The sequence below is a fragment of the Monodon monoceros genome, unplaced genomic scaffold, assembly GCF_005190385.1.
Source record: "Monodon monoceros isolate NGI ecotype Baffin Bay Population unplaced genomic scaffold, NGI_Narwhal_1 Super_Scaffold_9, whole genome shotgun sequence".
NCBI lineage: Eukaryota > Metazoa > Chordata > Mammalia > Artiodactyla > Monodontidae > Monodon > Monodon monoceros.
Genome location: NW_021703786.1, coordinates 14,061,311 through 14,133,399, shown reverse-complemented (window position 1 = coordinate 14,133,399; position 72,089 = coordinate 14,061,311). Strand labels below are relative to the sequence as shown.

The window sequence follows — 72,089 nt, the reverse complement described above, 5'->3', positions numbered from 1 at the left end:
GTTGTAGGGTAGGTGTCTGATAAGTAGATAGATTATCACAAGTTATTCTAGTGTAAGGGTCCAATACATATGCTGAGTTTCTGGCAGGTGTTCTGTGTGACTTCGTCAGGTCAAAAGGTCAGATTCCATCCAGGCTGAGAAGTGCATACATCGCACTTCCCTAGTGTCCTGCTGGCTCCTTTGTGGAGAGTGCTCTTAGCAATGCAGACTCCCATTTTGATTTTCCTTTCATAGTAGAAACTTGGGGGCATTGAAGTTCTTTTACATCTCCTGTCTCTTTCAGTCCAAGTTGGGGCCACTTGTCAACATAACTGCCAGAAATGAATATTTCTTATGTATTTGATTTCAGACAACTTCATGGGCCAGAAGCCATGCTCACAATTCTTTTATGCTCTCTAGACTTAATATTGGATATTTATGAACAGGCATATCAACTGTTTACAATAGCCAAGACATGGAAGCAACCTAAATGTCCATTGATAGAGGAATAGATAAAGAAGATGTGGTATATACATACAATGGAATATCACTCAGCCATCAAAAAGAACAAAATAATGCCATTTGCAGGACTTCCCTTGGGGCGCAGTTGTTAAGACTCTGCACTCCCAGTGCAGGGGGCTCATGTTCGATCCCTGGCCAGGGAACTAGATCCCACATGCATGCTGCAACTAACGGTTGGTGTGCCGCAACTAAGGAGCCTGCCTGCTGCAACTGAAGGAGCCCGCGTGCCACAACTAAGGAGCAGACAAGCTACAACTAAGGAGCCCGCCTGCCACAACTAAGACCCAGAGCAACCAAATAAAGAGTTTCATACAGTATAGCATTAAAAGAATAATAATAATGCCATTTGCAGCAACATGGATGGACCTAGAGATTGTCATACCGAGTGAAGTAAGTCAGACAGAGAAAGAGAAATATCATGATATCGCCTACATGCAGAATCTAAAAAAGAAAAAGATAAAAATGAACTTATTTACAAAACAGAAACAGACTCACAGACTTAGAGAACGAACTTATGGTTACCGGAGGGGGCGGGGGGGAAGGGGTAGTTAGGGAGTTTGGGATTGACATGTACACACTGCTATATTTAAAATGGATGGGGACTTCTCTGGTGGTGCAGTGGTTGGGAGTCTGCCTGCCAGTGCAGGGGATGCGGGTTCAATCCCTGGTCCAGGAAGGTCCCACATGCTGCTGAGCGACTAGGCCCGTGTGCCACAGCTACTGAGCCAGCACGCCTGGAGCCCATGCTCCACAACAAGAGAGCTCACCACCGTGAGAGGAACCTGCTCATTGCAACTAGAGAGGGCCCACGCGTGCAGCGACGGGGACCCAACGCAGCCAAAAATAAATAAATTAATTAACCAATTTTAAAAAGTAAAGAAAATTAAGGTTTAAAACAAAATGGTTAACCAACAAAGACTTATTGTATAGCACAGGGAACCCAGCTCAATATTATGTAACAACCTAAATGGGAAAAGAATTTGGAAAAGAATAGATACATTTATATGTATACTTTGCTGTACACCTGAAACTAACACAACACTGTTAACAGCTATACTCCGGTATAAAATAAAAAGTTAAAAAAAAAAAGGCAAAACAAACAGAAAAAGAAGTGGCATATCACTCTTCTGTGAGTTTAGAGTTAATCATTCCAGGAACCCTTCTGTCTAGCTGAGTGGATTTATTAGGCCCTGCCTTAATCTTTTCAGAGGTCTTTTTAAAAGGGTGTGATAGCCACACACTTGACTTTTTCTTTGTCTTAAAGCCATGTAGTAGATTGCAGTAATGGCCACAAATTCCTCCAGAGGGTTGTATGCACACCCCTTTCATTGTGACTGTCGATCCTTCCATCAAGAGGTAGATCCTGTTTTTCACGCTTTCAGTCTGGGTTGGGCCAGGTGGCTTGCTCTGTAGGATGTTACATTATTAGCAAAAGTGATGAAAGCAGAGACTTGGGAAGGGTTTGCCCTCACTGAATTTAGGAACCTTTCTCCCTCAGAAGGGTTCCTAAATGTGAAGAGTCCTCAATTCCAGCTGAGGTCTCCTTAGACCACTCAGCCTGCCAACAATCAGACATGCCATGAGGCTCTCAGATTATTCAGCCCCAGCTCCAGCTGAGTCCAGTCCAGAGCAGAGGAGCTGCCCAGTCTACCCACAGTATCATGAGAAAACATAAGTGCTTGTTGTTTTTAAGCCTTTCAGACTGGAGACGTTTTTTACGTAGCAAAAGCTAACTGATACAGGCTGTATCTTAATGGCAGTGTCATAGTATAGATGGTAAAGTGGTCAGAGGTTAAGAGATACATGAATGTCTGGATAATAAAGAATAGCTTGTGGGCTTCCCTGGTGGCGCAGTGGTTGAGAGTCCGCCTGCCGATGCAGGGGACGCGGGTTCGTGCCCCGGTCCGGGAAGATCCCACATGCCGCGGAGCGGCTGGGCCCGTGAGCCATGGCCGCTGAGCCTGCGTGTCCGGAGCCTGTGCTCCGCAACGAGAGAGGCCCGCGTACCGCAAAAAAAAAAAAAAAAAAAAAAAGAATAGCTTGGCTGGATGCTCTGGGGTCTGGAAGAAGCAAGATTGAAAGACTAGAGAAAGGAGGTCTAGAGATGTGTGTGGATGAACCTGTGGGAGTGGGCATCAGTGTGCATATATTTATGTTTTCCATCGATAACCGTAAGAGGGCATCCACCTCAGAGGCACTCAACAATGAGGTGGATACACTAATTCAGTGGATGCCAGCCAGCCTCTGTCCTGCCCCAGCCCCACCCCATGCTTGCCAATGGGCCCATGAGCAGAGTAGCCATAATGGCAGGGATGCAGCTAGGCATGGCCCTGTGCATGGGCCCCCATCATCAAGGCTGGTCTACGTTCTGCTGCTACCTCTGCGTGTCTGACCTATCAGCAGCAGAAACAATGGCTAAACCCTCAAAATGGTACCATCTTTAGGAAACCAACTTGCCAGTCAGAGGCAGGTTGATTATATCAGATCTTTTCTGCTCTGGAGGGTCCTAACTAGGATTGATGTAAATACCAGGCATGGGGTTGTTTTCCCTGCCCAGTCACCCTAGTGCTTGCTCAATGGGCCCAGGTGCAAAGTGGCCATAGTGGAGACACGTTCTTTCCTTCCCAGTGTTGATTTGGCTTCTGCCGCTGCTGAGTGCCGAACCTGCCAACAGCAGAGACTAATACTAAGCTCCCCCAATTCCCTGGGAACCAGCTGGCTACCTGGAGGCAAGGTGGGTGGACTACACTGGACCCTTCCCCGTCATGGAGGGCAGTGGGGATAAGACACATTCGGGTACAGATTTGCCCGCCTACCCTCAGCACTTCTGCCCGAACCCCCTGTACAGAATGCTTCGTCCATCACCATGATGTCCCCCATAAAATGTGGAATGCCAACCAGGGGACACGTTTTGTGGTGAAGCAAGTATGATAGTGGGTTCATGCTCACAGAATTCCTGGTCTTAACAAGTGGCCCCATCACAGAAGCAGCGGCTTGACAGAACAGCAGAAAGGTCTGCTAAAGACTCAGTCACACACTAGCTGGGAGACAGCACTGTGCCTTTGGAGTTCTGTCCTACAGCGTACAGTACACAGGCCCAGTGGCGAGGCTGAGGCAAGAATATAAGAGGCAGACATACCATGTGTCTAAATACTTGAAGTTACAAATGAGGCTAACAGTCAAATATAAAATGTTCTGCCCTCCTACCTTAACAAATACACTTTCATAATGAATTGGAAACTCAATTTTTTAGTGCATCTATTCCTTTTTTTAAAAAACTAAATACATTTATTTATTTTTGGCTGCACTGGGTCTTTGTTGCTGCACGTGGGCTTTTCTCTGGTTGTGGCGAGCAGGGGCTACTCTTCATTGTGGTGCACAGTCTTCTCATTGTAGTGGCTTCTCTTGTTGGGAGCACGGGCTTTAGGTGCAAAGGCTTCAATAGTTGTGGCACGTGGGCTCGGTAGTTGTGGCTCACGGGCTCTAGAGAGCAGGCTCAGTAGTTGTGGTGCCCCGCCCGGGCTTAGTTGCAACGTGGCATGTGGGCCTTCCCAGACCAGGTCTCGAACCCATGTCTCCTGCATTGGCAGGCGGATTCTTAACCACTGCGCCACCAGGAAAGCCCCAGTGCATCTCTTCTCTATTTCTGTATTACTATTTTTATTGAAATATAGTTGGCTTACAATATTATATTAGTTCCAGGTGTACAAATGGCAATTCGATACAAAGTTATTACAAAATATTGACTATATGGCCTGTGCTGTACTTTACAACCCTAATACACTGCTGGTGGAAATGTAAATTGGTACAGCTTCCATGGAAAACAGTATGGAAGTTCCTCAAAAAATTAAAAATAGGACTACCATAGATCCAGCAGTTCCACTTCTGGGTATTTATCCAAAGAAAATGAAAAGATATGTGCATTCCTGTGTTAACTGCAGCACTATTTACAATAGCCAAGCTATGAAAGCAACCTAAATGTCCATCAACAGTGACTTCTCTGGCGGACCAGTGGCTAAGACTCTGCACTCCCAATGCAGGGGGCCGGAGTTCGATCCCTGGTCAAGGAACTAGATCCCACATGCCGCAACTAAAGATCCCGCATGCCCCCAACTAAAAGATCTCACGTGCCGCAGCAACTAAGAACTGGCGCAGCCAAATAAATAAATATTAATAAAAAATAAGTGCCCGTCAACAGATGAATGGATAAAGAGGTTGTGGTATATATATATACAATGGAATATTAACCATCAAAAGGAATGTTGACATTTGCAACAACATGAATGGAGCTGGAGGGTATTATGAACTAAGTCAGACTGAGGAAGAGAAATACTGTATGTTTTCACTTATATGTGGAATCTAAAAAACAAAACAAACAAGGGTAACAGAAACAGCCTCACAGATACAGAGAATAAACTAGAGGCTACCACCGGGGACAGGGATAGGGGGAGGGGCAAAATAGGTGTAGGGGATTAAGAGGCACAGATTAGAAGGGGAAACTCAAATTTGAATTGAGAGTTTTCGGATCTCTGTAGTGCAAGGCAAACCAACGTCCAGCTGCAGCCCGTGGTCTAGCCCCTTCCCTTTCCAACCACTGCCTTTGTCTTTCCGTAAATTTGTATAGACCAAACCTTCACATCTCAAGCGCCATCCACACGCCCTACAAATAGCTAACGCTTGGCCACTCTGTGAGTCTAGGGATGTATATTTTGATGGTGGTGACACATTCCTAGGGAAGAGGCCTGTGCAGATTCTGGAAGTGGGCAGGGAATTCCAGGGTCCTGGGCACCTAGAGAGTGGCCTGAGTGTGTGTGGGCTCTGGGTTGGTACATCCCCTTGGCCCAGACTCTTCCTCCCATGAGAGTGCCCCCACAGGAGAAACACAACAGGGCCTCTGAAGTTCATGGCCCAAGTCAGGGTTCCCTTTCGCTTGGGTCTAAAGGGCATATGCCTTAAACCTGTGGCCAGTATATGCCATCTTCTTCCCCTTAGCCTGGAAGCACGGATTGGGGAACCATGGAGTGAAGGATGAAGCAGTCCTCTTACTATTACACATAAAAATTTGCTTGAATAATTTTTCTTCCCATCCCCCATGACCTTGTGTTTGGGGATGTGAAGGTCCTAGTGAACAAGGAGGAATGTTCTCACTGAAATGCACAGTCATGGTTTCACAGAATTAGGAACTGAAACTGTCTCCTGGAGGTTTGGGGAGAGAAGTGAATATACAGGTTGGTTGGCCTTCTTGTTTTCCTTAGCCCCTCACTTGCTTGTGCTGTCCTGATTTTACTCTGAGGACACCTGGAACAGCTCTGAGTCACCACAGGTGTGGCCAGGCACGAGTTGTTCCAAGGTAATGGCATAACTCCAATAGCTCCTCCTTGAGTTTATATAACCACCTTCAGCTAACCTCGAGCCAAAGCTGCTGTCCTATACCTTCCACCCACCCCTCCACCCCTAGGTTTTTTCACAATCTTCCCATTTCATGGTGTTTTCCCTCCATAGTTAGTTCAGCTTACTGGTAAAAACCAGAACCACACCATAGTTCACTTCTAAATATTTAGCAATTTCCATTGAGATTTCTTCTTTAAGGCATGCATCATTTTAAAGTATGTGTCTCAGTTTACAAATAAGGGTTCCTGGCGTGTGTGTGTGTGTGTTTGTGTGTGTGTGTGTGTGTGTGATTCTAACTGCTCTGCACTGTGGTTAGAGAATGTCGTCTATAAGATGCTGACTTTGGGAGATTTTGGGGGGCACAGTAAACAGTCCATTTCATAAATGTGTGTGTGTGCTTAAAAAGAATGTATATTCTTTATCTTTTGAGTACATATATGTGTGTATGTGTATATATGTCAGTGTACATAAGCGTGCGTGCGCGCACACACACTTGATCAAGGTTAACTGGATTTTTCGATTCTAGTAAATCCTCACTAGAATTTTGTCTGCTTGAACTGTTTATGTTAAAATCTCCAACTATAATTGGATGCTTGTTAATTTCTCCTTATAATTACATTTTTGAGGTTCTGTTATAAGGAGACAGAAGATTTCCAGATTACTATCTATTCTTTTAAGAGTGTTCCTTTTATCTTTACAAAATATTGCTCCTTGTCTCTGTTAATATTCATTGCCTAAGATTTTCCTGTCTGATTTTAATATTGTTCTACCAGCTTTCTTTTAGTTAGCTATTTGCCGAGTAAATATTTTCCATCATTTTATGTTTAACCTTCCTGTGCCCCTTTTGTTTTGTTTTATTTTGGTTTGGGATGTGCCTTACGAGGATCATATAGCTCATTTTAATAATCCAAGTTGATAGGCTGTCTTTTTTTTTTTTTTTTTTGGCCACACCTTGCAGCTTGTAGGATTTTAGTTCCCTGACCAGGGATCGAACCCCTGGCCCCTGGACAGTGAAAGTGCCGAGTTCTAATCACTGGACTGCCAGAGAGTTCCCAATAGGTTGTCTTTTATATATGAGTTTAGTCCTCATATCTATCATGGTTTCTAATATAGCTGTACATATTTCTAACATCTTATTTGCAGGTGATTCAAAGACAAGAGGTATAGCTAATATAGCAGATGACAGACCCAGCTCACCACCTCTGTTCTGCTTCTCCCGAGCCTGGGTCTGCCACCAGGTGCCCAACTAAACCCTGTGGTATTACAGGTAACCTGAGGATTATGCAGTGCCATCCGGTTGAATGAAGCACCTGTGTAAAGTGTTCATAAAAAACTGCAAACAAGCTGTACCCACTCATTCACCTGGCCGTTTGGGTCTCCATGGGGCCTCTGAATTAACTAAAGGACCATGCAAATAGACAGTTTTCCCAGGGGTGTCAGATTATGGGGGGACAATGCCATTAGGTGTCCTTTGGAGTGGGAGGTCATTCGAATATCCCTCTTTCCACCTCTTGCCCCTCAGCCTAAGGTGGTAACAGCTTCTTGCTGCTGCTAATCACCCAAAGGTTTCACTATCTCATTTTGGTTTCTTTAACCCTACCCACATCTCTGTAAATCTTATTCTAACTCCCTTCAGCCAAACCCTTTGGAGTGAGCCAACTGTGAACTTGACATTGACAGATGCATACGATTATTAAAGGAACTTTAAATATTAATCGAAGTTTCCCTTAAAACTTAGGATTAAAATGTACTGGACTTGTTGATAGAAATATGTCTTAGTTGACTTTTGTCAAAATAGTGCTGTATAAAAACCATCCCAGGGCTTCCCTGGTGGCGCAGTGGTTGAGAGTCCGCCTGCCGATGCAGGGGACACAGGTTCGTGCCCCGGTCCGGAAAGATCCCACATGCTGCGGAGCAGCTGGGCCCGTGAGCCATGGCCGCTGAGCCTGTGCTCCGCAACGGGAGAGGCCATAACAGTGAGAGGCCCGCGTACCGCAAAAACAAAAAAACAAAAAAACAAAAAACAAAAAACAAAATCCCAGAAATGCTTACAAGCATTCATTCTCAAGTTTGTGGAGTCCAAAGATCAACTACGTTTCAGCAGACCTAGGCTGTGCCCAGCTAGGTGACTCTGCTATAGACGGCTTGTCAGTTGGTCTTGGCTCCTGGCCATGGGTTCGGTTTGAATCCCCTTCCTGGGTTTTCTTCTAGAGTCAAAAGCTGAAGGGACAACAGCTACCTGGGGCGTGTTCTTCTAAGGGCAGATCACTGGAACTCAGGAGAAAAAGCCGATCCACACAAACATGTTTCAGCCTCTGTTAACATCCACTTGGCTCAAGCAAATGTTATGACTGAACCCAGGGTTGCTGGGCTTGGCCCACCCTGAGGCCATGGCAAGCATGTGATGTAGAACTCTACAGGGGAGTGAAGTATTGGAACCCATAATTCATTCCACCACAAATAATAAGATTTGTTCGTTGAATATGGAGCTTGTAGTTGTGATTTCAGTACATTCCATATTAATTTGTGAGTCAGAAAGAGAAAGACAAATACCATATGATATCATTTATATGTGGAATCTAAAATATGACACAAATGAACCTATCTATGAAACAGAAAGAGAATCAGGGACATAGAGAATAGAATGGTGGTTGCCAAGGGGGAGGGGTTGGGAGAGGGAAGGATTGGGAGTTTGGGATTAGCAGATGCAAACTGGTAGATATAGAATGGATAAACAACAAGGTCCTACTGTATAGCACAGGGAACTACATTCAATCTCCTGTGATAAACCATAATGGAAAAGAATATGAAAAAGAATATATATATATGTATGTATATATATGTATAACTGAGTCACTTTGCTGTACAGCAGTAATTAACACAACGTTGTAAATCAACTAGACTTCAATAAAAAATAAAATTTTAAAAATATTAAACCCTAGTAGTTACAGAGACTTCAAAGCACAAAAGCTTCCCTTCAGGCAGAAATTGAGACACAGATGTAGAGAACAAACGTATGGACACCAAGGGGGAAAAGCGGTGGTGGTGGTGGTGGTGCTGTGATGAATTGGGCGATTGGGACTGACATGTATACAAGGATGTGTATAAAACTGATGACTAATAAGGACCTGCTGTATAAAAAAAAAAAAAATTAAAAAATTAAAAAAAAAAAGCTGCCCTTCTGCAAGAGGGAAGAGATATGGGAACATATGTATAACTGATTCACTTTGTTATAAAGCAGAAACTAACACACCATTGTAAAGCAATTATACCCCAATAAAGATGTTAAAAAAAAAAAGCTGCCCTTCAAATAATAATTGCCAACACTTACTATGAGAGTACCACTTGCAGGCACTGTCTGAAGCACTTTACATGTATTAACTCACTTAATTCTTAAAACAATCTCATGAGGTAAGTGATATTATCATCCACATTTTTACAGCTGAGGGCACTGAAGCACAGAGATGTTGAATAACTTGTCCAAGGCCACACAGCAGGTAGGGGGCAGGAGCAGAGCCAGGCTCTGGAGTTCACCTTTTAACCAGTACGCTCTGCCTCTGGAAGGCATCCAGAGAATTCAGAAGACAATTGAGAAGAAATCCGTAGCCTTTCAAGTCTGCATTCTTTTTCCCTCGGTCCTCATCAGTGAGGCCCTTTTTTTTTTTTTTTTTGGCGGCACCATGCAGCTTGTGGGATTTTAGTTCCCTAACCAGGGGTTGAACCTGAGCCCTCAGCAGTGAGAACATGGCGCCCTAACCCCTGGACCACCAGGGAATTCCCAGTGACGCACTTCTTGACTGTCAGGTTAAGGCTAAAGACAGCAAGGCAGTATCCTCCACTTCAGTCCTCGCTTCACTGTTCCAGACTTGGCCCTATCCTTCCTGACTTACTTTCTGTCTCTTCCTGTCTCTTCTGTCTCTTTCTGTTTCTCCCATAATCACTAACCTGGACCCTCCCTTCTACACAGGCAGCAGGGGAGGTATAGGGGCTTTAGATCCAGCAGACCCGGCTCAGGTCCCCTCTGCCTCCCCTCACAAGTCTCTGAGCTCACTTTCCTCATGTGAAAATGAGACAAACACAACACTGAAGGCCCGAGATTGTTCTGAGCATCAAATGGTACAGCAAAACGCGTTCCTTCCTTTCTCCATGAGATAGTTTTGAACATTAACTATGAGCCAGCTCCTACGCTGGGGATAAACTGGAGAGCAAAACAGAAGTGGTGATGTTCCTTGTTTTCAGGGAATGTTGGAAACAGGCAGCAAACACACACACACACACACACACACGAGCACATTAATATAACTTACAAACTCTGCCCAGGACGGCGACCAGGAAGTACTGGGTGCTACAAGGACACCAAAAGAAGAATTTGACCTGGTCCCTGTGTTACCGAGTCCAAGCTCGCTCTGCTCACCGCACGACTGGCCAGTGAATCGGAGGTGTTGAGGCAAGGAATATGACTTTATTCGGAAAGCCGGCAGACCAAGAAGATGGCAGACTAGAGTCTCTGAAAAACCATCTTATATGGGCCTGGCTGCCAGTTTCTCTTACAGTATCAGAGAGGGAGAGGCAGTAAGGAAGAAAAAGTAAAAGGGCCATCAGTCTTGCAAAACAGCTGCTGGAATGGCCAGCTTCAGGGAGGGGATGTGTTAGTTTCTTTTTTCTTGCAGCCATTCACAGGTGGGCAGGGTTTCCTGAGGCAGGTATGATTATAATAACAAAAGCAACGAAAAGCAAATGTTAAAGTCAAAGAAACAGGTCGAACGAGGAGTCCGATTTAGCTACACCTGCTCTGGAAAAGGCCACTTTGAGGAAGTGACATTTAACCAGAGACTGAAAATAAAAGCCAGACAAAAGAAGCATGGAGGATTGGAGGAGTCTTTCGGGGAGAAGGAATAGCATGTGAGACCTTGAACAACCTTTGAGCCTCACCAAGATCATAGCCTAATTTATTTAGGACCTTGCCTCCTTGAGGGCCCAACCCTGTACATCTAGAGCTTAATTCTTATTCTCGAGCAAATGACACCACTTGCCTTTTGAGATTATGGCAAGCCAGGTGTTGGAGGAGGTAATCAAGAGGACATGGCCTCTGGTTGACCCTCGAGGTGGATGTAGGCAGCTCCTCGCCCCCTCCCCTGTCCTTGGAAGGTACACTCTGTACATTGTTCCCACAGCGAGAGCCATTCCAAGGACACAGCCTTGAGAGAGCAAGGTGTTGTTGGGACCATCAACAACGGTATACGATTGAACCCTGTTAAGGCCTCTATATAAACTTAAGATTCTGGCAGATGGATGCTGAGATCTACTTGTCTTGCTGCTGCTCAAGACAAGCCTTGTAAGTTCCCTTGCTTAGTAAAATTGCCAGCTACCAGTCTGGAGTGGTCTGCTGCTTTCTTCAGTCGCTTCTTGCCCTCCGTGTACACGGGCCAGTTTGCAAACAAACACCAGGGTATTTTGTCCCTGCTCCTTCAGTCCTTTGAACAGCTGACCCCCATCTTCTTTTTTTTTTTTTTTTTTTTAATTTCAACATAGGACTTCCCTGGTGGCTCAGTGATTAAGAATCCACCTGCCAATGCAGGGGACACGGGTTCGAGCCCTGGGCCGGGAAGATCCCACATGCCACGGAGCAACTAAGCCCGAGAGCCACAACTACTGAACCCCGTGCGCCTAGAGCCTGAAGCCCGCGCACTGCAGTGAAGAGTAGCCCCTGCTCGCTGCAACTAGAGAAAGCCGGAGCACAGCAATGAAGACCCAACGCAACCAAAACTAACTAACTAAATAAATATATAAAAATAACTTCAGCACACATTTATTGAGCATCAACAAGCACTAGATTTGGGGAGGAGGAAGGGCTAGTGACTACGTGGATGAGAAAGCAATTCCACCACTCAAGGTAATCATCCACTCAGTCAATGAACAGTGCCCAGTTTGTGCAATTTGCTGTACGGCAGTAATTAACACAACACTGTAACTCAACTATACATCAATTTAAAAAAAAGAAAGAGTTTGGCCTTTGACCCAGTGACACCAGTAATGGAGGTGGGTGTAATGGACACTGGGAGTGGCTAGAATAACCAAGCACAGAGGAGGTTCAAATGACTTAAGAACTTGCCAATTTATCAAGTGACAGCCAGAAATGGGCCCACACATAGGGAGAAGTGGAGGTCTTGTTATGGTGGTAAAATATATAGTAACCAGCCACCATGAAAAAGCCTGAAGTCATCCTGGGAGAGGCTACCCTCAGGCTGGCCCAGACAGCACCTGGTGTAAGATGTGCACAGACCTGGCCACATGTTAGGGCTCCAGGTAGACGGGAGGGGCCGTTTCTTCCCTATGTCTCAGAGCAGCAGCAAACACTGCTTGGCTCTGGGTCTAGACACCCAGGGACCACAGCCAGGCTTTTGCCATGGGGAACTGGTGTTTAAACCCCTGGCTAATCAAGCTGAAAACCAGCAAACATCCTCACTTAGCTAACTTTCCCTTCCTGCCCATCACAAAGAATGCACCCTGGAACCAAAATCACAGGTCACAATGTTACCGAAGAAAAGTTCTGTGTCCAGTGCACAATGAGGCCAAGCTGAGGCTTCGGAGTTCGGAGCAGAGAAAGGTTTATTTCAGAGCCAAGCAAGGAGAATGGGTGGCTTGTGCTCAAAAACCCCTAACTCCCCAATGGTTTTGGGGGAGAAGATTTTCTAGGCAAAATTTGGGATGTGGGCTGCAGTGTGTGTGACTTTATTCCGATTGGCTGGTAGTGAGGTAATGGTTGGTGTTCCAGGAATTGAGACAGGCTGGGATTTGGGACCTGGGACACTTTGCCGCAGTGCTTGCACCTGGACAAAAGTCTCCTCAAGCAACAAAATACAAAAAAACTATAAGAGACTAAAAACAACTGCGTCCATGCGCAATTGGGGCAAATTATGGACAAGATACAAAAAGACGAAAAAAAAACCCCAGCTGCCATCTCTGAAGAGTGGGAGCAAATACCAGGGTGTCGGGAGCAAAAGCAGGGTACTGCGCATGCCCCCTGCACTCAACACAGCCAAAAGGGTGGGTAAACCTCCTAAGCCACCCCTTTGGCTAGACCCCTGGACACACACCCTACCCTCACCCCCTGTAAGGGACCAGCTCATCCCCCCCGCCTCTCCTCTGGAGCCAGAAAGGGAACCTGTTACATGTTTTCGCTCCCCCTCCCTGCTGCAGCAGGGGCCCCAATAAAGCCTTGCCTGAATTTCTTGTTTGGCCTCTTAATCAATTTCTATTGATGGGGGAAGACCAAGAACCCTGGTCGGCAACAGAATCTTGTGTTCAGCCTGAAGTTACCACCTCCGCTTGGGTGGGGGCCTTACTTCCTGTAGAAGAACTCAAAGGTATTGTTATGTATATTCCCTGAGGAGGAACAAGGATCTTGCCCCATCGCTGCACTATAGTTTCTTGATAGTTCCTCCTTTGTTTCTGCATTCCCTATTTCCTTATTTGAATCTGCTCTTTGGTACTCAGGGAAGGTCTAGAAGGCTGAAGGCTTTATCCTGCAAGTATGAAATGGGGGACCTGATCAACTATACTTCAATAAAATTAAAAAAAAATAAAAAATTTCAAAAAAAGAAAAGAAATAGGGGACACCCAAAAGGCTTTTGTGCCCAGGAGGACCCCACAGGGTCCTTCTTCGTTCAACAATACTTCTGTGAGGCAAGAGTTAATCTGGCTGAATTAATCCAGTCCCACTTCCAAGTCACAAGAAGAGCTCCCCATTTAGATAGAGCTGGGGGGGGGGGCGGTAGAGTGGAGTCAGCACTGGCCTTAGAGACACAACTCCTGGGTGCAAGTCCTAGCTCGAGGCTGGCCACAAAAGTTTGAACAAGTCATGAAATCTCTCACAGGCTGGGTGTTCACATCTGTGAAGCGGTTCACAGCTTTATTATCCGTTGAATTAAGAAGGACAATGCATGTGAAAGCCCTTGGTAAACGGTGAGGTGTTTTTATTACATGTACGTGGCAAATAGTAAAACGTACAACGCTTTGCTGTTTAGTCTTGCCCGGGGAAGCATAGTATCCCTTTCACAGCTATTCCTAGAAAATAGTTACCTATAATAGCTACTTCAGAACTCTCTCCAGCAGGGTTTCTCTTTTCTGCTGGCTGCTGAGAAGCTCTGAGCCGAATTTGGGACTCACCTGCAGCAAGGTCGTAGATCCCTCTGGTAGCAGATCTCTTTCCAGACTTATTTGGTTTGATTGATTGACTGTCATTTTTCTCTTTTATTTGCACGACATTCTATTTTATGTCTCTGTCTTAAATTCCTTTTTGGGACACGGCAGGGTATAAGTAAGGACGTACTATATACACATAGAAACACCGGTCATTTTGCAAGCATTTTAAATGCCTTTGTTTTATTTTTTTTAAATAAATTTATTTATTTTATTTATATAGTTTTGTCTGTGTTGGGTCTTTGTTGCTGCGCTGGGGCTTTCTCTAGTTGTGGCGATCTGGGGCTACTCTTCGTTGGGGTACTCGGGCTTCTCACTGTGGTGGCTTCTCTTGTTGCGGAAAATGGGCTCTAGGCGCGCGGGCTTCAGTAGTTGTGGCGCATGGGCTCAGTAGTTGTGGCTCGCAGACTCTAGAGCGCAGGCTCAGTAGTTGTGGTGCAGGGGCTCAGTTGCTCCGTGGCATGTGAGATCTTCCCGGACAAGGGCTCGAACCCGTGTCCCCTGCATTGCAGGCAGATTCTTAACCACGGTGCCACCTGGGAAGCACGGTTCCATTGTTTTGTCTAGTTTAAAGCAAGGTTATGTTTGTGACTTACGCTGGGTCATAGTAAAATACAGTACAATCGCACTTGAGATGAAGCACAGGAAGCCGCCCAGCACAGCACGTGGCTTATGAAAAGGTTCCCGCAAATGCTAATTTCATGTGAAATTCACCAGACTCGTCCAGACACAGAGGCATTAAGTGGCTGTAAGGGGCTGTTAGAGGGTTTCAACCCACTCCAGTCCTCCCCGCGTCTTTTGCCGGAACTGTTCCGGTGGGGTGTGGAGTGCGGAGCGAGGTGGAGGCGGGGCAAAGACGGAACTCTAGCTTGAGCTGCGCGGGAGGCAGTGAGGCTCGCGGACAGGTGGATACGGTTTCAATGGGAAGGAAAGCGAGAGGCCGCGATGGTAGGGAGGCTAGAGGTGGGCGCAGGGATTTTGTTGCTCCTTAAGGTGGAGCAGGAACTCCGTTTACCCACCGAGCGGGAGAAGTGGTCCCAGACCGAGTCTGGGAAGTTGGGAGAGAAGCGCGGGAGCGGGACTGCAGCCCTTGGGTAGGGTGCGCTACGCGTTCGAAGAGCGCTGCGAGGACGGGCTCCGACAGCCCAGGGCTGGTGACCCGCCCGGGAGAAGGGAAGCGCGGGTGCCGCGGGGTAAAACGCCGGATCCACGCGGTTCTCCGCAGAAAGGCCCCTTCTTTCACCTCGGACCACCAACAAGGTGGCGTCTGGCCGGTATGGGGGTTCCGCGTACAAGGGACAGAAACTGCTCCACTCGCCCGGGGCTTCTGAGTCACCCAGACTCACTTCGAATTCCAGCTCTTCCACCTACTAGCTGATCACCCCACTTCTCCTCAGCTTCCCCATCCTAAAAGTGGGGGTAATAACAGCACTCGTCTCTTGGGGCTGTTGCGACGAATAAATGGTACAACGTAAATAAAGCGTTTAGCCCCCAAGCCCTTGCCTAGTATCTATCACAAGCAGGGGCTGTGGTCATTACTGTCACCTTTTCGGCAATTCCCTGGCGGTCCAGTGGTTAGGACTCGGGGCTTCCACTGCAGGGGGCACTGGGTTCGATCTCTGGTCCGGGAACTAAGATCCTGCAAGGTGCGGTCGTCCCCAAAAGACCACAAAGATGCTGGGACGGACTGGCGCCAAGCTGGGCGGAAGGCAAGACCCAGGAGGTGGGCGGGGGTTGGTGGTGACGTGGACAGGTCCGACCCAGGCTCTCGCGGCTTCCTCTACCCCGGGTCGGTGCCAAGGGCTGGACAATCGGCGGGGTGGCTGCCCGGCTCCACCACCTCGGAACGTGCGAGGCGGCGGGTTTCGGGATGACTTCGTGCGGGTGAGTGTCCCCGAAGCAGAGAAAAGTGGGAGGTCAGACTTGGCCAGCCGGACGCGCCGTCGGGAAGCGGCCAGGTGCGGGGGCCGCGGAAGCCAGGGCCGAGGGAGGGGGCAGCCGGTCTCTAAATTAAGTCCAACCGGTCCCCTGCGTAGGTGGGGCAGCGAGGAGACAGTACCTGGGGACGGTATTGAGAGCCCCTGCTCGTTTTCCAGCGCTGCGCTCCAGGGGACACTGGTTTTCGAGGTGGAAAATTCGACGTGGAGGCTGCCTCTCGTGCTTGGAGTGCGTAGCGCTGTGGTGCCGAGCGTGGGGGGAGGCCTGGAACCCGGACCCTCTGACCAGGGCTGGACATGTGGGTCCCTGGTGATGTGGGTCCCCGGCGAGGGGACCGCGGGCTCCGGGCAGTCGGGAAACCTAGGCTGCTCCTTCTTACGCAGCTTCAGAAAACAGCCCGGGGTTTTGGAGTCAGGGGTTTCGAAAAGTAGGTTTTCAGGTTCAGGCGACAGCCTCGAGGCAGAGTGAGCGTCTGTTTTGGGGCTCCGGGCGCTAAAGCCTCTAAGGAATAGCATATTAATTAACGGGGGAAAAGTAGACTTGGAGGGCTCATTTAGTTTTTATAAACCGGGAAGAAGGATCAAAAATACATTTTGTGCCTTTTATCCCCAAAGTTTACTTTTTCTTTTTCTTTTTCAAAACTGGAACGATCATTTAAGGGTAACAAGGAAGGTGTCTCCCGACAATGCAAAAACGTGCTGGTCAGATGATGTTTTATGAGCACTAAAATGAAGCACACGTTGTACAGAGGCTGTGGCGGAGCGAGGGGAAGGAGGCAGCCCTCGTGTCGCCGAAAGTCCCTGGCTAAGGCTTTCATTCCAGCACCTTCCTCATTGCCTCACCCCACATTCCTGGTGCCAACGAATTTAACGCTGGCAAGTCCTCGGCAAACTTGACTTTCCTTTCAGATATGGGCAGCTGGAACCGTGAACCAAAGGTCTGGGTTTTAAATGATGTTGTTGCTGTTTAATTTACATCTCTATGATCTTAAGGCGGCTGGCCTTTGTGGCCTTGGGGAAGTAACGTTTCTTCCTCCGAAGAAACTATTTCTTTTCTTTGCCTTTTTAGTTTTCTTTTTTATTAAAAAGTATCTGGCTTTGGGGCTTCCCTGGTGGCGCAGTGGTTGGGAGTCTGCCTGCCGATGCAGGGGACACGGGTTCGTGCCCCGGTCCGGGAAGATCCCACATGCCGTGGAGCAGCTGGGCCCGTGAGCAATGGCCGCTGAGCCTGCGCTTCCGGAGCCGGTGCTCCGCAACGGGAGAGGCCACAACAGTGAGAGGCCCGCGTACCGCAAAAAAAAATAAAAAATATCTTGCTTTGAAATAGGTATTTCTGATTTTTGTCCCTCTGAGATAGGCTAGTTGACTCCAACACACCCTACCAACCCAGGAAATGATCACTACAGTAGCACGCAGTAAACTCAGTAAATGTTAGGTTTTTTTTGCATGTTAGTAAGTTTTATTTAAAACTAAAATGCCAGTGACTTAGACTAGCTGGCAGAAATAATCTAGATTTTAATATTTTTTATTCTTCGGTAATACCTCAGGACCTTCATCGGCAAATGCAGCACGTGGCATATGAGTCAGGGGAAATGAAGCAGCGTTATGTTGAGCAGGGTGTCTCCAAAAACAGTTTTCAGACTGATGGGAAATACAGACAAGAGGGCTGTTAGTTGGTAAATTCATTTCATTTCATTCAGTGTGGTGCACTTATTTGTTACGTATAGGCCCTGTTCTAGACTGTGCCCCTAGTGTTCACCAAAGCACTCTTTGAAGAATTATGTCCATGCCATAGTTGTGGAAATGGAGAATGAAATGAAGTTTGCCCAAGGACTACAATGGAAGGAGCAGGTTGGAATCCAACTCCATTTGGGGATAAAGCCAATATTTTTTTGATTGTGATAGATACCACAAAAGTTTGATAATCCTACCACGTGCGAGGCATCATACTAGGTACTGGGAATACAACTGACACGACCTCTTGGAGGAGTTATGACTCTAGCGTATTTGACGTCAGCTGATCCTTTTTTAATACTCCCCTTCTCTATAGGACAGAATTATTTTCAGTAATAATATGTAATACCAATGATAATTCCTGTTGTCTTGCTTTCTTTTCATTTGAAGACAATTTTAAAAAACTACAATTTTTAAAGATATGCAAACTGGGTAAAATATTTTATGTATGAATTAATCCATACGTGGTAAATTCACACTTATCAGACAAAATATACTTGGCAGTCTGCACTGTTTTAAATTCTAAACACTAATGAAAAACTCAAAGTGCTCACACGAATGGCCGAATTGAAGTAACTGTTGCTTGGTTTCATCTTTAAAATCGTGGTGCTATTAGTGTTTATTTCACATCTATTGCATAGATGGAGGAATGAGTAGTACCCCCTAGGTTAGGGACAGAAACTTCTCCCTAAGCCAGCTTGAACAATTCTGAATGTTATATATTTGCTCTGATTGCAAGTTTACTCTTGAAAGGAGCCTATGTTGCTGAGCCAGGTAGTATGTTAAAATCTCACACCATGATTGTGGATATGTCTATTTCTCCTTTGAATTCTTTCAGGATTTTGCTTTATGTATTTTGAGGCTATGTTATTAGAATAAAGAATTGTTATCTCTTCCTGTGAACTGAATATGTTATAACTTGAGGTATTTGTGGTTTTGGCTTTTTGTCTTAAAAGTCTACTTCATCTGATATTAATATAAAGATATCAACTTTATCTTCATTACACTTGGTATATTTATCTTTCTTTTTACTCTCAGTGTTTCTATATCACTGTTTTAGTTGTGTCTGCTGCAAACTGTGTATAATTGGGCTTCTTTTTTCCATCCGGTCTGATTACCTTATGTTTTAATTGGAGCATTTAATCAGTTTACATTTATGTAATTATTGATACAATTGGTTTAAATCTAACATCTCAATGAGTGCTTTCTATTTGTTCTACCTGGTCTATGTTCTTCTCTTTTCTTGTGCTATTGTGTATTATTTTTTTATTATCCCATTTTCCTATTGAATATTATTTCTTATTTGTACTACTTCTATAGTAGTTACTCTATAGATTATAACATATTCTTGACCTATCATAGTCTAAAATTACTTGGTATTTTTAATCTTCTTCCTAGACAATGCGAAGACCTTGGAACGATTTTAGTCTGTTTGCTGCCTTTCCTGATTTACATGTCATTACTTTACCCTTTTTTGGTTATAGTGTGCTTTATGATATTTTTTACTGTTTTGTTTAGGAACAAAACACTATTAATTTACACAGTCAGTAGTCATCTAGACTTACCCACTTATTTGTCATTTTTATTTCTCTTCCTTCTTTCCTTATGATCTTCCTTCTGGAGTAATTTGCCTTTAGTAGTTACTTTAGTGCAAGTATACTGGTGACAGATTCCCTCAAATGTTGCTTGTCTGAAAATGCCTTTATGGGCACCTTCGTTTTTGAATAGTTCTGATGGTATAGAAGATATTTCAGTGTCTCTGGCTTCCCGTATAATCTGCTGGAAAGTTAACTAACAATCTCTTTTATTTTATTTATTTATTATTATTATTTTTTGCGGTACGCGGGCCTCTCACTGTTGTGGCCTCTCCCGTTGCGGAGCACAGGCTCCGGACGCGCAGGCTCAGCGGCCATGGCTCACGGGCCCAGCCACTCCGCGGCATGTGGATTCTTCCCGGACTGGGGAACGAACCCGTGTCCCCTGCATCGGCAGGCGGACTCTCAACCACTAGCGCCACCAGGGAAGCCCTCCCTTAATATTTATTAGCTCCTTCTTTGGTGCATAGGCAACAGCCTCCACAGTATGGAATCCAGCTTCTTCCAATTTCTTCACATCATTGGCATGTATGCCACATTGCTCTCTTCTTCCACTGAAGTATCTGCATTTGCTTCAAGCTGTATCTGCATAGCCACTACTTAGTGTTCAATACTCCGCCTGCAGCGTAACTCGCCCGGGCGGGCTGCGGGCTCTGACTACAGTCCGCCGGACCCGCGCGCGCCCGACCCCGGACGGACTGCAGACCCGCTCGCCTGTGCGCCACTTCTCTACACCCTTGCTCCGGCCTTCTGCATGAAACCCAGGCGAGTTTCAGCCCCTAACTGCACTCCTGGGGCGCGTCTCAGCTCTCTTCAGGCCTCGGTCTCAGGCGGCAGCTCCCACTCCGTCTGCTGCTCTTATTTTATTTTTTTATTGAAGTATAGTTGATTTACAATGTTTCAGGTGTACAGCAAAGCGATTCAGTTATACATATACATATATATATATATTCTTTTTCAGTTTCTTTTCCATTATAGGTTATTACAAGACACTGAATATAGTTCCTTGTGCTATACAGTAGGTCCTTGTTGTTTATCTTCTTTATATATATCAGCATATATCTGTTAATCTCAAATTCCTAATTTATTCCTCCCGCCCCTCCGCCTGCCTTGGCAGTTATAGTCTGACTTATCTTCCAGTCTTGTCTAATTGTCTGTTAAATTCATCCACTTAACTTTTCAATAGTGTTATTTTATTTTGTATTTCTAAAATTTCTGTCTGTTTCCTTTTGTATTCTCCAAACTTGTGTTAAAATTCTCAATAATTAATTTACAGTTCTTTAATACTAAGTCTATTTACTTTACAATATATGTCTGATAACTCCAGTATCTGAAGCCCTGTGTTTTTATTGCCTTATTTTCCTCTCTTTAAAAATGCTATCTCCACATGTGCCAAACAATGTCTTTACAAAATAGTTCGTGAAAATAATCTGAGACCTAGGATAACTTCTGCCGGAGATGATTTATGTTTGGTTCTGCTAGGCACTGGGTTCACTAGCAATGTGGGATCGCCTCAATCCAACTTCAAGAGATGACGGGAAGCCTTGCGGCCATGCCTGGGAATTCCTATCTGATTCTGGTTCACTCCTCCGAGGTGTAAGCCATTGGAGTTCCAATGCAAAGCAAAGGGGATTCACCAGGAACGCCTCCCCCCCACCCCCCACCCATCTCCACTCACGGTGGATCTTGGACTCTAACGTTTATTCCCTTAACCCCAAGGGGCTGAGACAAACATGCTCAGCCTGTGAGCCGCCCACTTAGGAATCAGCAAACACATGCAGAGGAAAAAGTAGCCTCCATCCTTAGCCTCCGTTATCTCTTGAATGCAGTCCCAGTAATTCTTCACTGTCTTGGTAGCCATCTGATCCTTTCAGGCAGATTTGTTGTTGTACTTGTTCAGCTTTTCTAGTTGTCATCAGTGAGAAGGTTGGTCTGAATTGCCCATCAATTGTTATTGGAGGCAGAAGTCTCTTTTGCCTCTAAGGCTCTTAGACTAGCCAGTAGAGGAGGCAGGAGCTCCATCAGAATGTTTTTCTGACTTTCTACCAATCACAGTAGAGGATGGGGTATAGCCAATTCTAATTTAGTTCAAGGAAAAAAGGATAATGTTATCTGTGTTCTTAATATAGTGAAGCAATTCATAGGTATTATATAATTACTCATAGTTTTTATGTAAATAATTTGACTAAGTTTCTGTTACTTGCAACCAAAAATTCCTGACTAAAATATTTAAAAGTAGTGTGTATATATCACCTTTGCCCACAATTTCACCAAACCTTTTTGGTTATTTATTTATAATTAATTAATTAATTAATATATTTATTTTATTTATTTGGCTATGTTGGGTCTTCGTTGCTGCGCGTGGGCTTTCTCTAGTTGCAGCGAGCGGGGGCTACTCTTCGTTGTGGTGTGCGGGCTTCTCATTGCGGTGGCTTCTCTTGTTGCGGAGCACGGGCTCTAGGCGCACAGACTTCTTAGTCGTGGCACGTGGGCTCAGTAGTTGTGGCTCACGGGCTCTAGAGTGCAGGCTCAATAGTTGTGGCGCTAGGGCTTAGTTGCTCTGCGGCATGTGGGATCTTCCCTGACCAGGGCACGAACCATCCGCATTGGCAGGCGGATTCTTAACCACTGTGCCACCAGGGAAGTCCCACCCTTTTTGGTTATTAACTTAATAGGCATAAAATGCTACTTCAGGGCTTCCCTGGTGGTGCAGTGGTTGAGAGTCCGCCTGCCGATGCAGGGGACACAGGTTCGTGCCCGAGTCCGGGAAGATCCCACGTGCCGCGGAGCGGCTGGGCCCGTGAGCCATGGCCACTGAGCCTGCGCGTCCGGAGCCTGTGCTCCGCAACGGGAGAGGCCGCAGCGGTTTGAGGCCCGCGTACCGCAAAAAAAAAAAAAAAAAAAAGCTACTTCAGTGTTATTTTCAATATCAATCTTTTTAACTTATAGGTGAGAACAAATATTTTCCTGTGTGTTCACCTGCTAAATGTACTTATTCTTTGGTCAGTCATTTCTTCATATTCTGTGTCCATTTATTGCTTGGTGTCTTGGTGCTTTTCTCACAGGTAAATTAAGATTAAACCTTTGCTCTCATATTTGTTAGGAACCATTTCAGTAGTCTAATACTACCCTTTTGATTTCAGTTTTTTTTTTCACTGTGCAGACATTTTAAAAAGTTCTGATGCATTTTTAAATATTTAAATCTTTCTCTTTGTAGATGTTTCTATGCTGTCAAAGTGTCATGGTTCACAAAGGGATTATTGTAATAAAGCACACAGAATCATGAGACTACTTTTTTAGGCAAAGGAAAATCTTGACTAATTGGTTTCCACCGTCTGCAGAGACAGCTTAACATCAGACCCTACTTGCTCGGGTACAAGAGTGCTTTGGGGCAATGAGAATCACCACCTTTGACTGAGGACTCAGGCTGCCTCTCTAGTTTCTGCCTGGTCCCAAAGCTCTCTGTACTTGGACTAGGAGAACCACTTGGCAGGGTTAACAGCTTCACCTGGCTTGAAGGGACAAGTTGCCATCAGCTGATACACATGACAAGCTCATTTCCTTATTTCTCACTGACTTTATAAATTGGATTTTGGCCCTTTTTCGAATGTTTCTCAAATATGGTCCAACCAGAATAGCAGACCCATACAATTATAATTTTAATATCCCCACATAAGCACATAAACGGTGTGATTTTAACAGTGTAGAACATTTGTAGTCGTTTGTTAAAAATTCGGCTGTTGAACATTTTATTAGGAATCTCCTACCGAACAATTCCTATAATGACTCCAAGCTGAGAGGGGTCTGATCAGATGGTTGAAACTTGACTAAGAGGAAGTAAAGGCCTTTTTTCTGCGGGCATGTCTATAACTTGAATAGTTTAAATGTATCTATCTTGTTCTGAATGCCATTTTAGAAAATTCAGATGTTACAGAAATATATAACAAAATAGTGAAAATTCCACATAAAATTACACTCAAGTATTTCTGGACTTTGTTTTTAATATTTATTTGGCTGCATCAGGTCTTAGCCACGGCACACGATATCTTTTGTTGCGGCACGTGGGCTTCTCTCTAGTTGTGGTGCTTGGGCTCTAGAGTGCTCGGGCTCAGTAGATGTGGCACGGCAAGCTCTCTAGTTGCTGCGCAGAGGCTTAGTTGCGGTGTGTGGGCTTAGTTGCCCCTTGGCATGTGAGATCTTAGTTCCCCAACCAGGGATCAAACCTGCGTCCCCTGCATTGGAAAGCGGATTCTTAACCACTGGACCACCAGGGAAGTTCCAAGTATTTCTGGACTTTGGTTTATTCCATTTACCTATATGCTTATTCTTGAATCAATAACATGCTTTTAGTTAACTCTAGCTTTACAATAATTTTATTCTCTAGTAGTATGGCTCTCCTTATGTATAATATTTCCCTTGCTATTCTCATGTGTTACTTCATTTTGAGTCATTTTGACAAATGAAAAAAAAATTTTGTTGTGGGTTCATTTATGTAGTTATTGTATTGAATTTATACATTAATATAGGGTGAAGTTCCATTTTCACAGTGTGGAATTATTCTAGTCAAGAATAAGAAATTTATCTCCATTTATTTGTACTTCCCTAATATACTGGTTTTTCTTAATTCTTTTATTTATTTATCTATCTATTTATTTATTTATTTATTAATGGCTGCGTTGGGTCTTCGTTGCTGCGCATGGGCTTTCTCTAGTTGCACAGAGTGGGGGCTACTCTTCATTGTGGTGTGTGGGCTTGTCATTGTGGTGGCTTCTGTTGTTGCGGAGCATGGGCTCTAGGCGTGGGCTTCAGTAGTGCAGCACACAGGCTCGGTAGTTGCAGCGTGTGGACTCAGTAGTTGTGGCTTACAGGCTTAGTTGCTCCCTGGCGTGTGGGATCTTCCTGGACCAGGGATAGAACCCGTGTCCCCTGCATTGGCAGGCGTATTCTTAACCACTGCACCACCAGGGAAATCCCTTTCATTATGTTTTGACTCATGGTTGTTGGCTTATAGAAAACTGGGTAATGTAGTGTTTAAAAGTGTGGTCTGAAAAAAAAAAAAAGTGTGGTCTGGTTTTGAATCCTGCATCTAACACCAACCAACTGTGCAAGTTGCTTTCGCCCTCAGCTAATTCATCTGTTAATTGGGTGGAGTAATGGAACGTCTTTATTATGTTGTGAGAATTAAATACACACAAAGCTCTTGGCAGAGGGGTAAAACATAGTAGGTGGTCACTAGATTATAACTATAATTATTATTATTTTTAAAATATTTATTTTGTAACTAGCTACCTTACTAAAATCTCAGTTTCTAATAGTTTCCCATTTAAAACATTTTAGTTTTTCCAAATATGCAATTAATATGTATTGTAAATAATTATATTTTTAATTACCCTTTTAGTTATATATCTTTTTTAGTCCATAAGCTAATTTTATTGCATTTATTAATACTTTCATGATAATATTAAATAATAGCAGTGGGCATTCTTATCTTGTTCCTGGATATAATGGAGTTTTGCATAATGCTGGCTTTGGCTTGAAAGGTAAATCTTTTGCCATGTTAAGAAAGCATCCACCTATTCTTATTTTACCTGAGGAATTTTTACTTAATTGTTTATAAATCCCAAAGTTTTACTTTTAAAATTGTCAAACTAAAGAAAGCTTGAAACAATGTTACTGAATACACTCATACACCCTGCACCTAGATCCACCTAGATTAATATTTTACCACATTTGCTTTATCTCTCACCCCTACTTTCAAATGGTTGAACCATTGAAAAGAATTTTCAGACATCTTAACACTTCACCCGTAAATACTTGAGCATACTTCTAAGAATAACAGCATTCTCCTATATAATCATAATATAATGGTCTCACCTAAAAAAAATGAACAATTCCCTAACATGATCTAACATTCAGCCCATGCTCAAATGTTCACAATTGTCCCCTAAATGGCTTTTAAAATTTATTTTATTGAAGTATAGTTGATTTACAATGATGTGTTAATTTCTATTGTATAGCAAAATGATTTAGTTATGCACATATGTACATCCTTTTTCATATTCTTTCCCATTATGGTTTATCACAGGATATTGAATATAGTTCCCTGTGCTATACAGTAGGACCTTGTTGCTTATCCATTCTATATATAATAGTTTGCACCTTCTAATCCTAAACTCCCAATCCTTCCCTCCTCCACCCCCTCCCCCTTGGCAACCACAAGTCTGTTCTCTATGTCTGTGGTGTTTTTTTCTTTTGGTTGCTCTGCGCGGCCTTGTGGGATCTCAGTTCCATGACTAGGGATTGAACTGAGGCCATGGCAGTGAAAGCACAGAATCCTAACCACTAGGCCACCAGGGAACTCCCCTGTGAGTCTGTTTCTGTTTTGTAGATAAGTTCATTTGTGTCATATTTTAGATTCTACATATAAGTGATTATCATATGGTATTTTTCTCTGTCTGACTTACTTCACTTAGTGTGATAATCTCTAGGTCCAATCAACATGCTGCAAATGGCATTATTTCATTCTTTTTTATGGCCAAGTAGTATTCCATTGTGTGTGTGTGTGTGTGTGTGTGTGTGTTATATACATATATACCACATCTTCTTTTATCCATTTATCTATCAGTAGACATTTAGATTGCATCCATGTCTTGGCTATTGTAAATAGCACTATTGTAAATAGTGCTGCAGTGAACATTGTGGTGCACGTGTCTTCTCGAATTATAGCTTTCTCCGAATATTTGCCCAGGAGTGGGATTGCAGGATCATATGGCAACTCTATTTTTAGTTTGAGGAACCTCCATACTGTTTTCCGTAGCGGCTGCACCAATTTACATCTCAACCAACAGTGTAGGAGGGTTCTGTTTTCTTCACATCCTCTGCAGCATTTGTTATTTGTAGATTTTTAAGTTATGGCCATTCTGACTAATGTGAGATGGTACCTCACTGTAGTTTTGATTTGCATTTCTCTAATAATTAGTGCTAAATGTCTTTCAAAACTGTTTTTTGAAACAATGATCCAGTCAAAGTTCACACATTGCATTTTGTTGTTTGATCTTTTTAGTCTCCTTAAGCTATCAAAAGCTATCCCATCCCTCCACTTTTTTCTTTTTTCTCTTTTCATAGCATTGTCTTTTTGAAGAGTCCAGGCCAGCTGTCTTACAGAACGTTCCACATCCTGACGTGTCTGATAGTTGTTGATGGTGTTATTCAGTTTGCTTTTTTATCTGCTGTTATTTCCTATAAACTGGTAGTGAGGTCTCTGAGTCTTGATTACATTTTGATTCAACATTTTTGGCATTAATACTCCATAAGTGATTTGTGTGCTTCATATCACGTCATATCAGGGGGACATTTTGTTAGGCTGTCTCACTATTAGTGATGCTCATTTGGATCACGTGGTTAAGGTAGTGACTACCTGATCATTCCATTGTAAAGGTGAGTTTTTTTCTCTTTGTAAATAGTAAGCAATCTGGACGTTGGCACCATTCAATATCCTGCTCCCCAACAGCCTTCCACCCGCTGGTTTTAACATGCATTGATGGTCCTGGCCAGAATCATTTATTACATTGGTGGTAGCAAAGTGGTGATTTATTTCTCTAATTCTATCATTTCTCCTACATACATTAATTTTCATTTTTTTATAAAGAGGAGCTTTTTTTCTTCAATGGAAGATTAAGATTTCAATTACAGAAAAACTGATAAAAGATTAAGATTTCAATTACAGAAAAATTGATAAAATATATTTGCATGCAAAAATATAAGCAAAGAAAAAAGGGAAAAGTTCTGGAGGTCCATTGTACAACAATGTGAACGATATACGTAACGTTACTGAGCTGTACACTTAGAAATGGTTAAGGTGGTAAACTTTATGTTTATTCCCACAATTAAACATTTTTTTTAAAGAAAAAAGACAAGTGACAAATTGGGAAAGACAACCTTAGCTATTTACACCACAGACAAAAGGTGAATATCTCTATACATCAAGAGCTTCTAAAATTAGGGAAGGAAAAGCCTGTAGAAGAATGCGCTAGAGCAGGGCTTCTCCAACTGTGGGCCGTAGAATCCCGAGGGTCCCAGTGACCCTCAGGGAGTCTGCAAGGTGAAAACTATTTCATGATAATAGTAAGATGCTACTTGCTTTCTTCACTGTGCTGACATTTGCACTGATGATGCAAAGGCAATGATGGGCAAAACTGCTGCTGGTACCTTAGCTTGAACTGGTGGGAGTTGTACTTTCCCACCACACTCAGGGAAAAAAGCCAGTTTACTTCAGAATATCCTTGACGAAACAGTAAAATCGATTGATTTTTTTTAAAAAAGTGTCAATTTTAAGTAGATTTTTTGATGATAGGTACACGTAAAACATTCCTGACAGAGACTGAAGTGCAGTGATTGTTGTCTCAAGAAAAAGTGCTTGTGCAATTTGAGTAGCGAGCTGAAGTAGCTGCTTTTCTTTTTTTTTTTTAACTTATTTATTTTTGGCTGTGTTGGGTCTTCATTGCTGCAGGAGGGCTTTCTTTAGTTGTGGCGAGCAGGGGGCTACTCTTCATAGCGGTGTGTGAGCTTCTCATTGTGGTGGCTTCTCTTGTTACGGAGCACAGGCTCTAGGCGCGTAGGCTTCAGTAGTTGTGGCACGTGAGCTCAGTAGTTGTGGCTCGCGGGCTCTAGAGCACAGGCTCAGTAGTTGTGACACACAGGCTTGGCTGCTCCGTGGCATGTGGGATCTTCCTGGATCAGGGCTCTAACCCGTGTCCCACGCACTGGCAGGTGGATCCTTAACCACTGCACCACCAGGGAAGACCCTGAAGTAGCTGCTTTTTAATGGAAATCTTTTTTTCTTTTTCTGTTTTTGGCTGCGTTGGGTCTTTGTTGCTGCGCCCAGTCCTTCTCTAGTTGCAGTGAGCGGGGACTACTCTTTGTTGCAGTGCACGGGCTTCTTATTGCCGTGGCTTCTCTTGTTGCCGAGCACAGGCTGTAGAGCGCGGGCTTCAGTAGTTGTGGCTCGCGGGCTCTAGAGCACAGGCTCAGTAGATGTGGTGCACGGGCTTAGCTGCTCCGTGACATGTGGGATCTTCCCAGACCAGGGCTCGAACCCATGTGCCCCGCACTGGCAGGCGGATTCCTAACCACTGAGCAACCAGGGCAGCCCCTGAAGTAGATGCTTTATAAAGGAAATGTTTTTTGCTTGAAAGAATAAGAATGAATAAGAATAAGCTGGTTATTCAGACTTCTGTACTGGGTAGATATCTTCTCAAAAAAATGGACCATGTGATGCACCAGTTGCCAGTATTAGTTGCCAATCATAAAGTTCAAGCTTTCCAAAAAATTAGAACTTTGTAAAACTTATTTCCACCGCAATGAGCTTGATAGTCTTAATATTTAGAGACTTTTCTGATGAGATTGGTGTTGATATTAATGAATGTGAATTCTCGATATTGCATTAAAAATACATCAGCAGGGCTTCCCTGGTGGTGCAGTGGTTAAGAATCCGCCTGCCAATATAGGGGACACGGGTTCGAGCCCTGGTCCAGGAAGATCCCACATGCCGTGGAGCAACTAAGCCCGTGCGCCACAACTACTGAGCTCACGTGCTGCAACTACTGAAGCCCTCACGCCTAGAGCCTGTGCTCCGCAACAAGAGAAGCTGCGACAATGAGAAGCCCGAGCACCACAAGGAAAAATAGCCCCTGCTCGTCGCAACTAGAGAAAGCCAGTGCGCAGCAACAAAGACCCAACACAGCTAATAAATAAATAAATAAATAAATAAATAAATGCATAAGCATTTGGGGGATCAGCATAACTCAGTTAACCAATATTTTCCATATGACTAATGTATAGTGTAATAAAATCATGAGTAGGTAAAAGATGCATTCAAAGTCCAAGTCATACCAGTGGATTTTAATGTAACAGTGTACAAAAAATTCATTGACTTAGGGCTGGAAAACGAGAGTCATACACACACACACACCAAAATTTCCATTACTAAGAGTCAGATTTTGGCTTCAAAACCAGCCACCAAGAAACCTACCCAAAGCCCCTGAGAAATTACAGGAATTCTAATTTTCTTCTTCTGGGCAACCTTCTCTGGGTCAACCCTCTAAACACCCCTCTCCCAGCATCTTCCATTACTCACCACCCCTCCTCCACCCTCAGCATCACCCCAGACCCTGATTTTCTGATGATGCCCATTCTAACTGGTGTGAGGTGATACCTCATTGTAGTTTTTGTGCGTGTGTGTGTGTGTGTGTGTGTGTGTGTGTGTGGTATGCGGGCCTCTCACTGCCGTGGCCTCTCCCGTTACGGAGCACAGGCTCCGGACGCGCAGGCTCAGCGGCCATGGCTCACGGGCCAAGCCACTCCGCAGCACGTGGGATCCCCCTGGACCGGGGCACGAACCCGTGTCCCCAGGATCGGCAGGCGGACTCTCAACCACTGCGCCACCAGGGAAGCCCTCATTGTAGTTTTGATTTGCATTTCTCTAATGATTAATGATGTTGAGCATTCTTTCATGTGTTTGTTGGCAGTCTGTATATCTTCTTTGGAGAAATGTCTATTTAGGTCTTCTGCCCATTTTTGGATTGGGTTGTTTTTTTGTTATTGAGCTGCATGAGCTGCTTGTAAATTTTGGAAATTAATCCTTTGTCAGTTGCTTCATTTGCAAATATTTTCTCCCATTCTGAGGGTTGTCTTTTGGTCTTGTTTATGGTTTCCTTTGCTGTGCAAAAGTTTTAAGTTTCATTAGGTCCCATTTGTTTATTTTTGTTTTTATTTCCATTTCTCTAGGAGGTGGGTCAAAAAGGATCTTGCTGTGATTTATGTCATAGAGTGTTCTGCCTATGTTTTCCTCTAAGAGTTTGATAGTGTCTGGGCTTACATTTAGGTCTTTAATCCATTTTGAGTTTATTTTTGTGTATGGTGTTAGGGAGTGTTCTAATTTCATTCTGTTACATGTACCTGTCCAGTTTTCCCAGCACCACTTATTGAAGAGGCTGTCCTTTCTCCACTGTACATTCCTGCCTCCTTTATCAAAGATAAGGTGACCATATGTGCGTGGGTTTATCTCTGGGCTTTCTATCCTGTTCCATTGATCTATGTTTCTGTTTTTGTGCCAGTACCATACTGTCTTGTTTACTGTAGCATTGTAGTATAGTTTGAAGTCAGGGAGCTTGATTCCTCCAGCTCCATTTTTGGTTCACAAGATTGTTTTGGCTATTCGGGGTCTTTTGTGTTTCCATACAAATTGTGAAATATTTGTTCTAGCTCTGTGAAAAATGCCAGTGGTAGTTTGATAGGGATTGCATTGAATCTGTAGATTGCTTTGGGTAGTAGAGTCATTTTCACAATGTTGATTCATCCAATCCAAGAAAATGGTATACTCTCCATCTATTTGTATCTTTAATTTCTTTCATCAGTGTCTTATAATTTTCTGCATACAGGTCTTTTGTCCCCTTAGGTAGGTTTATTCCTAGATATTTTATTCTTTTTGTTGCAATGGTAAATGGGAGTGTTTTCTTAATTTCACTTTCAGATTTTTCATCATTAGTGTATAGGAATGCCAGAGATTACTGTGCATTAATTTTGTATCCTGCTACTTTACCAAAATCATTGATTAGCTCTAGTAGTTTTCTGGTGGCATCTTTAGGATTCTCTGTGTATAGTATCATGCCATCTGCAAACAGTGACAGCTTTATTTCTTCTTTTCCGATTTGGATTCCTTTTATTTCTTTTCCTTCTCTGATTGCTGTGGCTAGAACTTCCAAAACTCTGTTGAATAATAGTGGTGAGAGTGGGCAACTTGTCTTGTTCCTGATCTTAGTGGAAATGGTTTGTTTTTCACCATTGAGGACGATGTTGGCTGTGGGTTTGTCATATATGGCCTTTATTATGTTGAGGAAAGTTCCTTCTATGCCTACTTTCTGCAGGGTTTTTATCATAAATGGGTGTTGAATTTTGTCAAAAGCTTTCTCTGCATCTATTGAGATGATCATATGGTTTTTCTCCTTCAATTTGTTAATATGGTGTAACACGTTGATTGATTTGCGTATATTGAAGAATCCTTGCATTCCTGGAATAAACCCTGCTTGATCATGGTGTATGATCCTTTTTTTTTTTTTTTGTGGTACGCAGCCCTCTCACTGTTGTGGCTGTCCCGTTGCGGAGCACAGACTCCGGACGCGCAGGCTCAGCGACCATGGCGCACGGGCCCAGCTGCTCCACGGCATGTGGGATCTTCCTGGACCGGGGCACGAACCTGTGTCCCCTGCATTGGCAGGCGGACTCTCAACCACTGCGCCACCAGGGAAGCCCATGTATGATCCTTTTAATGTGCTGTTGGATTCTGTTTACTAGTATTTTGTTGAGGATTTTTGCATGTATGTTCATCAGTGATATTGGCCTGTAGTTTTCTTTCTTTGTGACATCTTTGTCTGGTTTTGGTATCAGGGTGATGGTGGCCTCACAGAATGAGTTTGGGAATGTTCCTCCCTCTGCTATATTTTGGAAGAGTTTGAGAAGGATAGGTGTTAGCTCTTCTCTAAATGTTTGATAGAATTCACCTGTGAAGCCATCTGGTCCTGGGTTTTTGTTTGTTGGAAGTTTTTAAATCACAGTTCCAATTTCAGTGCTTGTGATTGGTCTGTTCATATTTTCTATTTCTTCCTGGTTCAGTCTCGGCAGGTTTTGCATTTCTAAGAATTTGTCCATTTCTTCCAGTTTGTCCATTTTATTGGCATAGAGTTGCTTGTAGTAATCTCTCATGAGTCTTTGTATTTCTGCAGTGTCAGCTGTTACTTTTCCTTTTTCATTTCTAATTCTGTTGATTTGAGTCCTCTCCCTTTTCCTCTTGATGAGTCTGGCTAATGGTTTATCAATTTTGTTTATCTTCTCAAAGAACCAGCTTTTAGTTTTATTGATCTTTGCTATCGTTTCCTTCATTTCTTTTTCATTTATTTCTGATCTGATCTTTATGATTTCTTTCCTTCTGCTAAATTTGGGTTTTTTTTTGTTTTTCTTTCTCTAATTGCTTTAGGTGCAAGGTTAAGTTGTTTATTTGAGATGTTTCCTGTTTCTTAAGGTAGGATTGTATTGCTATAAACTTCCCTCTTAGAACTGCTTTTGCTGCATCCCATAGGTTTTGTGTCATCGTGTCTCCATTGTCATTTGTTTCTAGGTATTTTTTGATTTCCTCTTTGATTTCTTCAGTGATCACTTGGTTATTAAGTCGTGTATTGTTTAGCCTCCATGTGTTTGTATTTTTTACAGATCTTTTCCTGTAATTGATATCTAGTCTCATAGTGTTGGGGTCGAAAAGATACTTGATATGATGGCAATTTTCTTAAATTTACCAAGGTTAGACTGTGACCCAAGATATGATCTATCCTGGAGAATGTTCCATGAGCACTTTAGAAAAATGTGTATTCTGCTGTTTTTGGATGGAATGTCCTATAAATATCAATTAAGTCCATCTTGTTTAATGTATCATTTAAAGCTTGTGTTTCCTTATTTATTTTCATTTTGCATGATCTGTCCATTGGTGAAAATGGGGTGTTAACATCCCCTACTATGATTTTGTTACTGTCGATTTCCCCTTTTATGGCTGTTAGTATTTGCCTTATGTATTGAGGTGCTCCTATGTTGGGTGCATAAATATTTACAATTGTTATATCTTCTTCTTGGATCGATCCCTTGATCATTATGTAATGTCCTTCTTTGTCTCTTGTAATAATCTTTATTTTAAAGTCTATTTTGTCTGATATGAGAATTGCTACTGCAGCTTTCTTCTGATATCCATATGCATGGCATATCTTTTTCCATCCCCTCACTTTCAGTCTGAATGTGTCCCTACGTCTGAAGTGGGTCTCTTGTAGACAGCATATATATGGGTCTTGTTTTTGTATCCATTCAGCCAGTCTGTGTCCTTTGGTGGGAGCATTTAATCCATTTACATTTAAGGTAATTATCGATATGTATGTTCCTATTACCATTTACTTAATTGTTTTGGGTTTGTTATTGTAGGTCTTTTCCTTCTCTTGTGTTTCTTGCCTAGAGAAGTTCCTTTAGCATTTGTTGTAAAGCTGGTTTGGTGGTGCTGAACTCTCAGCTTTTGCTTGTCTGTAAAGGTCTTAATTTCTCCATCAAATCTGAATGAGATCCTTGCTGGGTAATCTTGCTTGCAGGTTTTTCTCCTTCATCACTTTAAATATGTCCTGCCACTCCCTACTGGCTTGCAGAGTTTCTGCTGAAAGATCAGCTGTTAACCTTATGGGGATTCCCTTGTGTGTTATTTGTGTTTTTCCCTTGCTGCTTTTAATATGTTTTCTTTGTATTTAATTTTTGATAGTTTGATTAATATGTGTCTTTGCATGTTTCTCCTTGGATTTATCCTGTATGGGACTCTCTGTGTTCCTGGACTTAACTATTTCCTTTCCCATATTAGGGAAGTTTTCAACTATAATCTCTTCAAATATTTTCTCAGTCCCTTTTTCTCTTCTTCTTCTGGGACCCCTATAATTTGAATGTTGCTGCGTTTAATATTGTCCCAGAGGTCTCTGAGACTGTCCACAGTTCTTTTCATTCTTTTTTCTTTTTCTTTTTTTTTTTTTTGCGGTACGCGGGCCTCTCACTGCCGTGGCCTCTCCCGTTGCGGAGCACAGGCTCCGGACGCGCAGGCTCAGCGGCCATGGCTCACGGGTGCAGCCGCTCCGCGGCATGTGGGATCTTCCCGGACCGGGGCATGAACCCGTGTCCCCTGCATCGGCAGGCGGATTCTCAATCACTGTGCCACCAGGGAAACCCCATTCTTTTTTCTTTATTCTGCTCTGCAGTAGTTATTTCCACTATTTTATCTTCCAGGTCACTTATCCATTCTTCTGCCTCAGTTATTCTGCTATTGATCCCTTCTAGAGTATTTTTAATTTCATTTATTGTGTTGTTCATCATTGCTTGTTTCCTCTTTAGTTCTTCTAGGTTCTTGTTAAATGTTTCTTGCATTTTCTCTATTCTATTTCCAAGATTTTGGACATCTTTACTATCATTATTCTGAATTCTTTTTCAGGTAGACTGCCTATTTCCTATTCATTTGTTAGGTCTGGTGGGTTTTTACCTTGCTCCTTCATCTGCTGTGTGTTTTTCGGTCTTTTCATTTTGCTTATCTTACTGTGTTTGGGGTCTCCTTTTCGCAGGCTGCAGGTTCGTAGTTCCCGTTGTTTTTGGTGTCTGTCCCCAGTGGCTAAGGTTGGTTCAGTGGGTTGTGTAGGTTTCCTGGTGGAGGGGACTAGTCTAGTGCCTGTGTTCTGGTGGATGAGGCTGGATCTTGTCTTTCTGGTGGGCAGGTCCACGTCTGGTGGTGTGTTTTGGGGTGTCTGTAGCCTTATTATGATTTTAGGCAGCCTCTCTGCTAATGGATGGGGCTGTGTTCCTGTCTTGCTAGTTGTTTGGCATAGGGTGTCCAGCACTGTAGCTTGCTGCTCGTTGAATGAAGCTGGGTCTTGGCGTTGAGATGGAGATCTCTGGGAGATTTTCGCCGTTTCATATTACGTGGAGCTGGGAGGTCTCTTGTGGACCAGTGTCCTGAACCTGGCTCTCCCACCTCAGTGGCACAGTCCTGACGCCTGGCTGGCACACCAAGAGCCTGTCCTCCACACGGCTCAGAATAAAAGGGAGAAAAAATAGAAAGAAAGAAAGAGGATAAAATAAAGTAAGATAAAATAAAATAAAGTTATTAAAATAAAAAATAATTATTAAGAAAAAAATTTTACAAAGTAAAAAAAAAAAAAAGATAAAAAACTGGATGGTCAGAGCCCTAGGACAAATGGTGAAAGCAAAGCTATACAGACAAAATCCCACACAGAAGCATACACATACACACTCACAAAAAGGGGAAAAGGGGAAAAAAATAATATATCTTGCTCCCAAAGTCCACCTCCTCAATTTGGGATAATTCGTTGTCTATTCAGGTATTCCACAGATGCAGGTACATCAAGTTGATTGTGGAGCTTTAATCCGCTGCTTCTGAGGCTGCTGGGAGAGCTTTCCCTTTCTCTTCTTTGTTCTCACATTTCCCGGGGTTCAGCTTTGAATCTGGCCCCGCCTCTGCGTGTAGGTCGCTGGAGGGCGTCTGTTCTTCGCTCAGACAGGACGGGGTTAAAGGAGCCGCTGATTCGGGGGCTCTGGCTCACTCAGGCCGGGGGGGAGGGAGGGGCACGGAGTGCGGGGCGGGCCTGCGGCGGCAGAGGCCGGCGTGACGTTGCACCAGCCTGAGGCGCGCCGAGCGTTCTCCCGGGGAAGTTGTCCCTGGATCCCGGGACCCTGGCAGTGGCGGGCTGCACAGGCTCCCCGGAAGGGGGGTGTGGAGACTGACCTGTGCTCGCACACAGGCTTCTTGGTGGCGGCAGCAGCAGCCTTAGCGTCTCATGTCTGTCTCTGGGGTCTGCGCTTTTAGCCGCGACTCGCGCCCGTCTCTGGAGCTCCTTTAAGCAGCGCTCTTAATCCCCTCTCCTAGCGCACCAGGAAGCAAAGAGGTAAGAAAATGTCTCTTGCCTCTTCGGCAGGTCCAGACTTTTCCCCGGACTCCCTCCCGGCTAGCCGTGGTGCACTAACCCCCTGCAGGCTGTGTTCACGCCGCCAACCCCAGTCCTCTCCCTGCGCTCCAACCGAAGCCCGAGCCTCAGCTCCCAGCCCCGCCCGCCCCGGCGGGTGAGCAGACAAGCCTCTCGGGCTGGTGAGTGCCGGTAGGCCCGATCCTCTGTGCGGGAATCTCTCCGCTTTGCCCCCCGCACCCCTGTGGCTGTGCTCTCCTCCGCGGCCCCGAAGCTCCCCCTCCGCCACCCGCAGTCTCCGCCCGCGAAGGGGCTCCTAGTGTTTGGAAACATTTCCTCCTTCACGGCTCCCTCCCACTGGTGCAGGTCCCGTCCCCATCCTTTTGTCTCTGTTTATTCTTTTTTCTTTTGCCCTACCCAGGTACGTGGGGGGTTTCTTGCCTTTTGGGAGGTCTGAGGTCTTCTGCCAGCGTTCAGTAGGTGTTCTGTAGGAGTTGTTCCACGTGTAGATGTATTTCTGGTGTATCTGTGGGGAGGAAGGTGATCTCCGCGTCTTACTCTTCCGCCATCTTCTCCAAACCCCCCCAGGTACGATGATTCCGGCCCGCTGTCCCCACTACTGTCGCAGCTTCGGCCTCTGGGGCCTCTCCAGAGCCGGCAGCCTCAGTGAGGCCCCCCTCCCCTCGGGCTCCGGGGCAGTTCCGTGACGGCGGAGGAAGAGACCCCGAGCCGGGAGTTCCAGCTCTGCGGAAACGCGGGCTCTGTTCTGGGCGCAGGGGGTGGGACCGCTCTGCCCCGAGGCCTTCTGGGAGGGAGGGGGTGCCGGGGGAGGGAGCTTCCAGGAGTGCAGTGCCCCGTCGGGGGTCCTGGAGGGCTGCTAATCTTTTAAGAAACTACCGCTTCTTGATTTTTGGTGTGGTATCAAAGATGAATATCCACAATTATCTGAAAACGTGATTAAAATGTTTCCCCCTTTTCCAGTTATACATCTGTGTGGGGCCGTATTTTCTTCATATACTTCAACCAGACAACATATCATAACAGATTGAATGCAGAAACAATGTGAGGATTCATTTTATCTATTAAGCTAAACATTAGATAGGCAAAAATGTTAAACGATGCCACTTTTCTCACTACTTTTTATTTGGAAAAATGTAGCTTTTTTCATAAAATATGTTATTTGTGTTAACATGTAATGGGTTTATTATTTTACTTCTAAATTAATAAATACTTCTAAAAACTCCTCAAATTTAATTTCCAAAATGGTAAACATTGACAGATATAAGCCACAAAAACAAAAGCTCTTTGGGGGTCCTCCATAATTTTTAAGATTATAAAGAGGTCCTGAGACCAAAAATACTCAGAACCAGTGATTTGGGCAATCATCAAATGGCTGCTAATATCCCCTGAAAGAGAGATGATGAGCTATTCTTTGCCTCGCCTCCCGGATGGAGGGGCACACACCATCACTTATGAAGTAGTTTTCTCAGAAATCAAACCTGAATTTGACTGAGCCTCTCGATCTAACTACAAATTTATAGAAAATACAGGGGACAAAGGGACATGACCCAGGGGGCTGAAATCAGCACAGTCCAGATGTGGAAAATCCAAATCATGTAGGATAAACAACATGGTTCTTTCAACAAATAAGTTGCAAGAAAAAAATAGAGAGATATAGGGGAATCTGTATATTAAAAGGAACTGATGAGATATATCAACCAGTGTATGGACCTTATTTGGATTCTGCTTTGATCCTTAAAAAAAAACAAAAGACAAAAGGGAAAGTTAAACTCTGTGGACATTTGATGGTATTAGAGAATGATTGTTAGATTTTTAGCTGATAATGGTATTGTGTGTCTGTGTAAGAACCCTTATCTGGAGCCTTAAGCAAAGAAGGAAAACTTCTATGAGTATTGCAGAATAAGAAATATTTTTTATAGGAATTAACACAATTGTGGGACAAGCTGGGGAAAAAAAGTTCCAAAAAAAAAAAAAAAGAATTAGAGAAAAGTCACCAGCCACCGTGTCACAGGTGAATGAGCTGGAACTTGCAAGAATTCAGAAGCAGGGCTTCCCTGGTGGCGCAGTGGTTAAGAATCTGCCTGCCAGTGCAGGGGGCATGGGCTTGAGCCCTGGTCTGGGAAGATCCCACATGCTGCGGAGAAACTAAACCCGTTTGCCACAACTACTGAGCCCACACACCTAGAGCCCACGCTCTGCAACAAGAGAAGCCACCGCAATGAGAAGCCTGCGCACCACAACGAAGAGTAGACCCCGTTCGCCGCAACTAGAGAAAGTTTTTTTTTGTGCGCAGCCACAAAGGCCTAATGCAGCCAAAAATTTAAGAAATAAATAAATTTTAAAAAAGAAAAAAAGAAAGAATTCAGAAGATCTGGAGTACAGCCACAAACAGAGTTGCTGGAGAAGTATATGAAAGCTTGTCCCTCATGGTTACCACTACTGTGAATTCTCAGAGGAAGTTCTGATAGTGAACCTGGGGTAGCTGGTCAGCAGGACCAGTAGTTGGGAAGGAGTGCTGGACCCAGAGTCGAGGGAAAGAGGATCAAGTGGATGGAACTTGCCAGTACCTGCAGTGCCTCTAAATCTCATGCAAATTTCTCTTGTGGCCATCACTAACCTGGCGTTACACAGGGAAGGGAATTCAAGGAAACGTGGTTCCAGCTCGGTTCATTTGAGTACAAAACTACCACATTACCCTTCAGAGATAGAATATTTGCTGATGAAATGATATGATGTCAAGATTTTCTTCAAAATGATTTGAGAAGTGAGGAAAATAGGTAGAGAAATAGATAAATCCATTTTGTACAGGAGTAGAAGGTGGGTAATGGGTACAGTAAAATTTATTTTATTTTTCTCTTTATTTTTTGTATTTACTTGGATCTTTTTCTATAATCAAAGAGTTTTTTTTTTTTTAAGTACCCCACTCACCCCTTGCATTTTTTTCCCTTGGGTATCATTAGCTTCATGGGTTTTATTTATTTATTTATTTATTTACGGTACGCGGGCCTCTCACTGTTGTGGCCTCTCCCGTCGCGGAGCACAGGCTCTGGACGCGCAGGCTCAGCGGCCATGGCTCATGGGCCCAGCCGCTCCGCGGCACGTGGGATCCTCCCGGCCCGGGGGCACGAACCCGTGTCCCCCTGCATCAGCCGGCGGACTCTCAACCACTGTGCCACCAGGGAAGCCTCATGGGTTTTATTTTATTTTATTCAATGTGTTATAGTTAATTATAGCCATTGTTCTTGTTGATGTATCAATTGTCCCAAATATGGCTGGTAGAAGACCCTAAACTGGCTTCTTTTTCTTTGGACATAACTGTGGTCTTCTTAGATAGCTTCCTTCCTTTCTGACACCACAGGATATTCCAGACTTGCTTTGAGTTTTCCTTGCCCCAAAGCCAGAATCAACCATTTCTCCAGGGGGCTCTGATTTCCTTCAGAAGGGAACATACTGTATGTGAACCAAGATCCAGATGCTAGGTGTGCTCATAATCATTAGTGTGGCGTCATTTCTTTTCGGTCCTTTTTCTTTTTAAAAATCTTTTATTATAGTTGATTTACAATGTGTTAATTTCTGCCGTACAGCAAAGTGATTCAGTTGTACATATATATATATTCTTTTTCATATCTTTTCATTATGGTTTATCACAGGATATTGAATATAGTTCCCTGTGCTATGCAGTAGGACCGTCCGTGTTGTTTACCCATTCTCTATATAATAGTTTGCATCTGCTAATCCCAAACTCCCAGTCCTTCACTCCCCCACTCCCACTTCTCCCTTGGCAACCACAAGTCTGTTCTCTATGTCTGTGAGTCTGTTTCAATTTTATAGATATGTTCATTTGTGTCATATTTTAGGTTTCACATATAAGTGATATCATATGGTATTCGTCTTTCTCTTTCTGACTTACTTTGCTCAGTAATCTCCAGGTCCATCCATGTTGCTGCAAATGATATTATTTTATTTTTTATGGCTGAGTAATATTCCATTGTGTGTGTGTGTGTGTGTGTGTATATATATATATAATATATATATTATATATATATATAATTATATATATTATATATATATATAATATATATATACACACACACCACATCTTCTTTATCCATTCATCTGACAACGGACATTTAGGCTGTTTCCAGGGGGTCTGGCTATTGTAAATAGTACTGCTATGGACATAGGGGTGCATGTATCTTTTCGAATTATAGTTTTGTCTGGGTATATGCCCAGGAGTGGGATTGCTGGATCATATGGTAGCTCTGATTTAGTTTCTCCATAGTGGCTGCACCAATTTACATTCCTAGCAGCAGTGTAGGAGAGTTCCCTTTCTCCACACCCTCTCCAACATTTATTATTTGTAGACTTTTTAGTGATGGCCATTCTGACTGGTGTGATGTGGTACCTCGTTGTAGTTTTGATTTGCATTTCTCTAATAATTAGCGATGATGAGCATCTTTTCATATGCCTCTTGGCCATCTGTATGTCTTCTCTGGAGAAATGTCTATTTAGGTCTTCTCCCATTTTTGATTGAGTTGTTTGTTTTTTGGTTATTGAATTGTATGTTTGTATGTTTTGGAAATTAAGCCCTTGTCAGTCACATTATTTGCAAGTATTTTCTCCCAGTCCGTAGGTTGTCTTTTTGTTTTGTTTATGGTTTCCTTTGTTGTGCAAAAGCTTGTAAGTTTGATTAGATTCCATTTGTTTATTTTTGCTTTTCTATTGCCTTGGGAGACTGTTTTTGGTCCTTTCTTAAATGAGGGATGTTTAACAAATTAAGAATGGATGTTGGATTTTATTAAATACTTTAAAAATCATCTGTCAAGGGCTTCCCTTGTGGCGCAGTGGTTAAGAATCTGCCTGCTAGTGCAAGGGACACGCGTTCTATCCCTGGTCAGGGAAGATTCCACATGCCACGGAGCAACTAAGTCTGTGCGCCACAACTACTAAGCCTGCGCTCTAAAGACCGCAAGCCACAACTACTGAAGCCTGCGTGCCTAGAGCCTGTGCTCTGCAACAAGAGAAGCCACCGCAATGAGAAGCCCGCGTGCAGCAACGAAGACCCAACGCAGCCAAAAATAAATAAATAAATTTATTTAAAAAAAAATCATCTGTCAATATAATCATATTGGGTTTTCTCCTGACCTGAATTTTCTCTTGGTGAAATTTATTAATAAATTGTGTGATTGTCGGGAGGCAGAGACATCGAATAATATCCTTCTAACTGAGAATGAACTTTGATACCGGAAAACGAAGCAGGCAACTCCATGAAGTGCAGTTATGAAGTTTATTGTGGGTAACTTACTTATGGGCTGGATCTGGCAGAGGATCCAGAGGCATTTGATCCATAGGCATTCAAAGCTGCGCTGTGCTGTAGAAAAGGGTACAGGGGGATTTAAAGGGCCAAAGCTAAAAATAGAATCTGACTCCTAGGGAGAATCATGTCCATATTGATGTGAAGCGGGTTATTTTCCCCTCCTCTTGGGGGTCTCATGACCATTAACCATCTGTGTCAGCAAAAGGCGTCCTTCCAGGGCTGAAAAGGCCAGGGGAAAAGTTGATAGGAAACTTACCTTGCTTGGGCACATTCCTTGTGAGTAGGCTCAGTGACATGGAAAAGGGAGCAGGTAACAGTTTAAGGAGAAAAAAACTATAGAATACCAGAAAAGCCATTTACCTGGAGAATTTTTTTCTCCCCACTTTCGTTTGTACTCAGTGACATAATTCTTAGTTTTATTTCCTGACGGCAAAAGGAAAAAAACCCAACCCTCAAAAAGGTCAAGACCACGTCCCTCTGTTGTCGGTGATTTGTTTCTTTTTGTTAGGTTGAAAATTGTGTAATGAATTTGATGACGCTGTCATTCTTTAAAAAAAGAAAAGAAAAGAAAGGGGAGCGAGTAGGACTGTGGGCCTAAGATAAGCTGACAAAATGGAGTCAGAGTGGTTCAGCCACAGTATAGCACTGAGACATCCTTGCTCTCCTAGAGAAAACTCCATTTGTTAGTGGTGAATCTTTCATTTAGGATACCACTGTACTGTATTTCCTAATATTTGTTTAGCATATTTACATCATTATTCATCTACACCTACATTTGCATCGTTGTAAAACTTTTTTTAATATTTATTTATTTATTTGGTTGTGCTGGGTCTTAGTTGTGGCTCGCTGGCTCCTTAGTTGTGGCATGCGAACTCTTGGTTGCGGCATGCACGTGGGATCTAGTTCTCTGACCAGGGATTGAACCCGGGCCCCCTGCATTGGGAGCATGAGTCCTAACCACTGCGCCAACAGGGAAGTCCCTAAAACTGGTTTTTATAAATCGGCATTGAGTTGTTTACTTATGAAACATGGATTTGGGACTTTGTTGAGTACATAGGCCTTTGACAACTTCCTCATTTTTTTTTTCACTTTTACAGATCTGTTTAGGTTATTTGTGGTTTTCTAGAAAGTCATCTCTTTCATCTAGCTATTCAAGATCTAGGCTTCTTGTGTCGCTCATCTTCTATCTTCTCTCCCTTCTCTCCTCCCCTCTATTCTCAGCTCAGGGGACCAGGTTTAACTGATCAATATCTCTGCTTCCCGATTCCTGGGCAGAAGTTCTGGCCCAGCTCAGAGGTGTCCACCCTTGGTCCAATCATCCATGGCCAGGGGAGCATCGTGTGGTACAACTAGACTCATAGGTGTCACCTCTGTGGGTCAGGAGAAGAGTCTTAGAGCAGGGAGGTTATAAAGTAGGCAGATATCTCAAAAATTTTCTCCTCAGTGCTTAGATTTAGCAATTATTTCATTTCAGGATTTTTTCTAACTTGCCACTTTCCATTTACATTGTTATTAAGTTCTTGTTTCTGCTTTTCTTAGATTCATTTTGTTATCTATTTTCAAACTTCTTATTTGATTGTTTAATTTATTAATTTTATGTCTTGTGATCAGAAATTTGTATTTAAAGCTTCAAATTTTCCACTCAGTATAGTTTTAGTGTGTTCCACAGTTTTGTATGTAGTACCTTCATTAGTTTTATATTTTTGTTCTAATGTCCTTGATTCAAACACTTGCTTTGGAAAGCTTTAAAAATTTTTTTCCACATTGTTGGGAGAGGGGGCTTATTATTATAGGTTTCATTTTGATTGTACTTGTCAGAGTGTAGAGTGTATAATCTGAACGATTTCTACTTTATTATGGTTTTCTTTGTGTTCAAATAAGTGGCCCATTTTTGTAAATGTTCTAAAAGCTCTTTAACAGAATATGAGTTCTATAATTTAGTTGCTCTATTGCTTTATATATTTTTGAGACTTGATCCGTTAAGGACTGAGATTTTAGAGTGTTAGATGTGAGAATGTTAGAATCTATGACTATCTTCGTATTTGTAATCCTTCTCCTTCCATATCCTGCCATTCTTTGCTCTGTGTGCTTTAATGCTATTATTTAATGGATAAAGTTCATGACCTCTACATCTGTTTTGTGGATCATGATAAGTGATCCTTTTGGTCCCACTTAATAATTTTTTTGCCTCGAATTCAACTGTGTTGACATTAATATTGCAAACCTTACTCTTTATTTCCCCTTGGGCTCTTTTTGCCTATTCTTTTTTTTTTTTTTGCGGTACACGGGCCTCTCACTGCTGTGGCCTCTCCCGTTGCGGAGCACAGGCTCCGGACACGCAGGCTCAGCGGCCATGGCGCACGGGCCCAGCCGCTCTGCGGCACGTGGGATCTTCCCGGACCGGGGCACGAACCCGTGTCCCCTGCATTGGCAGGCGGACCCTCAACCACTGCGCCACCAAGGAAGCCCCTGCCTATTCTTTTATTTCTGATTTTTTATTGAGTCTCTCTGTTGCAAATTGATTCTTTACTCTTCTATTTAACAGAAATCAATCTTGCTAAGTAGTGTAAGATACAGGTTTAACTGACGTTTTTCCTCCAGTTACTGTTGCCGTCTATATTACACAATCAAGTCTTTTTTGTTTACATAATCAAGAAAAATAACTTTAACAGCCTTTGCTCTTTTGTGTCGCAACAGCTCTAGATGTCTGTGGATGCTCAAGATGTCGGTCTTACTCTTGACCCTGGGCACTGTGTTATTTATGTTCAGAAGTGTATACCTTTATACACAGTCCAGTAACCACAAACCATGGCTCCCTCACCCTGCTCCGGCTGCCGGGATGCTGAAGCTTCTACCTGAGGAACATGTCAGGAGCCTCTTTGCCTATGATGGAATCTGGTGAGATAACAAGTTATTCCACCTTGGTCTGACCTTTCCTTCCTGTGGCTCACAGTGTCCTGTTGTGCCCACTTTACAGCCAGTTCCCTACCTTCCTGCACCTGTGTTGATTGCGAACGTGATTCCAAACCACGGAACCAGGAAAAGGCTTGGTCTGCAGGACACGGACTCTGTTCCCAGCGAAGTCCCTTACGATTTTGGAGGGCCTGTTTAACCAAACCACAGGAAAGATGCTGCCTTTCTTTCCCTCTGGCTTCCTCTTCTGGTCGGGGTCGCTGAGATGCCACTGACATTCCTATGACTCTCAAATTTAAAGAAGCTTGGGGAATTCCCTGGCTGTCCAGTGGTTAGGACTCTGAGCTTTCACTGCCGGGCCTGGGCTCGATCCCTGGTCAGGGAACTAAGATCGCACAAGCCGCGCAGTGTGGCAGAAGTTTGGTGCAGGAGATGACTCAAGAGAGGGGGCCTTTTTTTGGATTATAAAATTTATTTTTTTTTATTTTATTGGAGTCTAGTTGATTTACAATGTTGTGTTAGTTTCAGGTGTACAGCAAAGTGATTCAGTTATATACAGAATATTGTGTAGAGTTCCCTGTGCTATGCAGTAGGTCCTTGTTGGTTATCTATTTTATCTATAGTAGGGTGTCTATGTTAATCCCAAGCTCCTAATTTATCCCTTCCCCCCACGTTTCCCCTTTGGTAGCCATACGTTGGTTTTGAGAGAAGGGCCTTCTTGCCCTTTCCCCTTCCTTCCCCTCCCTGTGTCTTTGGGAACAGCCACTGCTGACATTCTAGAGTCTCAACCCAACCCGGACGGTGGCTATGGGAAAGGAGAGTCTGAGGGGAACAACACACTGGGTTAGGCTTCAGGCCCCGCCTTACCCACCAGCCCACCCACCCAATCCGTGACCTTAGTCCTCATCTTGTTCTAGGCTCTTCCCGAAAAACCAGTGCAAATGTGAAGCCTCGGGACATCAGGGAAGCTATAACTTTGAGGACGCCTATGGCCAGAGTGACCTCCCTGCGGTGAAAGTGAGGAGACAGGCTGAATTTGAACACTTTCAGAGGAGGTAATGCAGACTATAAGGGCTCTTGGGCCCTGAGGTGGAACAGAAGCTCTCCCTACTGTCTCCTGAGGGTGTGGGTCCAGGGAGAGAAGGAAGGCACTCCCGCTCTTGCAGGGTCCCTGGAAGGAACTATTAGGAATAAACCAAGTAAAGAGAATTGGGGAAATAGTCCTTCAATAAAGATTTATAAAACTTGGGAATTCGGGCTTCCCTGGTGGCGCAGTGGTTGAGAGTCCACCTGCAGGTGCAGGGGACACGGGTTTGTGCCCCGGTCCAGGAAGATCCCACGTGCCGCGGAGCGGCTGGGCCCGTGAGCCATGGCCGCTGAGCCTGCGCGTCTGGAGCCTGTGCTCCGCAACGGGAGAGGCCACAACAGTGAGAGGCCCGCGTACCGGAAAAAAAAAAAAAAAAAGATCAATCTGATCTAGACAACATCTCTCAATGAGCTTACAGTATAATAGAGGGATACAGACTGTGCCCTCCCCCCGGGGTTAAGTGGCCACTCTCCCCACCACATCCTCCCTGCGCCACCGTCATCACAGAGCACACGAGCAGTCTGTGGCCCAGGGAGTGTTTTCAGCAAATTGCATGGAACTCAAGAGTTCAATCCCAAGCTCAATGTTATAATAGCAGTCAGAGGGAGGGATGTGGTAGGTTTTCAGAGGGAGAACAGCATCTAGCTCTGAGAATTGAAAAAGGAACTTCAAGAAAAAGGTGACATTCAGAGCTGGCCTGACCTCTGTAACTGAACAGATGAGTTTGTATTCTAGCTTTTGGAGTCTGGCTCTGGGTTCTCACCCTTCCAGGAAAGGGACTTTATTGATCTCTTTGTCCTCAGTTTAGCACTGTGCCGGGCAAGTCAAGAAATGAATGAATAAGAGGCATGGGGTGATGTGTGACTCTGGACAGAGCTCTGGGTGTGATTCACTTCCTGAGGGAAGAGAAGCAGTTTGGAGGATGAAGCTTCAGGCATTAAAAAGGAATGAAGTAGATCCCGCTGCACCTTTAGAAGGTGAAGTAGATCTGCACCTTTCCGCATCAAGGCGCAGAAAGTTTGTACAGTGTATTAGTTTGTGTTTTTAGAAGAGGGGTGGACATTTGTGTGTTGCGTGCGTGTGTGGAGGTGTGTTTATGTATGTTGGGGGGGGGGAGTATGAACAGTGGTGTAAATGTTTAACAATGGGCTTTTGATAGTGGCTTGTAGTGTCTGCCAACTTCTGTGGTTTAACAATCACACTGTGGCTGATTTCAAGGTACAGACAAGACATCACTGAATTCCAGTTATAAAACATCCCCACCATACAGATACAATAGACGAAAATAACCTCAAGAGCAGAATAATAGGAAAATGTAGTAAAATAATTTGGAAGTGGAGAGTTTTGAGTATTTATTACCTGTGTTCCCATTTTATTTAATTTTAAATGTATATAATTTAATTTTTATTACTGGCTGTGTTTAAAAGCTGGCTTTCAAAGCTCCTGAAAATTCAACAATTGACTCTCCTGCGTCAGCACAACCAGATCTCACGCGCCACTATTATACATGAATATCAATGGCTGTGTGTCCCTTGGCGGCAGGCAAGTGAGTAAACAAGATTTTGCCTTACAAGCCCCTTTCACACAAAGTGTCCAAGCTTTCCAGGGGACAGCGGGCTGGGCCAAGTCATTGAGGCACCTGCTTTCAATGGCTGATACGCTGGCTACCAATTTAGGGGTATCCAAGAGGCCCGGCTCTGGGAAATTTTTCTGCTAGTCAGTCCCCCATGCTCAGGAAAGAAGATCCTGCTTGGGGCTTTCTCCTCACCTCAACCCTTCAAGGGCTCAAGATCCTCACATTTTCCCCTGCGGTCTGAGGGACGCCCCCCACCCCCAGTTGTAATTACACTCTGGATAAACTATACTCAGATGCACAAACTCTTGGGCTTTTTGTCCGTCATCCGAGCGCCGGGAGTCTCCTCAGCTGCCGTTTCACAAAAGAGGTACCAGGTCTGCACCAAATGAGCACTCAAGCAACACCAGGAGCCTCAATGATACATTTTTAAGAGCGTTCGATACATCCAGCTCATTCCTTTTAATTGCTATACAACTATGAATATGAATGCAATGAATTCTATTAAGCCATTCCCCTATTGAAAGATATTCAGATTTTTGCAAAATTTTCATTATTACATTTACATAATTTATAATAATATTACATTATACTTACATTCTTTCATTCATTTATTAAGATGTGTATAAGGATGTTCACTTCAGGCAATGTTGAAACAAACCTCCTTATGCGTGTGCTACTGTTGACAACCACAAGTTTCTCCCCTTACCTAGCATCTGAATTACTCAATCATAGGATATGCTTATTTCTGCTTTTAATAAATATGGCCAGATTGCCTTCAAGAGGACCAATATTAATTCACACTTTCATGAAGAGTCGGTAAGTGTAGTACCTTATTTACATACCCTCTACCTGATCAACACTGGCTATCATAAAATTTTAAAGCTTCAAGGAAAAGGTATCATTGTTTTTTGCATTGTTTTTAAAGTTGCATTTCCCTGATTAATATTGCAGCTGAGCGTGTTCCATATATTTATTAGCCATTTGTATTTCCTCTTCTGTTAATTGCCTATTTCTGTACCTTTCCATTTAAAAATTTTGTCCTTTTCATGTTCCTGTAAATACTTCAGGAGTCTAATCTTTCTTCCAGGTAATCTAAATGATTTCCATGGTTAAGCGGATCCCTGAAGCCTACCTAACAACCGTATTACCTTTAGTCCCTCAAACAGTCAAAATATCACTGGATTGTGTTATGCCTTTGACTGAAGGTTGTTACAACAACAAAGCCACCTGGAAATGGTCACTGTGGTTGCTCTAAAAATATTGAGACAACATCCACTCCTAGATAAAGTTTTATATATTTTATTTGTTCAGTGACAAGAAAAGTTTTACCACCGTTCAGGAGTTGGTCTGCTTTGCCCTTTGTCCAGCGTATTGGTTGTCAATTACTTTGTACCTTGCCTACCAGGAAGTTCAGATGTGTCTTTGGTGTTTACCAACTGCTGCTGGGTTGGCCGATATGGTCTGATTATTTTGTTTCTTCTTTTTTGCTGCTTGTGATTTTGATTTTGAATGTGCTTTGTTGTCATCTGCTTCAATTCCTTTGCGGAATTAGAGGCTGGAGGAAGGGGCAGGAATAAAGGAGGAGAGAAAATGGAGGGCAGATCGGGCCAATCTACTTTCAATTTCTCACCATTGGCAGCACAAAGCTCTGGGTACAAACATCACTTTAAGAACTAACTAGGGACAGGCGTCAAAGCAGCTGCCAATGGTTTTGTTTCTCTGCAGAGAAGGGCTGCCTCGCCCACCGCCCCTGCTGGCTCAGCCCAACCTGCCCTTTGGGTACCCTGTCCACGGGGTGGAAGTGATGCCCCTGCACACAGTTCCCATCCCAGGTAGGTACATCTCCGTTCAGAAAAGACCCGAGCAACTTTCTTATTCCTTCTTAAGCAAAAGGAGGAAGCAGAAGGGAGCAGTCATTCATAGGGTACCTGCTGTGTACCCAGCACAATGAAGCTTGACATGGTTTCATTTAATGAAATGAAACCGTTTCATTAGCCTCACTCTTTCCACCACTGGGAATCGCCCTTAGTAGCTGTGACCTCCCTGGGTATCTGAGATAACATAGAAGAGGACAGAAATCTATGTGCATCGAGGAATCTTGGGACATAATTGGCTTTTTGGTGGCCTCCAGCATCACGGGAGCAGGCAAAGCATGAGCCCATCTCCAGGGAGTGCATATGGCAAAGAATATTTATGCCAGTTAAAACTCCCCTCTACGAGGGAATTTTACACACTCTTTTAGTTCAGCATCACATCCCTGTGAGGTAAATATTATTTTGCCAACTTCACAGAGTTATCTAAGGCCACATAAGAAGAATATGTCTGAATTAGAGCTTGAATTGATCATATTATAAGAACAGAGATAGATTCTAAAATAAAATCATTTGGGATGAATTGCTAGTGTTTTTGAATAGTCATTTAAAAAATGATCTGCCACTTTGGATAGTTCTTTTTTTATTGTGGTAAAACATACATAACATAAAATTTACCATTTTAACCATTTTTAAGTGTCTAATTCTGTGGCATTAAGTACATTCACATTGTTTTGCAACCATCACCAGCAACCACCTCTAGAACTTTTTCATCTTTCCAACTGAAACTCTGCACCCATTTAACAGTAACTCCCTCTTCCCCCCAGTCCCTGGCAACCACCATTCTGTTTTCTGTCTCTATGAATTTGACCATTCCAGGAAACTCATATAAGGATGATTCATTATTTATCTATTGCTTCCTTCCCTTCAGTAACAGAGATACCTGGAAGGGACTAGATTAATTCACAGCGCCCATCCAAAACTGAGGGTGGGCATTGGAGGCTTTAGAACTGCTGGAATTTGAGAAGGGCCATGGGACACCATCTAATAGAGCCCTGGGGAGAGGGGAGTGGTCAGCAAACTCCCTGGATAGGTGACACTTAAAGGGACTCTGGAGGGATGTGTAGGAGTGGACCAGGAAGGTGAGAGCATCAGGGAGTCCTTGGCATCCTCTCAAATGTTGTTTTTTGTCCTTTTTCCTGTGTTCTCCAGGTCTCCAGTTTGAAGGACCAGATGCTCCCATCTATGAGGCAAGGGTCCCCTTCCCAGCTCCCTTTTGCACTTGGCATCCTGTCCTTCGCTCACTGCCTGTGCCCTCCTCCCCCCATGGTAGCCGGTTTCAGATTTTGACAGAGTCTCTATCCTGATTAAATATTAGACGTGAGTCCATGGTGGGGAGAGGGGGAAGGGTGCCTATAGAAGTCATGAATTTTCCAGCCGTGCGGTAGCTGGAGTTCCAGGGAGGACTTCCAGAGGACTGGGCCACCAAGGGTCCTGCTGCCTTCAGCTACAAGGAAGCTGCCGCCACAGCCGGGCTGTGTTGCCCCTGTTCGGGTCAGCGCCAGCAAGGTGGATGCTCTGTGGCCTGCCCTTCTTTCCCATTTAAGATAGCTCCAAATCAAGGTCTATGCAAGTATGCCTAAGGGGTGGGATGTAAATCACATCCAGACCCTAACTGAAAAGGAGTCTGGGAAATACAGTTTTAGTTTTCCTCCTTCTGCATGCCACACGAGGCTGTAATAGGTGGTGATTGAGCAAAGCTGCTCTGTCCTCCAGAGGGCGCCTCTGGACACCTCCCCCGCAACTACCCTCACCGCCGCTGCCCCCTACACCTTTGTCGCTTTGTCTCTACTCTGTGTTACCTTCTTCATGGCACTTATCATACCTGAATTACTTTATATGTGTCATGATATGCTTATTGCCACTCTTCCTCACTAGACTATAAGCTTCTTGAAGGCAGGGAGTCTGTCTTATTCACTGCTCTTTTCCCAGTGCCTGTAGTTTGGATCTCAGAAAGTATCTCTCGAATGACTAAAGTGTTTTCAGCAGGAATGACATAATCTAGGTTACTTTTCCTAAAGATAACTGGCTGTTGCAAAAGACAAGAAGGCAAGGGAAAGAGTAGCAGTGGGGATGGAGAGAAGCAGATGGCTTCTAGCTACATGTTGAAGGTGGACCGGGCAGGACTCACTCATGGATTGGCTGTAGGCGTTGGGGAAAGAGCAGGACAAGAATGACTTCATTTGGGGACTGGAACAGCTGAGTGGGTGGAGGTGCCATTCACAAGGCAAGGAGAGCCAGGGACGGGGTGGAAAACAGGTTTATCGAGAAAAAAACATAGTTCAGTTTTGAAGATATCAGTTTGAGCTGCTTGTGAAACTTCCTAGCAGAGCAACCAACGAAGCAGCTGGATTTCAGAAAGATAGGAGCTGAAGATGTACTTAAAAAAAAAAATATTTATTTACTTTATTTATTTACTTTTGGCTGCATTGGGTCTTCATTGCTGCATGCAGGCTTTCTCTAGTTGCGGCGAGCGGGGGCTACTCTTCATTGCGGTGCGCAGGCATCTCATTGTGGTGGCTTCCCTTGTTGCAGAGCACAGGCTCTAGATGTGCGGGCTTCAGTAGTTATGGCGCGTGGGCTCAGTAGTTGTGGCTCACAGGCTCTAGAGCACAGGCTCAGTAGTTGCGGCGCACAGGCTTAGTTGCTCCACAGCATGTGGGATCTTCCAGACCAGGGATCGAATCCTTGTCCCCTGAATTGGCAGGCGTATTCTTTTTTTTTTTTTTTTTTTTTTTTTTGTGGCACGTGGGCCTCTCACTGTTGTGGCTTCTCCTGTTGCAGAGCAGAGGCTCCGGACGCACAGGCTCAAAGGCCATGGCTCACTGGCCTAGCCACTCCGCGGCATGTGGGATCTTCCCAGACCGGGGCACGAACCTGTGTCCCCTGCATCGGCAGGCGGACTCTCAACCACTGCGGGGCAGGCGTATTCTTAACCACTGCACCAGCAGGGAAGTCCCTGAAGATGTACATTTTTAAACCATCAGCATATGAATAGTATTTAAAGCTGCTGCCTCCTCTAGTGAGAAGGTGTAGATTAAGAAGGGAAGAGGATGCAGAACCAAACCCTGAAAAACTCTCTTTGGAGGTCAGATAGACAAGGAGTCGGCAAACGGAATTCAAAAGGAGCAGCCATGGGGCTTCCCTGGTGGCGCAGTGGTTAAGAATCTGCCTGCCAATGCAGGGGGCACAGGTTCAATCCCTGGTCTGGGAAGATCCCATATGCCGTGGAGCAACTAAGCCCGTGTGGCACAACTACTGAGCCCATGTGCCGCAACTACTGAAGCCTGCATGCCTAGAGCCCATGCTCAGCAACAAAAGAAGCCACTGAAATGAGAAATGAGAAGCCTGCGCGCTGCAATGAAGAGTAGCTCCCTCTTGCCACAACTAGAGAAAGCCCGTGCGCAGCAACGAAGACCCAACGCAGCCATAAATAAATAAATTTTAATAAATAAATAAATGAGAGAGAGAGAGAGAGAGAGGGAGAGAGAGGGAGAGAGAGGGAGAGAGAGAGGGAGAGATAGATAGATATATGAGCAGCCGGGGTAGGAAAGGGTAGGAAGAAATCTTTAAGAATGGTATCCTGCAAGGCAAGAGTTAAGAATGCTTCAGAAATGGCCCTTGAACACACCAGGTCCTAGGACTTGATTCTTCTTTACTGGGGCTGGGGCAGCAACCGCAGAGCCAGACCCTAGGTTTCAGGGGCACCCGTGATCATTCTCCTCTCGTGTTTATGCACTCTGCTCCCTGCTGGCCATTCTGGGTATATGCTGTTCTTTGCATTTCGTCTTTCCATCTCATCCACCCTAGGTCACCCTGACAGCTTCTCTGGGGACACTGAACACCCTCGCTGACATCCCAGACAGTGTGGTACAGGGCAGAGGCCAGAAGCAGCTGAACATTTCGACCAGTAACCGGAAGCTTTTGAATTTCATACTCCAGCACGTGACATACACAAGCACAGAGTATCAGCGCTGCAGGGTGGATGTAGGTGAGAGGCTGTCCTTGGATGCTTAGGGACCTGTCCAAAAGGCTTAGGGACCCAGAAAAACACCATCAGGCCCTCAAAGTCTTCCTCCTCCAGGAAGCCTGCCTCTCTAGCTCCTGTTTCTAACTCTAAACACCTAATTTCCCAATTACTGTACACAGTGCTATCCCCCACGTTGCCATTGACCACATAGAGTGACCCGAAGGAAAGGACAGGCAAAATGCCTGCTCGACTCTCCATGAAGACAGATCATTCATGCTGTGTCCCTAGAAACCACCCAGTTCTGTTTCTCATTCTCGGTAGCAAGCAAACCTGAAGATGTTGGCTGCAGTAGATGGGGGGCAGTCAATGCATCAGTATCTTGTCCTGGGCACTAACAGGAAAGAGGGATGTGGGGGACTAGAAGCCCCCAGGTCAGTGGCTTTGTCTTCCTCCTCCCATCCCAGTCCCCGTTCCCATCCCCAGAATTCCTGGGAGAACAGCTCCTGCCACCGGCAGGGCAGCCCCAGTTTCTTTCTGGTTGAATTCAAGGCACCCGTTCCCATTTTGAGCAGCTATACAGGATGCATTCCCAGGACACCAACAGAAAAAATGAAGTGTGGGACAGATTTCCCATGAGCACAAACTAGAGGCAAAGTTCTCTTCACCTTCAGATTTTCAAACATTTTTTATCACAAAATGACCCTGTGAGGTATAAAATGGGGTAGGTAGTATTATCTTGGTTTTGTAGATGGAGAAGGAGGTGAAGTGATTTACCCAAGGAATTTCAGATAACAAGGCAAAGTCAAATTTAATCCATCCCTCTGATTCCAAGCCCACTTTACCCAACAGATTCTTACGGGGAGGAAATGTGAGTTTTGGAGGTGATCAGCAGGTTGCCCCAGGGATGCGCAGCAGGTTATGAGCCACACTGCCATAGACTATGCGGTCGTCAGTCTCATTCCACCAGTCCACTCCCGCATCCCGTCGGCTTCCCGGGCAGCGGGGGGAGTGACCCAGACACAGTGCACCCAACCTGACCTTATTTCTCTCTCCAGTGAGTCTGGAGTCCAAGTCCTCAGTGGCCAAGTTTCCAGTGACCATCCGCCTTCCTGTTATGCCCAAGTTATATGATCCTGGACCAGGTAAGACCCTTGTCTCTGGGGCTTCATGGTGGGTCCTATAGAATATTGGTGAGATTCAGAAGGGATCCCATCTGAGATGGAGGAGAAGAATAATTATAAAGATAGAGTGGTTCTAGAGCAGGAATATGTACATCAATGGAATCAAATTAGAAATCTAGAAATAGACATGCTGATAGTTTACCATGTGATAAAGGTAGCTTTTCAAATTAAAGGGAGAAAAGATGGATTATTCAAGAAATCATTGCAGGATAACTGTGTAACTATGTGGAAAAGAACAAGTTGAATCTATCTCACAGCTCATACCAAGATAAACTCCAAATAGGCAAATATCTATTTTCTTTGAAGTACTAGAAAAAAACATGGAGTTTAAAAATAACTTTGGAGGGACTTCCCTGGCAGTCCAGTGGTTAGGACTCCGTGTTTCCACTGCAGGGAGCATGAGTTCAATCCCTGGTCCGGGAACTAAGATCCCGCATGCCGTGTGGCACAGCCAAATAAATAAATAAATAAATAAAACTTTGGCATATAAGGCTTTTCTAAAAATGACACAAAACCCACAGGCCATAAGGAAAAGACTAAAAACATAAAATACATAACAATTTTTAATATTTTTATGACAGAAACTTACCATATGCAAAGTCAAATGACAAAGGACGAATTGGGAAAAAGTATCTTCAACACACATTAAAGTCAAAGGTCTAATTTTACTTAAGAGCACTTGTGAATCAATAAGAAAAGAACATGAATAAGAAAAGAACAATAAGAAAAGAATAAGCCAATTCACAAAAAGTTAAATTCAAGAATACTTTTAGCCATTAAAATATATGCTCAATTTCATGCTAAGAAAAGTGCAAATGAAAACTACATTCATATTGTGTTGGAAGAGTGGGGAAACATAAACTGCGAGTGCTGTCTTAGTTCCCTGACCAGGGATGGAACCCACGCCCCCTGCAGTGGAAGTGCAGATTCTTAACCACTGCACCGCCAGGGAAGTCCTGTCAGCATTTTAAACGTATATGTGCTTTGGTCCAGCCGCTTATCATGTGGCTTCTAGAAATTATCCTAAGATGCTTACATCTGTGTGAAATGACATTTGTTTGAAGGTATTTATTGCAGCATTGTTTGCAATGCCAAAAACCTTAAAAGTGGGAGGCACTGGTTAAATCAAGTGTGGTCCATCGGTATAATGAAATGCCACACAGTGCCATTCAGAAGGACGGAGGAGGAAAACAGGAGCAAGAAGGTTTTTATTCTGATACAAAATGCTTTCCAAGATGTACAGAAAAGAGTAAAGAGTAAGCTACCTTTTCTGTAAAAAGAAAGGGGGAAAGAAGACATAACTGCTTGATTACAGAAAAATAAACAAGAAATTAGTAATACTGGTAAACTCCTGCGAAGAAACCAAGTAGTTGGGAACAGGGATGGGAAGAAGTATTTCCATGGTATAACTTTCAATACATTTAGAATTTTGAACAGTTGACATTTTTTTTACTGTATTACCTATATATTCAAAATGTAATCTATTCAAATAGATTCTTTTCAAAATATAAATTGTTATTTTAAAGTAATAGTATTAAATATCTATGGAGAGGGATTTAAAGTATGGGCTTAACATCATAACTATCTCAAAAATAAAAGAAATAAGTACAAGGAGTTCACAAAAAACCCTTTCTGGCTTCAGATTTGTTTTAAAGATAAAGTGTTACCAATAAAATGGAAATCACCACAATGTTCTTCCCCTCCCTTCTTCCAGCAGTCATGATCTTTCTTTTCCCTGTTTTTGTACATTTTAATATGTAGATTTCTATTCTTACACATGTGTACACACACACACACACACACACACACACACACAGCATATACAGTGTGGTACAATGCATTTTTGAACTTCTCATAAAAGTTACATTGTATGGCATGAAGTTCTAGTTTCTGACCTTTTGTCAGTCCATGGCTTGTCTTTTGATTTTGCTTCGGGGTCTTTTGTTATTAAAAGCTTTATCCTTTAATAAAATTGATTCGTTGTTTTCTACCTTTTGCTTTTTGTGCCTTATTCAAGAAATTCTTCCCTACGTTGGAGCCATAAAGATACTCTCCTATTTTTTTCAAAAGTTGCACATGTTTGGTTCTTACATTTAGATACTTACGTGTGGCATGTGAAGAGGACCTAATTTTTTGTGTATGGAGAGCCTGTTGTCCCACCACCACAGACCTAGTGGTGCAGCCGCCTACTGCTCGTACAGCCGGCCCCTCACACACCCGCTTTCATGCATGCAGGGGTCTGAACCTTTTTTAGGTCACATCGATCTATTTATCCTTGGGCTCATTCCACAACGTTTCCATACACTTTATAACAGGCTTTGTATCTAGTAGGGATAAATTCTGTACTTCAGGATGACTGTATTTCATTTAGCAAAATTTTCTCAGCCCTTCTTGGTCTTTTACTTTTTCATTAGCGTTTTGGCATCAGCTCATCAAGATCCTCCAAAATCCCTTGAGATTTTGATGAGAATTTCATAGAATTTGTAGCTTAATTAGAGATGAATTGACAGTTTTATGAAGTTGAATATTCCCAACCATGAATCTGGTATACCTCTCCATGTTATAATCTCCATGTCATAGTCTCTTCATAGGTTCTTCAATAATTTATTTTCTAGTTTTATTTGTAGAGGAATGGCACACTTCATTGGATTTAGTCTTAGGTACTTTATATTTCTTATTGCTTTTATAAATTGGATCTTTTTCTTCTATATTTTAATTGGTTGCCGTTGGTATATAGGACATTAGTGATTTTTGAATGTTGAACTTACACAAGCAGCATCGTTCTTGCACTCATATTAGTGATTGTTTTTAACACGGAGTCTCTTGAACAAATAATAATTTTTGTCTCTTCTTTTCCAGTTCTTATCATTTGTTTAGTTTTCTTGTCTTACTGCATTTTGCTAAAATCTCCGGTACAGTGTTGAATGATAGCAGTGGTAGCAGGCACTTTTGCTTGTTCCTGAGTTTAAGAACATTCGAATGCTCTACCGTTCATGTTTGCTGGGTAGGAGTGTGGTAGATGTGTCAGGGTAAGAAAGTTTCCTTCTTTCCTTCTATTTCTGATGTGGACCATTTTTTTAAAGTCTTTATTGAATTTGTTACAATATTGCTTCTGTTTTATGTTTTGTTTTTTTGACTGCGAGGCATGTGGGGTCTTAGCTCCTCGAGTAGGGATTGAACCTGCACCCCTTGCATTGGAAGGCGAAGTCTTAACCTCTGGACCACCAGGGAAGTCCCTTTCCTTCTATTACTGCTGCTAAGAATTTTTCTATTTCTACTTTCTATTTCCTTGCAGAGAGTTTTTATATGAATTAGTATTGAATTTTATCAGATAAATTGTCTGTACCCATTGAAATAATTTTTCTCCTTTAATTGGGTTTATGTAGTGACTTACATTATTGATTTTCTGCTGTTGAAATTGTTCCTGTATTTCTGGAATAAACCCATCTTGATTGCAACGTATTAGTTGATTAAATGCTGAATTAAATTTGATGCAATTTTATATAGGATTCTTGCACCTCTATTCAAAACTGAGACTATTTTTTCCTGTAATGTCCTTGCCCAGTTTTGTTATCAATATTATACAAGTCTCGTAAGACAAGTTGGATAGCTTTCCTTTTTTCACTGTTTGCTGAAGTGAATTGTAATAAAATAGGAATAATACACCTCTTGGAGTTTTATTACAACTTATCTGATCCTTATGTCTTTTTTTTTTGGTCCAAGTTTTGGGGAAGGTGGTTAAGGATGGGAATGTGGATGGGAAGGAGTGAGAGAAAGGGAAGAAATTTAAAACTATCAGTTCTGTTTCTTTAATAGTTGTTGATCTGTATGTACATTGAGTCAATTTTTTAAATGTTTCTGTAAAGTTGTCTTAAATTTGATGTAAATTGCCTCTTTTTTTTTTGTCATAGAGCTGTTCATAGCATTCTCTTATGTCTGTTAAAAAATTTTAAATATCTGAAGTCAGGTCTCCCTTTTGGTTCTTTACATTTATCTTCAGTAATTTTAAGTTGGTTTCATATCTAAATATTCTCGTTTCATTTATGCCTGTTTTTGTTCCATATTTTCTTTTTCATATAGGTGATTCTGTGATTTGTCACTTTAAAGATTTTAAACATTCTCATTTTAAATCCTTTTCAGCTTCCTCTATTATTTTGTCTATCTAGAGTGGTAGATACACACTGTGCAGGGTAGATTTGCTGGCTGTAGTTTTCTTTGAGTGTCTTGGAATTTTTGCTGGTGGCTCATCTTGAGTAGGAGGCTTTTGCTTGTTGTTTCGTTTTCTCCTCTCTCCTTCTTTCTCCCTCTTTTCTCTCTCTCTCTCTCTCCTGATTTGTTCCCATCTCACAGCTTTACAATTGCTTCTATTCCCAGTAGCCCAAGATTCCTAGTCCATCATTTCATACTGGAGTGTTGGGGTCCTTGTCCCCTAGTGATATTGGCATCACTGAAGAGCCAGTTGCTGGGCCTGAGGGTGGCTTGGCACAGGGCTTGGCTGTGATGTGGTGTCATCTCTGCACCCAGAGTTGTGTACAAGGATGATGGATGTTTGGGGTTCCTTGCCCAGCAGGTAGTATGTGGTGAGAGATGGAGGGAGTGCAGCCTGGCTTAAGTCCATGGCTTCTAGCAAAAAGCCTGGCTGTGGACCCACATACCTTATGAGACACTTTTATTCCATTAAAACACTCAGACTCGGCCTCCCAGCCTCCTCTGCTCTTCTGACCTCAGATTGCTGCAAGCCCAGCTCCAGCTCTGCTCACAGCTGTTGATATCTGTTCTTGGAAGAAATGTTGTCTATTTTTGAGCACAGCTATGTCTGCATTTTCCTTTATCATTGCTATGTGTTTGGAACAATATGGGATTTCAAAGCAAAATTCTATACCACCAACTTGACTGGGAGTCCCCTACGTTGACCACCTCCTATGGTAATTCAGGCCTCTGATTCTCTCTTTACTATAACAAAAGAACCAAACTTATCATGTGGCCTGAGAAGAGAAAATGTAGGTGAGGATTCATTTGCCATGCTCTTGAACATGATTTACTTGACACTTTCTGTTACTGAGCCCTTTCCAGATTCTTGGGCAACAGCAATACCATAGAAATGAATATCGCTTCTGCAAGACTCTTAGGCACACAGAGCTTTTTATTAAAAGAGTTTGTGCACAAGAGAGAAGGCAGGAGACAAGCCTCTCGGACAGCCTCATCCACCAGAGGGCAGACAGCAGAAGCAAGAAGAACTACAATCCTGTAGCCTGTGGAATGAAAACCACATTCACAGAAAGATAGACAAAATGAAAAGGCAGAGGACTAAGTACCAGATGAAGGAACAAGATAAAACACCAGAAAAACAACTAAATGAAGTGGAGATAGGCAACCTTCCAGAAAAAGAATTCAGAATAATGATAGTGAAGATGATCCAGGGCCTTGGAAAAAGAATGGAGGCAAAGATGGAGAAGATGCAAGAAATGTTTAACAAGCACCTAGAAGAATTAAAGAGCAAACAAACAGAGATGAACAATACAATAACTGAAATGAAAAATACACTAGAAGGAGTCAATAGCAGGATAACAGAGGCAGAAGAACGTACACATGACCTGGAAGACAGAACGGTGGAATTCACTGCTGCAGAACAGAATAAAGATAAAAGAATGAAAAGAAATGAAGACAGCCTAAGAGACCTCTGGGACAACACTAAATGCAACAACATTCTCATTATAGGGGACCCAGAAGGAGAAGAGAGAGAGAAAGGACCCGAGAAAATATTTGAAGAGATTATAGTCGAAAACTTCCCTAACATGGAAAAGGAAATAGCCACCCAAGTCCAGGAAGCGCAGAGAGTCCCATACAGGATAAACCCAAGGAGAAACATGCTGAGACACATAGTAATCAAATTGACAAAAATTAAAGACAAAGAAAAATTATTGAAAGCAGCAAGGGAAAAATGACAAATAACATATAAGGGAACTCCCATAAGGTTAACATCTGATTCTTAGCAGAAACTCTATAAGCCAGAAGGGAGTGGCATGATACATTTAAAGTGATGAAAGGGAAGAACCTACAACCAAGATTACTCTACCCGGCAAGGATCTCATTCAGATTCGACAGAGAAATCAAAAGCTTTACAGACATGCAAAAGCTAAGAGAATTCAGCACCACCAAACCAGCTCTACAACAAATGCTAAAGGAACTTCTCTAAGTGGGAAACACAAGAGAAGAAAAGGACCTACAAAAACAAGCCCATAACAATTAAGAAAATGGTCATAGGAACATACATATCGATAATTACCTTAAATATGAATGGCTTAAATGCTCCAAGCAAAAGACACAGGCTCACTGAATGGATACAAACACAAGACCCATATATATGCTGTCTACAAGAGACCCACCTCAGACCTAGGGACACATGCAGACTGAAAGTGAGGGGATGGAAAAAGATATTCCATGCAAATGGAAATCAAAAGAAAGCTGGAGTAGCAATACTCCTATCAGATAAAATAGACTTTAAAATAAAGAATGTTACAAGAGACAAGGAAGGACACTACATAATGATCAAGGGATCGATCCAAGAAGTTGATGTAACAATTATAAATATATATGCACCCAACATAGGCTCACCTCAATACATAAGGCAACTGCTAATGGCTATAAAAGAGGAAATCGACAGTTACACAATAATAGTGGGGAACTTTAACACCTCACTTACACCAACGGACAGATCATCCAAACAGAAAATTAATAAGGAAACACAAGTTTTAAATGACATAACAGACCAGATAGATTTAATTGATATTTATAAGATATTCCATCCAAAAACAGCAGATTACACTTTCTTCTCAAGTGCACACGGAACATTCTCCAGGATAGATCACATCTTGGATCACAAATCAAGCCTCAGTAAACTTAAGAAAACTGAAATCATATCAAGCATCTTTTCTGACCACAACGCTATGAGATTAGAAATCAATTACAGGGAAAAAACATAAAAAAAAACACACATGGAGGCTAAACAATATGTTACTAAATAACCAACAGATCACTGAAGAAATCAAAGAGGAAATCAAAAAATACCTACAGACAAATGACAACAAAAACATGATGATCCAAAACCTATGGGATGAAGCAAAATCAGTTCTAAGAGGGAAGTTTATAGCAATACAAGCCTACCTCAAGAAACAAGTAAAATCTCAAATAAACAATCTAACCTTACACCTAAAGCAACTAGAGAAAGAAGAACAAACAAAATGCAAGTTAGTAGAAGGAAAGAAATCATAAAGATCAGAGCAGAAATAAATGAAATACAAACAAAGAAGACAATAGCAAAGATCAATAAAACTAAAAGCTGGTTCTTTGAGAAGATAAACCAAATTGGTAAACCATTAGCCAGACTCATCAAGAAAAAGAGGGAGAGGACTCAAATCAATAAAATTAGAAATGAAAAAGGAGAAGTTACAACAGACACTGCAGAAATACAAAGCATCCTCAGAGACTACAACAAGCAACTGTATGCCAATAAAATGGACAACCTGGAAGAAATGGACAAATTCTTAGAAAGGTATAACCTTCCAAGACCAAACCAGGAAGAAATGGAAAATATGAATAGACCAATCACAAGTAATGAAATTGAAACTGTGATTAAAAATCTTCCAACAAACAAAAGACCAGGACCAGATGGCTTCACAGGTGAATTCTATCAAACATTTAGAGAAGAGCTAATACCCATCCTTCTCAAGCTCTTCCAAAAAATTGCAGAGGAAGGAACACTCCCAAACTCATTCTATGAGGCCACCATCACCCTGATACCAAAACCAGACAAAGATACTACAAAAAAAGAAAATTACAGACCAATATCACTGATGAATATAGATGCAAAAATCCTCAACAAAATACTAGCAAACAGAATCCAACAACACATTAAAAGGATCATACACCATGATCAAGTGGGATTTATCCCAGGGATGCAAGGATTCTTCAATATATGCAAATCAATCAATGTGATACACCATATTAACAAATTGAAGAAAAACCATATGATCATATCAATAGATGCAGAATAAGCTTTTGACAAAATTCAACACCCAGTTGTGATAAAAACTCTCCAGAAAGTGGGCATAGAGGGAACCTACCTCTACATAATAAAAGCCATATACAACAAACCCACAGCAAACATCATTCTCAATGGTGAAAAACTGAAAGCATTTCCTCTAAGATCAGGAACAAGACAAGGATGTCCACTCTCACCACTATTATTCAACATAATTTTTGAAGTCCTAGCCATGGCAATCAGAGAAGAAAAAGAAATAAAAGGAATTCAAGGTGGAAAAGAAGAAGTAAAACTGTCACTGTTTGCAGACGACATGATACTATACACAGAGAATCCTAAAGATGCCACCAGAAAGCTACTAGAGCTAATCAATGAATTTGGTAAAGTTGCAGGATACAAAATTAATGCACAGAAATCTCTTGCATTCCTATACACTAATGATGAAAAATCTGAAAGAGAAATTAAGGAAACACTCCCTTTTACCATTGCAACAAAAAGAATAAAATACCTAGGAATAAACCTACCTATGGAGACAAAAGACCTGTATGCAGAAAACTATAAGATACTGATGAGAGAAATTAAAGGTGATACAAACAGATGAAAAGATATACCGTGTTCTTGGATTGGGAGAATCAGTATTGTGAAAATGACTATACTACCCAAAGCAATCAACAGATTCAATGCAATCCCTGTCAAATTACCAATGGCATTTTTTACAGAACTAGAACAAAAAATTTTAAAATTTGTACGGAGACATAAAAGGCCCCGAATAGCCAAAGCGGTCTTGAGGGAAAAAAATGGAGCTGGAGGAATCAGACTCCCTGACTTCAGACTATACTACAAAGCTACAGTAATCAAGATAATATGGTACTGGCACAAAAACAGAAATATAGATCAATGGAACAGGATAGAAAGCCCAGAGACAAACCCACACACCTATGGTCAACTAATATATGACAAAGGAGGCAAGGATATACAACGGAAAAGACAGTCTCTTCAATAAGTGGTGCTGGGAAAACTGGACAGCTACATGTAAAAGAATGAAATTAGAACCCTCCCTAACACCATACACAGAAATAAACTCAAAATGCATTAGAGACCTAAATGTAATACTGGACACTATAAAACTCTTAGAGGCAAACATAGGAAGAACACTCTTTGACATAAATCACAGCAAGATCTTTTTTGACTCACCTCCTAGAGTAATGGAAATAAAAACAAAAATAAACAAATGGGACCTAATGAAACTTAAAAGCTTTTGCACAGCAAAGGAAACCATAAACAAGGGGAAAAGACAACCCTCAGAATGGGAGAAAATATTTGCAAAATGAATCAATAGACAAAGGATTAATCTCCAAAATATATAAATAGCTCATGCAGCTCAATATTAAAAAAACAAACAACCCAATCCAAAAATGGGCAGAAGACCTGAATAGACATTTCTCCAAAGAAGACATACAGATGACCAAGAAGCACATGAAAAGCTGCTCAACATCACTAATTATTGGAGGAATGCAAATCAAAACTACAATGAGGTATCACCTCACACCAGTTAGAATGGGCATCATCAAAAAATCTACAAACAGCAAATGCTGGAGAGGGTGTGGAGAAAAGGGAACCCTCTTGCACTGTTGGTGGGAATGTAAATTGATACAGCCACTATGGAGAACAGTATGGAGGTTCCTTAAAAAACTAAAAATAGAACTACCATACAACCCAGCAATCCCACTACTGGGCATATACCCTGAGAAAACCATAATTCAAAAAGAGTCATGTACCACAATGTTCATTGCAGCTCTATTTACAATAGCGAGGACATGAAAGCAACCTAAGTGTCCATCGACAGACGAATAGATAAAGAAGATGTGGTACATATATACAATGGAATATTACTCAGCCATAAAAAGGAACGAAATTGGGTCATTTGTAGAGATGTGGATGGATCTAGAGACTGTCATACAGAGTGAAGTAAGTCAGAAAGAGAAAAACAGATATCGTATATTAATGCATATATGTGGAACCTAGAAGAATGGTACAGATGAATCAGTTTGCAGGGCAGAAATAGAGACACAGATGTAGAGAATGAATGTATGGACACCAAGTGGCGGGGTGGTGGTGGTGGTGGGATGAATGGGGAGATTGGGTTTGACGTGTATACACTAATACGTATAAAATGGATAACTAATAAGAACCTTCTGTATAAAAAATAAAATAAAATAAAATTCAAAAATTTTTTAAAAGAGAGAGAGAGAAGGCGGGAAAAACGTGCCAACTCCTCGAGTAGAAGGGGAGACTTGCTTTTATAACAAAAGGGAGGTTTGTCTCATGAGCACGGATAATTTCCAGAAATCATCCAACTTCTTTGATCAGCGGCAGGTGGCTCCATGGTGGCTGTCCTGAATAGGGAGCCCTTCTGTGAGGGGGAAGAAGTGCATGAGAATGTTCTGTAAGCAAGCCCACGAGCAGATTAGGTGAAAATTTACAGTTGAGCTTCTTGTCTTGTGGCAACTAGGTATACTCTTAGTGGCACAGAGATAAAGTTACTCTTTTATTCCTGTGAGTCTGGTTTTTTTCCTCTGGGACTCGGGCCCCCAGGGCCTTTGTTCTTTAGTTTGCAAGGCTTGTTTACCCAAGACTGGTCTTTTTCCAAAATGGCTGTACTCTTGTCTCCCTGTCTCATTTCCACTCACTCCCACAGACCCAGGAGAAGCTGGGTAATACTGCAGCATGTACTGAAAAGGGTTTATAGAATGATTTCTGATTTCTGTCATTCTGAAAAGTGGCTCTGCAGTTGGGTTCTGTTGCATTCACCCACAAACAATAGGTGAGGGTGTAGCTTTCAGCATGCGTTAACTTCAGCTGACCCCACCTCACCAGACGACCCACGTGCGCCCAGAATGATGCAAGTCAGGACAGTGAGGCTTCCTGAAGACAGAGCTCTGACCTCTACCCTTTCTTGCTCAGAGAGGAAGCTCAGAGACCTGGTGACCATTGCCACCAAAACTTTCCTCCGTCCCCACAAGCTCATGACCATGCTCCAGAGCATTCGTGTGTAGTACCCAGATTTGACCGTGATCGTGGCTGATGACAGCAAGGAGCCCCTGAAAATTAATGACAGCCACGTGGAGTACTACACCATGCCTTATGGGAAGGTATGTCCCTCCCAGATGGGGAGACACCTGGATCCCGGGACAAGAGGGCCCACAGTCAGGTTCTGCCCTGAATGGGGCTGCTTCAGTGGCCCTCCCAAGGCAGCAGGGTCCTGGCATGGGAGGGGAGTCCCCTTGCTGATTCCAAATCCACAGAGAAATCAGGCCACTCTCCCTTTTCTGCATTAACAGGGTAGTTAACCTGCCTCTCCTCACACTTGGTGTGGAAATTGATTGAGGGCCTTCTAAGTGACTTGAGGTGTCTGACAGTCTAAGGTTTCCTGACATGCAGGTCCAACAGCAGAGAAACCTCTCATCCCTATAATTCCCCCCTCGCTAGAGCGTCTCTCTCCCCCATGCACCATCTTTCAAGCACACACAGGAGGAAGTGGATAGTGGATATTATACGTACCAGAGTGCCCCCCCTCCAACAGCTTCCAGGCTGCATGAGGGGAAAGGGCGGGAGAGCCACAGAGACTCTCTCGGGTGAAAGGGGACTTCCATTGGTCCATATTAACCACAGGGCCAAGGAAGGACTTTCCGCCTTTGTCTCAGTCTTTGATCCAGAGAGCCCCTGTCCCTCTCCCAGTGTCTCTGAGACATGGACTCCCTTCAACCCAGAGGTTCTCAGCCAGTGTTTGTGGTGCAGCCTGCTTGTTGGGAACTGAGAAAGCTCCCAGGTGACGCTGATATGTAGCAGGGCAGGCAACCACCATCTAACCTCACTCTACTCACAGGGTTGGTTTGCTGGTAGGAACCTGGCCATATCTCAGGTCACCACCAAATACGTTCTCTGGGTGGACGATGACTTTCTCTTCAACGACAAGACCAAGATTGAGGTGCTGGTGGATGTCCTAGAGAAGACTGGACGTGGTAAGGGAGAGTTGCTGGTTCTACCCCATTGCAATCTGACAAGTGAGAGGGGAAGGGGAGGAGAAAGGAAGAGAGGAAAGTATGCGAAAGAAGAGGAGGGAAAGAGAGAAGGGAGGGCGGAAGGGGCAGGGGAGGGCCTGGTGCAGGAGGTGATGCAACACAGCTCTGGGGTTGAGACCATCACGTGGGAATCAGACCCACGAGTTCTGCTTCTGCCTCTGTTCTTACTTTTCTTTGAGCAAATTACACCAACACCCACACCTAAAACTCACCGTTGTTCTGTTTTTAAAATGGTGTGTTTATTACTTATACCTTCCTCCTCCCTGGAGTGGCCGGAGAAAGTGAGCGGGGCTCTGGCGCTGTCACACACCATTACAAAAATGAAAATGGCACAAGGCTATAAAAGACTATGTGGCCTTAAGGACATTAAAAAAATAACTAAAACATCAAAAGTCAAGTCACATATAGAAAAGAGAAGAAAAAGGTGACAATAATTAATAATGCTACATTGTATTCTTGAAATTTTCAGAGATTACTAGGTAGAGGTGATGGATTTGTTAATTAGCTTGAGTGGTGATGTTTTCACAACGTATACATATATCAAAACATCAAGCTGTACACCTTAAATATATACAATTTTAATATGTCAAAGATATCTCAATAAAGCTGTTAAAAAGAAAGAAAATGTATAAGAAGTAGCACAGTGACCACAGTTACTTCATACTCCAGGTGGACAGTCCCCAAAGCATCTGACTTGACTAAGATGTCTCTAGAGACCCAATCACAATAGCGTAAATGACATAGAAGGTGCAGTTCCCACCCGTGTAAGAATGCAAGCTGGCACTCGACTCTCCTTCCAGGGTCATCCTGGACCAGCTTCCTTCCCCATTGTTTGTCCATCTTCGTGGTCCTCAGCTGCATGGTGGGAAGAAATGGGGAGAGGGGAAGTGAAGGACAAGAAGTCCTCTTTTAAGATTGAGATATTTATAAAAGCTGCAGACATCTGTTCTGGATCACATCCTTTCAGCCAGGACTTAGACACATGGTCAGACCTTGCAAGGGAAGTGGGAAAATTTCATCTTTATTGGGTTAATTGGCTAGACTTTAATTTAGTCCAGTTAAAACTCAAGAGGTTCATTTACTAAGGGGGGAGGGAAAGAAGAGGTGATGGCAGACAATCAGACTTCTGTGCCACCCTGGGTGATTATGATGGTTCAGGAATAGATATAATTGCTTGTCCTGTTTTGCTCGGGCTCCAACAGCTAGATGCATGCATCTCCCACGAGTGCAGGGACGGGCAGCACAGAGAGGTGAGCCGGGAGCAGAGAACGGAACGAAGGCAGCTTGAGACAAACTACTGGCTGCAGGAAGTCCACACAGGGACCCCTGCACGAGCAGACTGCCTCTTGCTTGCACCTAAACACCACTCCTTGTACTGGAACGGAGTGAGTCACCTTCTGGAAAGAGTGAGCCTGCTGGAGGGTAAACAGAGCAGAGTTGTCTGCCCTTTGGACTTGGTGTAAGTGTAGTATGAAGGGTAGATAAAGGGTGTGATTCTTGTCATAACTGAGGTTCAGTCCAGGAAGGCTTCTTGACAGCGGCTACATGGATATTGAGTCTATGCTCTAATGTGGATTTCTCTGCCCACCGGCTAGGTAGGCGGCAGTGTGCTTGGAAACGTGTTCCAGTTTAAGCTGTTCCTGGAGCACAGTGAGAATGGGGACTGTCTTCACCGGCGGTCAGGATCTTTCTGGCCCCTGGACGGCTTCCCCAGCTGCGTGGTGACGAGTGGTGTTGTCAACTTCTTCCTGGCCCACACCGAGCGGCTCCAAAGAGTGGGCTTCGACCCCCGCCTGCAGCGAGTGGCTCATTCAGGTGGGGAGGCTGGAAGAGTGAGGAAGGGAGCTGTGCTGTGGACAGATCTCAGAAGCCTGTTTTTTCCCAAGGAGGGAGGGCCGTGTGCCACTGCTCAGGGGAGCTTGTCCTTTCTCCCCAAAATGGGGAGCTCACCCTTTCTCCCTAAAATGGAGAGCTCGTGGTCTCTCTCTTTTTTTTTAGAATATTTATTTATTTACTTGGCTGCACTGGGTCTTCATTGCGGCACACCGGATCTTCATTGCCATGTGCAGGATCTTTGTTGCAGCATGCAGGGTCTTTAGTTGTGGCACGCGAACTCTTAGTTGCGGCATGTGGGATCTAGTTCCCTGGCCAGGGATTGAACCCAGGCCCCCTGCATTGGGAACTCAGAGTCTTAGCCACTGGACCACCAGGGAAGTCCCTCGTGGTCTCTCTTGCCTCCCACCACCCTCTCTGCCTTCTTGTCTCCCCCAGGCTGTTCTGCTTCTCCAGACGCCCTTCCCCTTCCTTTGCCTACAGCTCTGGTCCCTCCCTCTTTTCCCACCTGGCTGCTGCTGCTTCTTTTCCAGACATCCTCTCCTATGAAACTGCAGCTGGTGACCTTCCCCTCTCATTCCTCTCAGTCCTGGAGTCCACAGTTCCGTCCAGTTGGAAGCCAATCTGTGTCTCTCTACCCATATCATTGTCTGTCCTTCCAACTCAGTAGCCTGGGCAGGTGGCTTCACAGGGGCGGAAGCTCCCCAGGGGTATAAACTGTGTCCCCTCCCCCTGACTCTCCTCCCAGACCTGCAGTATGGCCCTGGGTCTCTGGCGGAAGCTCACATTTCCTTCTCGCACTTTCCCTCTCTTGGCAGAGTTCTTTATTGATGGGCTCGGAAGCCTGCTTGTGGGGTCCTGCTCAAATGTGATTGTAGGTCACCAGCCCCGTTCTCCAGTGGCGGACCCAGAGCTGGCAGCCCTGGAGAAGAGCTACAACGTATACCGGACCAACACCAAAGCTCAGATCCAGTTCAAGTTGGCTCTCCACTACTTCAAGAACCATCTCCAATGTGCCACGTAAAGGTTGTCCGGGCACTGGAAAAACGCTATGCTGACCGGTTGCAGGTATCTAAAACAGAGGAACTGGTGGATGGGCTATCAAAATTTGAACTCTAGATAAGACTGACAGGGCAGATGGGTCTGGCTCAGGTACTGGAAATATTAATCAAAAGCTGAGGGTCATTAGAAATGGACCAATCACTGATCAGGGCAATGGAGACTGTATTCATTATTGTTTGTATGATGTCTTACCATTTATGAAACATTTGTACATATAGTATCTCACATTATCTCATTTCATCTCACACGAAAGAGTATATGATGGGTTGGTATCCTCAGTCAGAAAGATGGCTGCTGGGTCCTTGAGGGTTATTTGGTGGAAATTATATCACAGATCATCTCCAGCATCATTGCCATCCACAGATTTCTTTTGGTCCTACCTTGTGGACTCAAATAATGTGAATAACCCAGGGTCCTTGCCTGGAGAAGGTGGAAGCCTGGTTCAGTTCAGTCCACTAGTGGAATCGGATCAGAGGATGAGAGGCGGACCAGGCAGGCGAGGAGGGAGTCAGCTCACCTGGAGCCCGGCACACGGATGGGACGCGGGCAGTTGGAGGGATGAGATCACTGGGGTAGAGTCCACTCACTGCTGGAATAAAGGTTTCCCTGGCATCAGACTCCCTGTCATAAAGACAGATTCCATAATTCCTGGGATTGAACTTGGACCCTGTGCTGAGGAGCCATGATAAACAGCGTAAGTGCAGTGGCCAGGCCACTAGATTCCAGGGCCTTGAGATCAGTTGCTGACCGCTCAGGACCCATGTCATCTGCAGAGTGGAACCATCATGATGAGGCAGGCTCTCTCGGTTATCTTGGGAGTCAGGAGATTCTCCCAGTGTTGCACTGGCTCTGCCTTTTGGTTTCTACTCTTTCCTACTGAAGACGGCCGAGGGTAGTTCAGGATCTCTGAAAATGTGTCTGTGAGATATTAATAAAACTTCATGAAAAATGTTTTGGTGGTCAAATAATTTTGAAAAATACTGCATGCTCTGTCTCCCTCTTGAACAGTCGCAATTCACATTAGTATATTCAAGGTTCTGAGAAGTCCTGCTGTAAAGAAATTGGCTTAACTTCAATTTAGCGTTTCTCAGATACAAATACAGACTGGCAATCCTTGTTTATTCTCCCAAACAAGAATAAAGTACATACCTCATTCCATTGTGTATGTCATAAACATAGTTATAAAGTTTTTCTAACTTCAGCACGCATGATCATTTAGCTCAATAGTATGTATTTTATGTACAACACCATAGCTATATAGGGGGACAATGTTGGATTGCTCCATTCAGTACTGTCCTTAGACCCAGGCAAGATGAGCCCCTACCTGGATCCTGTGCTTTAGAGAACCCTGCATATCACAGACACATGTATTTACTTCAAAAACAAACAAACAAGGCTTCCCTGGTGGTGCAGTAGTTGAGAGTCCGCCTGCCGATGCAAGGGACGTGGGTTGGTGCCCCGGTCCGGGAAGATCCCACATGCCGCAGAGTGGCTGGGCCTGTGAGCCATGGTCACTGAGCCTGCACGTCCGGAGCCTGTGCTCCGCAACGGGAGAGGCCACAACAGTGAGAGGCCCGTGTACCGCAAAAAAAAAAAACCACAAGAAACAAACAGGGCTGGGATAGGGAGGGTGGGAGGGAGGGAGATGCAAGAGGGAAGAGATATGGGGACACATGTATATGTATAACTGATTCACTTTGTTATAAAGCAGAAACTAACACACCATTGTAAAGCAATTATACTCTAATAAAGATGTTAAAAACAAACAAACAGAGACTTCCTTGTTGGCACAGTGGTTAAGACTCCGTGCTCCCAATGCAGGGGGCCCAGGTTCAGTTCCTGGTCAGGGAACTAGATCCCACATGCATGCTGCAACTAAGAGTTCACATGGCACAACTAAGGAGCCAGTGAGCCGCCACTAAGGAGCCTGCCTGCCTCAACTAAGACCCAGCGCAACCAAATAAATAAAACAACAAACTCACAGAAGAGATCAGATTTGTGGTTACCAGAGGCAGGGGGTGGGGGAAGGCAAAGTTGGATGAAGGTGGTCAGAGGGTACAAACTTCCAGTTATAAGATAAATAAGTACTAGGGACATAATGTACAACATGATAAATATAACGAACACTGCCGTGTGTAATATATGAAAGTGGTTAAGAGAATAAATCCTAAGAGTTCTCATCGCAGAAAAAAATATTATTTTTCTATTTCTTTAATTTTGTACCTATGTGAGATGATAGATTTTCACTAAACTTATGGTGATAATCATTTCATGATGTATGCTAAGTCAAATCATTATGCTCTACTTAAACTATACAGTGCTGTCGGTCAATTATATCTCAATAAAACTGGAGGAAAAGAACAAACACATGTATTTACTGATGAACATTTGGGCATCTCTGTCACTCAGGATCTAGTGCTTAGCGCCGGGACAGCATAACCTGTTTCCCTAAATATCCCCTCTTGGGACTAAACACTGTTCAGGCTCCAGAGAAATGTTTCTCTGTTCCTTTTTTTAAGAAAATAAATTTATTTATTTTAATTTATCTTTGGCTGCATTGGGTGTTTGTTGCTGCACGCGGGCTTTCTCCAGTTGCGGCGAGCGGGGGCTACTCCTCATTTCAGTGCACGGGCTTCTAATTGCAGTGGCTTCTCTTGTTGCAGAGCACGGGCTCTAGGCGTGTGGGCTTCAGTAGTTGTGGCATGTGGGCTTCAGTAGCTGTGGCACGTGGGCTTCAGTAGTTGTGGTGCACGGGCTAGTTGCTCCACAGCATGTGGGATCTTCCCGGGCCAGGGCTCGAACCCATGTACCCCGAGTTGGCAGGCGGATTCTGAACCACTGCGCCACCAGGGAAGCCCTCTCCATTCCTTTTGCCCTATGTTCTCAAAACAAAAGGCGACTGCGTGTAAACGCCCTGCAAGTCTGTGGACAGTGCTTTGGAATGCTGGTAATATTTGAGCAGCAAAGTGCTTAGGTAAAAGAAAAAGACACATTTTTAAATTTGTCAAATTCTTCCTCTCAGATAACATAAATAGCAATAGAGTCTTGCCCACTACCTAGTGTCTATTTTCTTGCCTTTCAATTCATGGTTCCAAAAGTACTAGAAAATTAGTGTGCTGTTCACAACAAATGCACGTGTGGCTTAAGAACATTTAAAAATAGTAAGCAAAGATCTTTGAACAAGATACTATGAGACATTTTCTTTTGTTTTGGTTTTTTTTTTAATAGATCTTTATT

The 72,089-nt window shown here is 43.5% G+C and overlaps 1 protein-coding gene across 1 annotated transcript; it reads left to right on the top strand.

Annotated features, from left to right (window-relative positions):
• Nucleotides 1-15,877: 15,877 nt before the first annotated feature.
• Nucleotides 15,878-70,324, top strand: B4GALNT2 (beta-1,4-N-acetyl-galactosaminyltransferase 2). Its single transcript, XM_029211637.1, is given in 13 exon segments — nt 15,878-15,978; nt 43,934-44,134; nt 45,067-45,204; nt 48,538-48,644; nt 49,836-49,873; nt 52,494-52,674; nt 53,709-53,795; nt 64,840-65,027; nt 65,762-65,897; nt 66,758-66,819; nt 67,160-67,342; nt 67,553-67,772; nt 68,609-70,324. Coding segments are annotated over 13 exon segments (1,761 nt in total). The 5' UTR covers nt 15,878-15,964; the 3' UTR covers nt 68,815-70,324.
• The last annotated feature ends 1,765 nt before the right edge of the window (nt 70,325-72,089 follow it).